We start from the raw sequence: 72,089 nt of genomic DNA, 5'->3' as shown, positions 1-72,089 counted from the left end.
ACTTTTAAGTGCCACATTTAAACCTTACATTGTGATGATGAAAAGAAAGGGGGATAAAGGATCGCTCTCACACCCCCAAACCAGACGGCGGAAACGTCCGGGGGTAGAGGACTTCATTTGTAGTATCACAACACATGCATTATAGTAATCAGAGTACAAACAACCACTGTATTTAAAAAGTATAAGTATTTACATGTGTTTCATCATTGTATACTGAAACCAAATAGTTATACAAAAGAAGAAGACAAGACATAAATAGCTTCATCTTCTCAAAAGCTCAGGGAGTACCTGTCTACTGGTTACCTGAGAATACAAGTAATTTGAAAAGAGAGTATCAACATAAAGTTGAGTGAGTGCATAAGTATTTATGTTTGAAAGAATGTTTTCTGTTTCTTGAATATGTAAACTGTTCCAGAAAATCCTATATTTTCTGCTGTATATAAAAGTAGTTTTAATTACATAAAACCGTTATGTTTGTAAACCAATGTTCTCTATTTGTATTCCTTTTGTAAACTTGTATCTGAGAGTGTGCCTGGTTTCATCAACTGTAATTGTAAACTGTAATGTAATACTGTAAATTGTATCTTGTAAACTAGTACTTTGAAAATGTACTTAAGTTTAGTTAATTATACACTAATGTATTGTTAATATCTTTTATATGAGTTATTATAACCATACTGACTAGATGGCCTGACCTAACGCGTTGAATGCGCTGAAAGCTGTTGATAACAATTGTCACTCACAGGCGTGTATGCCTGACTGTAGCTAGCAGTCTGAGTGCGGGGTTTTCAATCCCAATATAGATCTATACACACATTGTTTCGATCCCCCAATGGAGATTCTGGTTATAATGTCAGGACTTTAACTATATTGTTTAAAATGAATTAAACAACCTATATCAAATGACTCATAAAAAGCATATAAACGTTACATGTATAATAGTTATGAAAACCCAATCATTCTGAAAAAAATGATTGATAGTATGTTCTTGAAATTGTATTCTTAACATGTATCTGAAAGATGTATACCCTTGAATAGTTTTGAATCAAACCTTTGTTCTTGTAAAACAATGTACTTTAGTATACTTGAATCGTGAATTAATGTTCTGTGAATCATAAATTATACCTATTATAATTTATATGTACTTTCTGAATTAATACCGAGTATTCATGAATGCAACCCCTTACTCAACATGTTACAAATGGTATTTGAAACTTAATGAACTAACTTTTATACTTGTATACATATAAAAATATATATAAGTAAAATTTAAATGACACTCGGACAAACAACTGATGCTTATAATCCCACATCCAAACAAGGAAAAGGAACCAAAGTGGGTTATCAGTCCTAAGCCTTTTAAATCTTATTTATATAAATATATATATACAAGTATGATTTATGGGAGAAATATAAGTTTATAAAACATTTAAAAGAAGTTTTATATTTTAAAATTCATTTTGGTGACTTGATGTCATTTTGATACAATCATTGAAAACCATTTGATTTGATGATAACTAAAATCCATTTTGATAAGATATTTGAAATCATTTGTTTATAACAAAAAATCTTTGTGTTAGACTTGTATTCCCCCCCCCCCCCCCTTAAAACAGTAAAAACTATGAAAATACGGGGGTATGAACTCACATGTAGTGAGTGATTCGAGTGAAAGGTCGATATAGGATGCTAAGTGTCAAGTGAAGTCTCAAGCACAAACGGACCACTTGTGAAGGCTTCTAAGGAGTTCAAGGCTCAAGAACAAGTAGGTGTTCTTGGTGTTCTTGGTGAAAGTGAAGAAGATTTCAAGATACTTTTGAAGATTAGATGAAGTGTTCTTGATTTGTAGTTGAGAGAGAATGGAGGTTCTTGAGGTGAAAGTGTGAGAAAATGAGAAAGAATGAAGGAAAAGAATATATATATATATATATATATATATATATATATATATATATATATATATGTTTGGGTTCACGGCCACCTTGGGTGTACGGCCGTACACTCCTCTTGATGGAGTGTTTGGCCCGAATGCAATACGATGAACTTAAGTTAACTCATCCTTAAACCCAAACCTTGAATTTAATAGGCTTAGAACACTCAAACAGACCCTGAACAATGCTAAAAGATAGCAGAAACGAGTCTGACTGTGATTGAATTTGAAAGACTGTACAAGATAGAAATTTTGGGTTGTCACAATCGCCTTGTCTCACTCCTTTTGTTGGAGACCCGTTAAAGAAAACTGATGCTCCAAAAGATGAAAGACACCTATGAATCCATTTCCTCCGTTTGCAAATGAAGCTCATTTGTTCCATCACAGAGTCCTAGTACTTCCAATTAATGGAATCAAATGGCTTCTCGAAGTCTAATTTTAATAGAAACAACTTTTTCTTAACCTTCTTCGCCCATGAATATACTTCATTTACGATTAACGGTCCATTGAGTATGTTACTTCCATTAATGTAGGTATATTGCACTTCATCCACGACATTACCCACCACTGATTTGAGTCTAGATGCTAGAATCTTGGCAATGGTTTTATAAATATAGCATATGAGGTTAATAGGCCACTAATCACCAAGACCTAATGGATCTTTGATTTTCGGAATTAGACTGATAAATGAAGAATTGCAACCTCTAGCAATCTAACCATGCGCTTCAAAAAATTCACAAAAAGAAACTCGTCGTGTTTGATGGTGTCCTAATTGTGTTTGAGAGCTTTGAACATGAAACCATCGGGACCAGGTTCCTTTTTTCCCCATAATTCCAGATAACTTATTTAACGTCTTCTAATGTTATGGGTACATCTAAACCCATGTTTTGATCAGGTAATAAAGTTTTGAAGAGATTGCTTATCAACTTCGTCCTTTCAGGCCATTTTTCATGGAATTTGGCAGCAAAAAAGCCATGTACCTCCTTCTTCATTGCAATCGATCCACGAACCACGAACCATTTATTATGAGACCATGTAGCCGGTTCTTTCTGTTTTTTCCCTTGATTGTGCCATGGAAAAATCTAGTGTTCTCATCGCCGTATTCTACCCACCTAATTTTAGCCTTCTGTTGAAGATCTAATTTCACAATCTTTGCCAGTTGACATATTTTTTGTTTGTAATCTCTTCTTATTAATAGTTTAGATTATGATAGAGGTCTGGATTCCACTATAAAATCCAATTCTTAGACCTCTGCTTTTGCGTCCACTAATGTTTTCGATTCCTTTAAGGATTTAACGAGTCTCCATTTACGTATCTCATTTTTAATGAAACACAATTTAGATTTGAGGAGCATGCCTGGAGTTCCAAATCCCACAAAATTCTGCCAGGCGTTGTTGAATACCTCAATGAATCCGTCCATGTACAACGATGAATTGAAAAAATGGAATGGTTGTGGTCCAAAGTCATGATTAGAAGGTTTGAGAACACGAGGGGAGTGCTTTGAGTATTCCCAAGGAAGCACAATAATCGCTGAGAAAGGTTGGTGTGTGATGAAATTAGAACAAACTAGATACCGATCGAATCAGCCACACAAGTTTCTTGTAAACCTATGAAATCCACCTTTTGAGAATCCTTAATCTTTTAAATCCACAATATTTTATGGGATTCCCCACAACCCCTTATGTTTAAGCTTAAAAAATTTATTGAACACCAATTGCACAACCATCTCCATTGTTTGCAATATCCTTAAGAAATGGATCATTCACACCAATATTGAAACCAACTTCATCTCCCACTCATAGCAGGCTACTGACTTCATTGGATGAGCAAGTATCATTAGAATATGGGGCACTATTGGAATCAGGAAACGAGAAGGTGATATTCAGGTCGATCAAAGGATTCAATAGGGAGGAAGCGGGGATTTATGGGAGTAGAATGAAATATCCAAGGATAGAACAGAACTGTTCCTGAATTCTACGTAAGGAGGGAAATGGATGGATATGGAGGGAAAGTGATGGATGTCAAAGGAAAATTGTGTTCCCTAGTTTCATTAATGGAAGGAAAGTGAGGGGAAGGAAAGGATTTTGGAGCCATATTTTTCTTCCAAAATTTACTCCCAAATTGGGCGGATTTGGGAAGAAAGTGAGAGGAAGGAAATTTTTAAGTTTTATTTTCTTTTTCCTCCTAACTCGGGAACACAAAAACTTAAAATTTTTCTTTCATTTACTTTCATTTCCTTCGAACTCGGAAACACGAAATAAAGAAAATTTTCCTTCCCCTCCCTTTCTTTCTGTCACTATTTTCCTTCCCTTTCCTTTATTGAATTTACAACAAAAAACTTAGGAACAAGGCGACCACTTAGACACAATCAGTCCCTCCATGGGGTTCCTTTTCATAAAAGCCCTAGTTTTATTCAACTTTGATGAAATAACCAAATTACCCCCTTATTGAAACATTTATTCGAATCCAGTTCCAATCCACAAATATTGGACCCATTTATTCAAAAAGGACCCTCCTTTGATTATTTTTAACATAATAAATCCCAATCTTCAAACTTGGAATAAAAATAACCTTTTCAGCCCCTCCCTTGAAATATTTTAACAAAAACAGTCCTATTTTTGGTTAATTAAATTACCAAACAATCCCCAATAGTTTAAATTTGATACGAAACAGTCGCGAGAGTATTTCAAAGTTCAAGAAACGTGGATTTATTGTTTCTCACGACGAGTTTCTCAAAAGAAACCGAATTCGAACAAATGGAACTCACTCTTCAAGAGTGAGTGCTTACGGCCCCTTTTTAATATTTTAATTATTTCGGGTGGGAATACATGTGCCTAAATATTTTGTTTATACAAATCAAATTCTTTTTATGCGAAAATACAATAAATCTAGTTTATAAAAATATAATTTAACAATTTACCATATTGTTACGAAGAAACAAGTATAAATTGTTCGTATACATATTATGGATATTTTATCCTGAAATAACCATTTCACACAACAAATACTACACGATACAAAATTATATAATTTTTATGTGACATTATATATTATAACAAGCACGTTATGAAACTCTGTAGCATTTCAATTATTCAAGCTATTGTTAAGCATGTTTATTTATATGTTTAAGTACACAACGTTTATACATGTACATATGGTCATTAATATGAAACATTCATTTTTATAAAAGCGAACACATTACACTTTTACATATATGTCAAACATACTCGGCTTTTATAAACTTTATACAATGATATTCATTATGCCTAGTGACTTAATCACAATTAAGTTAGGGTTGAGAGTTATTCACAAACTTTTTAGTTAATGGCTTTCTAGTGAGACGTTATTCATTAGCTGAGTTTAAATACTTAGCATACCCAGACTACTGTAACCATTAATCGTCGGAGCGAGATACATATATATATAGATAGATCTATACAGGGTTGACATCCTCACATGCGGTTGCTAGCTACAACCCTCGACCGATCAATCGAAGCGGGTGATAGATGTCTACAATTTTTACTACAACGTCCAATGAAGCATTGTAGTGGGTACACTCAGTCACATAGCTCGGTTATAGGACTCACTATAAACATTAACTAGAATCTCTCTCTCTCACTCACTATAACCATGGGATTGGTTGCTTGCAAAACTATTTTTAAGTATGGAATTTATGACAACTGTCAAAGTCAAAGTCAAAGTCAACAAGTCAAAGTCAAAGTCAACAAGTCAAAGTCAAAGTCAACAAGTCAAACCGATCAAACTTAACTAGGACTTGTATGATAAAAGTTATTCTATAAAAATGTGCATTGGTATGCCAAGAATTCAAGTGTTTCGGATATTTTATGTGTTTAGCAATGTACAACCCTAAGAAGGGAGTTAAATGCATCAAAACACGACTATGGACCCTTTTGAGGACTTAAAACAATCACAAACGAAGCATAACGGGGTTCACGAACCTTGCATTGCGAGTCAATATGATAATATTGACTAAACATGAATCTCTCCCAAATCTCTCTCAAAATCTCTCTCAAGTTTTTATAGTCATCCGGGTCATCCCGACCCTTAACATGGCCAAAAATCACTCAAAACGGGAAGTTTACTTGAAAAACAGCCCTTTAGGACCGAAACCCTTCTTAAGGACCGAACCTCTTGGAAGCGAAACCCTAAGAAGCGAAACACCTTTAGAGGACCGAAGCTTCTCAGAACCGAACTCATCTCTTCAGGACCGAAGGTCCCCTTCAGAACCGAACCGAAGTCAACTAGGACCGAAACCTCTCGAAACCGAAATGAACCGAGCCCTCGGTCCACTTCGCTTCCCTCCTGCCTTCGGATCCGAGCCTCGTTTCCTTCCTCCCTTCGGGCCCGAGCCCCTTCCTTCGGTTCCCTTGTTGCCTCTCTCGGTCCTCAACTATAGGAATCGAACCCTCGCAGGTTCGCTCCTATTGTCCGGTTTTCGACAACTTTCGCCTGTTAAGCCCGTTTTTGACGGAGATTTTTCACCAAATTCATATTTTTATCATTTTAAACTCCCTAAAATCATATTTTATTCATATCTCAACGATTTATTAATTATAAATCATTATTTTACATTAAGAAGAGTATTCTACACCACAAGTGGGTCAAGTGTGCCCACTTGTCTCCATGTGTCATCTTCTCATTAGTCCAACCCTATCCACATCACACAAACCAAGGCAAACATCCTTTAAACTTTGCAAATTGCTCCAGCAACATCTATATAAAGAAATCCCTGGAGGATTTCTTGGTTTATCTTGATCGTTCCAAACTTATACACTTCTCAAACCATCAAGAGAGCCTCTTTTTCTCTCTACTTTCAGCCACTTTTTGGAAGTGTTCTTGAGCTATTACTTCACTTTTTGGTAAGTATTCCATCTAAACTCAAGTGTTATTCCATGTTTTCATAACATCCTTGAATCATCTACACACATTTTAACATCAAAAATCGCCTTTAGGATCATCCAACACTTCACGTGTTCATCAAGTGTTCTTGACTTGATACTCCTCGTCTTCGACCTTCCGCTCTTCAAGAAATCACTCAAGGTGAGTTCATACCCCTACATTTTCTAGTTTTCTTTAGTTTTCAAGGGGGGGGGGGGGATACAAGTTAAAACACCAAAACATATTTGAAACTTAACTTGACAGCTTACAACAGAAAAATTGTGACCTGTTCACGAACTGTTTTACCCAACTTAAACTTAATATTTTTCAAAACTGTTTAATATGAAAATAGTTCAGGTTTATACCTTTAAAATGACTACTTGCACATCTATATACGAGTTTTCTACAATTTATAGTGATTTTTACAAAACTGTCTATCACTGCCGCAACATAATCGGACCAGGTTGTGAAGATGAACATTTTCACACTGGTTTGAGACCACCAAAAATTATAGGAAAATTTATGAACACAGTAGAATTGTTTTATAAACTCTACGAGTTTACGGATTCAGTTTTCGACTTACGATGATTTTTCTATAAATATTCTAAAACAGTGACAGTTAAGGGTAAAACTGTCAAAACAAGTTTAAGAGTTATTCACATCTTGTAACATGCTGAGCAAAGTGTGTAAAATTTTATACTTAGTATTTTCAATGTCATTTTATTGAAATACAAAGCCATGCATAACAAGGTTTCATTTAAAGCATAAAACACTCTTGATAAACCATAATAGGTATAGTTTGGACACCTCGTTTAACAAAGAAACAGTAATACAATCGATTTACAAAACGGGTATTTCATTACAAACTACGTGAACATGTTAATGAATAAATTTGTGAGACATTCACCTTCAGGGTACTCTTAAGTACAACAGAAAAGTCCTGTAGTTATAGCTAGAATCTCTTGTAGGGAGAGCGTGATAGTTGTGTATAGATCTATATTGGGTTTGACAAACCCGCACCTAAGCTGCTTGCAACAGCTAGACCGGAAGGTATGGGGTGACAAGTGTCATAACATTCCGACGCTTGATGAACGTCGAGTACGAGGTCTTCGAGTCTTAGCATGGTTATAACAACTCACATGGGGAATTAACAAAACACACAGTTCACGGGAATTTAAGGATTTCACAAAAAGGAGTTTTATTTAAATATAAAACCACACATAAGTATGACGATTTACTAACATATACTAAGTCTTGGTTCAGTTAAGACTACATCAAACCTTTTAGAAAATATTGGATTTTCTGGAAACAAACTTGTAACAAACTTTAAGCTTATGAACTCACCAGCTTTAATGCTGATACTCTTTCAAAAACAACTTGTATTCTCAGGTATTCAGTAATACAGGTAACCATAAGATTTTTGAAGGCAAGACGCTAAGGCGCAAATTTCTTTTCAACTATTTTGACATCATATGTAATTTATTTGGAAACATGTATTTTTGCAACGCTGTAACCTTTTAAATTATATTTATGATGGTTGTGTTTACTTTCTTCACTATGGTTATGATACTAAGCATGACGTCCTCCGCCCCCGAACGTTTCCGCCGTTCCGGTTTGGGGGTGTGACACATTGGTATCAGAGCTTTGTTTATAGTGAACTAAGTATATCGAACCACGTAACATATACAAACTATAAATACAATGGGACCAAATTTCTCTGACGTAGCTTTTCAAAAATACTTTAAAAATAAAAATTAGTATTTTTATAAAAGTATTCGTACAATCATATGCATTAATTCAGTATCATAATGGCAATAACATAAAAGTATCGAGACAAGTTGGGCACCATGATCCAGCTTCGGGGTATGAAGTCATATCTTGGATGAATATAGCCTGATCAACTATATTTAGCCAAGGTATGACCAACGTATGCCGAAGAAGAATCATGATGAGCAACAAGTCTTCAACTTTCCAAAAACTCCGAGAATCAAACATAAAAATACTATAGGAGTATTTTACACAGAAACCGTAATAACCATATTATAAATTGCGACAACTAACTTCTTATTCCCAAAATTTCTCGCGATATCCTTCTTATCCCTATTCTCGTACAGGCGCAATGGCAGGATTTCACTTGCCGGGTGATCCCTATTTCCCCAACCAAGGGAATGCCGGTTGGATTGTGGAAGACCCAGAGGAAGATCCCGAAGAGGAACCCATGGAGGATGAAGAACCCATGGAGGAGGAAGAATCAGTAGATGGTGAAGAGGAAGAAGACTCAGATGGAACCGACTCCGAACCTGAAGTCTACGATCCACACCCTGCTCCTATCCCTCCGCAACACTTCCAAGGGCCGACGCCCCAATGGGCCGAAAGTATACATCGATGGAGCCGAGAGCAAGGTCAACGACCTCCCTATGGCATGGAACGAGGTTTTTATGACCTCAGCCAAGGAGGGTCAGCCGACCGAGCCTTTCCCATCATGGTTCACCGTGTCGAATGCCATGAGGAGCAAACAAGGATAAACACCCGCCACCTCATGGAAGTTGGTGCCACCAACCAAGTCAACTCCGTTCGCCTTCGCCGGTTGGATGATGACCACGATCGGACTCGAGACCACACCGAGCTTCTTCGACGAGAAATGGCCGCGACCCGAGCTGAAGTGTAAGAACTTCGAGAACACCGACCCACTTTAGAAGGACGTCTGGCAGAAGCAGAGCGCCAAGCGGCAGAATCCAGAGCTGAAATAAGGGAAACAAGGAACTTCGTGTCTTCACTTCGTGATCCTCAGAGCTTCAACCGCCGCAAGTAGTTTTTGTACTACTCGCTTCAGTTTAATCTAGTTTTGCGGATAAATAGTCCGATCTCGCGATTTAAGTGTTTACACTTCCGGGATCTGTTAGGCGGTCAAAAATTTTCCATACATTGATGTAGCATAGACCCCTTGTAGGGTCAAATTTTCCCCAATATTGTATACTAAGTTATATCAATGAAATTGACACGCTATTTGTTTTATTGGGAACATTACATCAAGTTCATAACATGGATTATTTTCAGATTAAATTACTGGTGTCCAATTTATGATTGTTTGATGTATAAATCAAAGTTATATATAATTAAGACCAAGTCGACCTAGAAATGGTGGTTCCGCCTTGGATCCTGTTCCTTGTTTGGTTGTGGGCCCAGGGCAGACCCATTAGATTCGAAAGTTTATTTAATCTTAATTATATATAAATATTATACATCAAACGATTGATGGATGGGCCCGGTATGGATTCTATCACTGACATTTCATGTGAATCAAAACTATCAAAATTCATAAAGTCTATATTTCATTATCTATAGACCTCTAGTATGAATGGATTCTTACAATATCTTTACAAGTCGGAATCATGATACATATAAAGAACTAATAATATTTAGTTTTAACTCTCGACTTGTGAGTGCTATCAAAGACTTATTGTCTTTTCATTCTTGATATGGCAGAAGATGCCACCTCGTAGAAATCCTAGACGTGGCAGCGCCGCAGGAGCTGCAGCGCCACAACCACCACCACCCCCTCAGTTCGATCCAGTAATGTTCCAGGCTGCCATGACAGCCGCAGTAGCAGCCGCAATGTCCGAAATCAGCACCAATAATGCGGGTGGCGCAGGTAATGATGCCACAAATTCTAACCACGGGGATAGCCAGGGACACTCGAGAGAGTGTACCTACAAAGACTTTACAAATGCCAAACCCAAAACCTTCAATGGAAGCGGAGGTGTCATAGCATTGCTACAATGGTTCGAGAAAACTGAATCCATCTTCGAAATATGCGCATGCCCTGAAACAAGCAAGGTCAAATTTGCAGCATGCACATTTTCTGAAAGGGCCCTCACCTGGTGGAATGGCCACGTCAAAGCATTGACACTTCCGGTGGCTAATTCGATAACATGGGAAGACCTGAAAACCATGTTAATGAAGGAGTACTACCCAAGGGGCGAGATACATAAATTGGAAGAGGAAATTTGGGGTCTCAAAGTGACAGGCTCTGACATCCTGTCTTATACCTCAAGGTTTAGCGATCTAGCCATGCTGTGTCCCGGGATGGTTCCTTCGGAAAGCAAAAAGGTGGAAAGATACATATGGGGACTATCTCCCCAACTTCAAGGAAACGTATTGGCCTCAAAGCCAACTACCTTTGACAGTGCCAAAGAACTAGCACAACAACTCATCGACCATAAAGCCAGCCATGACACTGTGACAACCACCCCCGAACAAGCGAAAGGGGGAAGCAACAAGAGGAAGTTCTGGAACAAGAAGAAGGGTCAACCTGCTCAAGACCCTGCCAAAAAGCAACAAGTGGTTGCTGTGCACGCTTCCACAACCACTACCACCCCAACTCCGATAAGGCAATACGCCGGGAACCTACCCAAGTGCAACAAGTGCAACTTTCACCACAACGGCGCATGCCGTCAAATGCATTGCACCAACTGTAACAAAAAGGGGCACACCGCTCGATTTTGTAAAGCTCCAGTCCAACAAAACGCACAAGTTGCCAACACCGGAGCAAGTCGAACCTGCTATGGTTGTGGAGAAGCAGGACACTTCAAGCAGAACTGCTCGAAGGCAAAGAACCCCAACTCTGATGAAGTGGGCAGAGTCCTGGCGATAGGTCATGATGAAGTAGTTTCAGACCCAACTGTGGTCACCGGTACGTTTCTCCTCAACAATACATACACATGCATTCTTTTCGATAGTGGCGCGGAGAAAAGCTTCGTGAGCCATCAATTTAAACGCTTGCTTAAACAAAAACCACAAACACTAAAAGACACATTCACCGTAGAAATGGCTAACGGAAAAACAGAGAACACTAACGACATTTACACCGGGTGTACTCTCACCATAAACAATCACTCTTTCCAAATCGACCTTATGCCGGTCACCATAAAAAGTTTTGATGTCATCATTGGCATGGATTGGTTATGCCTTCACCATGCTGAAATCCTATGTCACGAAAAGGCCGTTCGCCTTAATCTGCCAAATGGCGAAACCCTCGTCGTCTATGGTTACAAACCCAACTCAAACTTTTAGGTCATCTATTGTGTCAAGGCTCAAAAGTACCTCCGCAAGGAGTACCACGCCTTCCTAGCCCACGTCGTAGACAAGAAACAAGAAGTGAAAAACATCAAAGACATTCCGGAGGTCTGTAATTTCCCCGACATATTCCCGGAAGACCTTCCAGGAGTGCCCCCTGCTCGACAAGTCGAATTCCGAATCAACCTAATTCCTGGAGCTACCCCTGTAGCCAGGTCGCCATACCGTCTAGCCCCAGCCGAAATGCAGGAACTGTCTAGTCATTTGAACGAAATGCTAAGCAAAGGTTTCATAAGGCCAAGCTTCTCACCTTGGGGAGCACCGGTCCTGTTCGTCAAGAAAAAGGATGGATCGTTCCGTATGTACATTGACTACCGTGAATTAAACAAACTCACCATTAAAAACCGATACCCTTTGCCTCGAATCGATGACCTCTTCGACCAGCTACAAGGAGCAAGTTTCTTCTCAAAGATTGACCTTAGATCAGGGTACCATCAACTACGAGTTCAAGAGGAGGATATTCCCAAGACAGCCTTCAGAACGCGCTATGGTCACTACGAGTTTGGTTCGTGTGACATGTGGATTAGAGCTAGAGCTTGTATTTGCCATCTTTGTATATTTTTATTTTCCTTTCTTCAGTCTTCCTGCTTCCATCTCTTAGATATTTAAATAGAAACATGGAGTGGATTTGTGGACTGTGGTGCCCACAAAAGCCACTTTAGGAATAAATCCTCCCCAAGTAATTCCCTCACATAATAAAGTTTCAAGCAAAGAATATTATAATTGCAAATTTTATTTACTAAACGATTTTACTATTATACTTATTTATCAAAATATATAATACAATATAGTGAGCGTTATTTATGTTGTAAAATACGACGGATCCAAATTGACTTAAATAATTTTAGCTCAATGCGGAATGAGATCAAAAATTATCAAAGCGTAATAATCACAACGAAATACGAATAAAATAAATAGAATAGAGACACAGAAATTTACGTGGAAACCCAAATCGGGAAAAAAACCACGGGCGGAGGAAGCCGAGAAACAATTCACTATAATTTGCAGTGTTTACAGGGATTATGAAAGAGATTACAAATAGAGTGGGAGAGATAAAATACACGGTGGTGTATCAGTATATATATATGTAATGCTTTTCTATATATACTTTGATTTTGGTTCGTGTTTTTTCCTCTGGTTCATGGCTTAGGCTATTTATAGCCAAAAGCAATATCATATGAAAGGAAAGAAGAAAAGCCGTCCAAATTGTAGGCGGACAATTGTTTTTAGGCGCCTTACTTTGACCACATATATACACCGTCCAATTCTTCATTCAATTCACATATATATTACTATAATATTAACCACCTTCCATTCTCATTTCCAAATTCACACTTATATTACTATTCATAGTCAAACTATGAATAGTAAATGATAAGTTACGGAAATAACCCCTGAACTATTTGCCACTTGCTAATTTTGGAGGTAACTTTTCCACAATCTCCACCTTGACATCAAAATTAAGCAAGTCATGCTTTACGATTAGTCAAAACCTATAGCTCATCAAACTCTAAAACTTCCATAAGAACCTGCAATTTTATATAGAGAAAAAATTGTTTCCGAAAAAATAAATAATACTTCCTCCACCTACGAGCCTTCAGGCTCAACTGCGATCAGAAACACCCACCATGTCCAAACATAATTTGAACTTGGCTATAGGAAGACTTTTAGTGAACATATCAGCGGGATTATAATCTGTATGAATCTTGTCCACAACACAGTCGCCTTTTTCAATGATATCCCGCACTAAATGATAACGAATATCAATATGCTTAGTTCGGTCATGAAACATTTGATCTTTACTCAAGAAGATAGCACTCTGGTTGTCACAGAAAACTGTGGTCACCTTTATTCTATCATCGAGTTCTCCTAATAACCCCTTCAACCAGATATCTTCCTTAACTGCTTCTGTAATCGCCATGTACTCTGCCTCGGTAGAAGACAGGGCAACTGTAGACTGTAACTGGGCTTTCCAACTAACAGCACAACCATTTAGAGTAAACACATATCCTGTAATTGATCTTCGTTTATCCAAATCTTTGCCATAATCTGAATCAACATATCCGAACACCCCAGTGTTAGATTTACCAAAACGTAAACACATAAAAGACGTACCACGTAAATAACGAAAAATCCACTGTACTGCTTTCCAGTGTTCTTTCCCCGGGTTCGCCATGTATCTACTAACCATGCTAACAGCATAAGCCAAATCAGGGCGCGTGCAGATCATAGCATACATCAAAGATCCAACAGCACTAGAGTATGGAACACGTGCCATGTAAGCCATATCAGTCTCATTAGTAGGACTCAAAGCGGATGATAGCTTGAAATGAGCTGCAAAAGGTGTGTTGACAGACTTTGCTTCGTGCATACTGAAGCGTCTTAGGACTTTCTCAATATAACTTTTCTGAGAAAGATGCAAGATCCTAGACTTCCTGTCATGAATAATTTCCATACCTAAAATCTTTTTGGCAGCTCCTAAGTCCTTCATTTCAAATTCAGCTTTCAACTGGTCTTTTAACTTCTGAATCTCCTTCATATCTTTCGCTGCAATCAACATGTCATCCACGTACAAGAGTAAGTAGATCTTTGAACCATTGTCACCTTTCTTAAAATAAACGCAGCTATCATAGGTGCACCTGCTGAATTTGTGACTGGTCATGAAAGAATCGAACCTCTTGTACCATTGTCTAGGAGACTGCTTGAGGCCATAAAGAGATTTTTTCAACTTGCATACGTAGTTCTCCTTTCCAGGAACTACAAAACCTTCAGGTTGTTGCATAAAAATCTCTTCCTCAAGCTCACCATTTAGGAAAGCTGTAGTGACATCAAGTTGTTCTAACTCAAAATCGTTAGAAGCAACCAACCCCAACAATACACGAATGGAAGTATGTTTGACAACTGGGGAATAAATGTCAGTGTAATCAATACCAGGAATCTGACTGTAGCCTTTAGCTACTAACCGAGCTTTGTATCTTGGTTTATCATTTGGGTTGACAGGTTCCTTGAGCTTGTAGACCCACTTGCATTTAACTGGTCTCTTCCCTTTCGGAATAGGAACTAAATTCCAAGTACTGTTTCGCTGCAAGGATTCCATCTCATTTTGCATAGCGAGCATCCAATCATTTGAGTCTTCAGATTTGATAGCCTCATCATAATTTGCAGGCTCCGTTGCAGACTCAATATTATCAGCAACAATAAAAGCATAGGCAACCAAATCAGATTCAGCATACCTCTTCGGAGGAATAATTTGTCTTCTCGGTCTATCTCTTGCAATGCTTGGAGTAGTAGCTTGTGGTTGTGAAGGTGTTGAATCTTCACCAACAACATGCTCATCCGACGAAGAAGAATCTTGATGCTGATTTGTACTCTGATTAGTGGTAGGTGAAGTAGGAAGCTCCACCTCCATTTGAGCATTCTCTCTATTTGCTTCGGATGATACATCTGATGCATCTGTTCTTTTAGAAGAGTCATCAACTGGTTGAAATATAGCAGACTCTGTTAGGAATCGGACCGGGTACACGTAGCGGAAACACTATCACACACACAAACACACGAAGGAAATAAAGCAAGAAGGAACACAAGGATTTTACGTGGTTCGGATTCGGTGTAAATCCTACGTCCACGGGCTGCAACTAGATTTTCTTATTAACTCAATAAGATTACAATTTATAACTCTACAAGTTATATTTGATGCACACATACAAAGGGTTACATCGCACATATATATATAGGAGAGAGAGCCGTACTTTTCTTCAATTCACATATTGTGAATATAATATTGCAATATTGTGGCCGTCCATTACCGAATGCATAGTTAAAGAAATATTAAATAATTGATTTGCCGACATGTACGTCCATTCAATATTAAACAATTGAATTGTTTAATAATTGTCAAGTTACATTTATGGCCCTTGAACTCTTAGGAACTTGTCAATTTGTTCAAGACTCCATAAATCTTAACAATCTCCCACTTGGAGGCTTGAACAAATTAGTCTTTCTCCGCCATCCAACTCTTAATTACTCCAGTAATCTTAAAAAAAACAACCAAGTCCTTCAAGCTTCCAGTTCCAAAGAACAGGCTAAAACTTAGTCTGATTTCTCTAGTTGCAGCCGCCCCTCATCCTCAATTACTAGAAGGGCCAGTTGAAGCTCCCACTAGCTCCAACTCAGCCGTGGCTAATCCCACCACCGACTCATCCTCTGTCTCAACCGGTTTGGACACTCCACCGGATCCAAAGATACACCGAGGACCACTAACACTCTCCAAACATAGCAAACATCCAACAGGAGAGAAATTTTCAGTCTTAGTCTTCAAAACCCAACGGCTCTTTGTAACTGTACCCGGAACACGCCCCGTGCTCCCACTGTCACAGAATCTCCTGAATGGTTTAGACTTTCGAACTCGTTCAGCTAACATCCACTTGGCTCCAGAATTCATGTTTGCAAAATGAAGTCTCTTAGCACTAGATTTAGCGAACCAGATTTTGTCTTGCTTAACAGGGACGGTCATACTTCCCTCAGCAGGTACCTCAACCATATACAATGACCCACACTTCATACCATGAGCAATCACCGAATTACCATTGACCACCATCCATTTACCACCACCAAACCTTACTTCCAGTCCTTGTTTATCCAGCTGACCAACAGAAATCAATTTCTTTTTCAGCTCCGGAATCACCTTGACATTTTTCAGGTTCCATGTAGTTCCCAATGAAGTAACCAGATCAATATCTCCCATGCCCGTTACCTGAAGCATCTCGTCATTTGCCAAACGTACCTTTCCAAAATCTCCTTCTTTCAAATTCACCATCGTTTCCCCGTTGTCCATGGCGTGAAACGAAGCCCCTGAATCCATGACCCAAGAGTCTACAGAACTTTCCATACTGAGTATCAATGCATCATCCTCAGACACACTCTCAGAACCAGCAATGTTCAATTCTTTCTTTGGACATTGACTCTTAACATGTCCCACTTCTTGACAGTTCCAGCATTTCACATTCTTCAAAGTTCTAGAAGAACTTGTTCCCCGAATCTCACTGCTCCTACTATTCCCTCTACCTCTTCCGACATTTAATAAATCAGAAGAGGAAGATCCACCTTGATTCTTGCGTCTGATATCCTCGCCTAGAACCAAATCTCTAACCCCTTCAAAAGTCATACCACTGGTCCCCACGGAACTCGTAACAGCAGTAACTGTTCCGGACCAGCTATCAGGTAGAGAAGCTAGTAGCAGCGAAGCTTGAGTCTCATTATCAAATTTAATTCCCACAGATGATAATCTGGACAGAATTGAATTTAGATTATTAATGTGAACCGTAACTGAGCCTTCCTCATTCATCCTTGTAGTGAACAACTCCTTCATCAAGAACACCTTGTTAGCCGCCGATGGTTTCTCATACATATTTGACAGAGCCTCCATCATACCACGCGCCGTGGTTTCATTCATGATGTTGAAAGCAACGCTCTTCGTCAACGACAATGTAATAACCGCCTTGGCTTTCTTGTCCTTTGAGTTCCACGCATCTTCAGCAGCTTTTTCCATTTTCTCCGGTTTGTCTCCGAGTACCATGTCCAAGTCTTTCTGACATAGCAATGCTTCTAATTGCATTTTCCACCAGCTAAAATCAGAACCGTTGAACTTTTCGATTATAATCTTGTCTTCAGCCATTACGACAAACAAGATACAAATCAGGTACACTCGTGCGTGATAAAAAAAACGATCGTACCCTCCAAAACCTCGCTAACCAGGCTCTGATACCAGTTGTTAGGAATCGGACCGGGTACACGCAGCGGAAACACTATCACACACACACAAACACACGAAGGAAATAAAGCAAGAAGGAACACAAGCATTTTACGTGGTTCGGATTCGGTGTAAATCCTACGTCCACAGGCTGCAACTAGATTTTCTTATTAACTCAATAAGATTACAATTTATAACTCTACAAGTTATATTTGATGCACATATACAAAGGGTTACATCGCACATATATATATAGGAGAGAGAGCCGTACTTTTCTTCAATTCACATATTGTGAATATAATATTGCAATATTGCGGCCGTCCATTACCGAATGCATAGTCAAAGAAATATTAAATAATTGATTTGCCGACATGTACGTCCATTCAATATTAAACAATTGAATTGTTTAATAATTGTCAAGTTACATTTATGGCCCTTGAACTCTTAGGAACTTGTCAATTTGTTCAAGACTCCATAAATCTTAACAGACTCATCAAAAGTAACATCTCTTGAGATGATAATTTTCTTCAAATCAAAGCTCCATAACTTGTAACCCTTTACACCTTGATTGTACCCAAGAAAAACGCATTTGATTGCTCTTGGTTCTAGCTTCCCATTGTCAACTCGTGCATACGCTGGACATCCGAATGGTTTTAAATCGGAATAATTTGCAGGTTTACCGGACCATAATTCAAACGGAGTTTTCTTCTCGATTGCTCGTGACGGTGATCGGTTGATAACATAGCAAGCAGTCGAAGCAGCCTCCACCCAAAAAGACTTTGGCAATTTGGAATTAGAAAGCATACACCGGACCTTCTCCATAATGGTGCGATTCATTCTTTCAGCTACACCATTTTGTTGAGGTGAATGGACTACTGTGCGATGTCGAGTAATGCCTTCCTTTTGACAATAGACATTAAACTCTTCTGAGCAAAACTCAAGTCCATTATCCGTACGAAGATACTTTACCACCAGACCTGATTGCTTTTCAACCTGAACTTTCCAATTTCTGAAGGTAGAGAAAACGTCTCCTTTATGTTTTAAGAAGAAAGACCACACCTTCCTGGAGAAATCATCAATAATAGTGAACATATAAATAGCTCCACCTTTTGAAGCAACTCGAGCCGGTCTCCACAAATCCGAGTGAACATAATCAAGTGGTCCTTTTGTTGTATGGATACCACTTGCAAACCTCACTCGTTTTGCCTTGCCATATACACAGTCTTCACAGAAATCCAAATCAACAATCTTTTGTTGACCAAGTAAACCTCTTCGACTCAATTCTGACATGCCTTGAAAACTCATATGGCCGAGTCGAAGGTGCCAAAGACGGGACTGATCTGGATCAGAAAGAGACTTTGAAACAACAGCAGCATCACTCGAAATTGTTTGCCCGTCAAGAAAGTAAAGATCTGAGGTTTTTCGTTCGGCTCTCAGTTTGTCGGAACCGTCTTTGAATACCCTGAGAACTCCACCTTTACCAGCAAACTCGTATCCCTTTTTGTCAAAGGAACTGAGAGATAACAAGTTTCTTCTGAGGTCAGGAACATATCTAACATCCCCCATGGTTCGAATAACTCCGTCAAACATACGGATCCTGACTGAACCATGTCCAAGAACTGGACATGTAGTATTGTTACCCATCAACACATAGCCCTGGTTAACCTTTTCAAATGTGTAAAACCAAATTTTGTTGTGACACATATGAAAAGTACAACCAGAGTCGAGTATCCAATCACCAGTGGAATCCAGTTTATCTGAATAAACTGTCAAAAGTTCTCCAATACCTTCGACCTTAGCTAGATCGGCTTCACCCGAAGTGCTAGCTTGTTTACCATTTGCTGCCGTCTTCTCTTTTTCTTTGTTCTTCAACTTGAAGCATTCTTCAAGCACATGTCCCTTCTTGTGACAATAGTTGCAAAACTTTCGTTTGCCTTTTGACTTGGATCTGGTTCTGTTGGAAGATTGAGAAGTTCTACTTCTCTCTGTTGTTCTTCCTCTGGCATTAAAACCTTCGGCTTTAGCATCACTTGAACCACCACCAGTAATATGCTTCATCTTCTCTTTTGAATCCAAAGCTGTATAGACTTCATCTAAAACTAGAGTGTCACGACTATAGATAATAGTATCACGAAAATGGCTATAGGATTCTGGCAACGACGATAGTAAGAATAGAGCCAAGTCTTCATCTTCATACTGAACATCCATATTCTCTAAGTTATTTACTAACTCTTTAAATGTGGATATATGTTCAGTTAAAGAGCCTCCTTCAATCATCTTGAGATTGAACAACCGTTGCTTCAAATGCAACTTGTTTGGTAAGCTCTTGGTCATCAACAGTTGTTCCAACTTTAGCCATAAAGAAGCCGCTGACGTTTCTTTTAGAACATCTTGCAAAACATCGTTTGACAAGTGCAAACGAATTTGGGATAAAGCTTTCAGATCTTTCATCTCCTTTTCTTCTTCGGTCCATGTATCGGGCATCTTATTGAAACCCAAGAGCGCCTTGTGTAAATCCATCTGAATGAGAATGTCTCTCATCTTTACTTGCCACAACGGAAATCGGGTGTTACGATCCAGTAGTGGAATATCGTATTTTACCGAAGACATGATTAATTACTTGATAAAATGATCCCAACGAGCTAATATCACAACCCGGATGCTCTGATACCAATTGTTGTAAAATACGACGGATCCAAATTGACTTAAATAATATTAGCTCAATGCGGAATGAGATCAAAAATTATCAAAGCGTAATAATCACAACGAAATACGAATAAAATAAATAGAATAGAGACACAGGAATTTACGTGGAAACCCAAATCGGGAAAAAAACCACGGGCGGAGGAAGCCGAGAAACAATTCACTATAATTTGCAGTGTTTACAGGGATTATGAAAGAGATTACAAATAGAGTGGAGAGAGATCAAATACACGGTGGTGTATCAGTATATATATATATATGTAATGCTTTTCTATATATACTTTGATTTTGGTTCGTGTTTTTTCCTCTGGTTCATGGCTTAGGCTATTTATAGCCAAAAGCAATATCATATGAAAGGAAAGAAGAAAAGCCGTCCAAATTGTAGGCGGACAATTGTTTTTAGGCGCCTTACTTTGACCACATATATACACCGTCCAATTCTTCATTCAGTTCACATATATATTACTATAATATTAACCACCGTCCATTCTCATTTCCAAATTCACACTTATATTACTATTCATAGTCAAACTATGAATAGTAAATGATAAGTTACGGAAATAACCCTTAAACTATTTGCCACTTGCTAATTTTGGAGGTAACTTTTCCACAATTTATTTATTACAAAAGAAAATAAATAACAAGTAATTAAAACCCATCTTTGCATATGCTTCCGTTGCATCACCAGTCTGCTGTCTTCTCAGTCCTTCATTCATTCATAGGCAAAGGGAATCATAACAAGACCTCTTTATAGAGTAAGGAACATATTTCATTGTTTGGTTGACTCGAGTTCTATTAAGGAGTACATGTAATATCATATAAGTGGTAATAGTATTATGCTTTACGGATATATTCAGATAAGATCAGTCTTTGCATAAACATGTGAATTGACTATTAAAAAACATAGACTATTTCAATCGGTTGTAGTTCTTTTATTGATTGCTTAAATGCACAAAATTAGGCACTAGATCAACACAAAATAACTAGTTCAGTTTAGATATAATAAAATTTAGATACATGCTTTCATATACTTAGAGGACATTACGATCCAAACATAATACTATATATTCAGTACGTTATTAGTTATTATATATTTCAACTGTCATTTATTGGCATCTTTGTAAGCAACTGTGCATTTTTTTTTATGGCATTCCGACTCCCTTTCACCATGTTACACCCGACAGTCTTCACAAAAGATACTCATACACTAATCTGTGGCTATATATTGGTAAGAACCACTCCTCTCTTGTATTTTGGCTTATCACTCTCTCTCCATCGAGTGTAGTTATTATGTGTTTTTTTATATTTAAAAGTAAACTTTAATTGTAGATGGAGTACCATTAAAGTTTAATTTATGCCAACTTCACATCCTTTTTTTTTTTGGTTATCTGGTCTTTCAACAGAGTCATCATTGTAAACGTCTAGCCTAGTGTACAAACAGCATCAATACTTGCCTTCTTCTGGTGTAAATATTAACTACCAACTTTTTATTTATCAATATTCCCACCATCTTCTTACATATATTAAAAAGAAAGATGTAGCTAATTTGTGGTGCCCACAGGCCACAAAAGCCACTTATTATATATATATATATATATATATATATATATATATATATATATATATATATATATATATATATATATATATATATATATAATAAAAGCTTCAAGCAAAGAATATTAATTACAAAAGTTATTTACCAAATGATTTTACTATCAACTATATTTATTAAAATACATATAAGTATGTACCAAGCATAATTTTATTAATTACAAAAATTAAAATAAAAGAACAATATGCGTGTCATATGTATGCAGTTCAAGCTCCCACCACTAAGATTTGAATTAGAGCTTATTGTCCAAATAAACTTAATACCAGTGTAAAATCTTAATTTGGTTGAGTGGAATTTAATTTATTGTGAGCGGTGGTGCAAAAGTTACTAGATGTTTCCTGGGTCAGTCGAGTTGTGAGTACTCGGCCTTTCCAGGTACTCGGACTAGGTAATTTATAAAGAAACTAATTTTGAAAAGTTATATATATATAACAAATATAAGTTCATTAAAATTTATAATAAAACAACACAATATTTAATAAATAACTAAATATATGATATATGGTAAATTAATTAGTTGTTTATTTAAGAAAAAATAAAAAAATCCTTTTTTTGACCAATTTTGACCATATTTTTTTGACCGAATTTTTTTAAGTTTGACCGATTTTTTGCAACTTGAACCAAGTTCGACCGATTCCGATTTTTTTACGGCCGATTCATGGAAAAGCACCTCATCACATGCCAAATTCCGAATATTCGGCCGGCCGAGTTTTACAACACTCATTGTGAGTAATGAGTACATAGTTTATTTAGAGCCAACAAAATCTATCCAACACATTAATTAACGCAACCTGAGCCCAACCTAAAATTAGCAGGTTAGGTTGAGATTTTCAACCCATTTAAGTTAAATAGGTCAACTCGTTTAACGCATTTAATTAAATAGATTTGGTTGGGTAAAAATTATTAATTCGTTTTCAATCTATTTAACATTAATATATATTTAATTTAATTAAGATTTTCATGTATTAATCAAAGTATTAATTTATAAATTATAATGTTGTATTATTATATATGTTTAAATACTTGTAATCATAATTCGAAATTAAATAGTTTTAATGTTATTTGAACAATTTATATATATATTTGTGAACTAGGATTGTGTTTTTTTCGTACTTTGAAATTTTTTTACGTCTGAAACTAATTTAACTGGTGTAATCTTTAGTTAATTAATTTATTTTTTGATTTTTAAATGCTTTAACCTAAGTTTAACCAATTTATGTAATAGGTTGCCTCAGGAACTACATAAACAGTCAACTCGATGACAACTCATTTATCTAAAAGGTTGGGTTAGGTTGAAAATATTAACTCATTTAAATAAATAGATTGGATTAAGTTGAAAACTTCAACCCAATTAATAAATGGGTTGTACCAAAACCCAACCCAAATCGAACCATTGTCAACTCTAGTAATGAATCCTAACCAGTTACCATTAAATGAACTTAAGTTTGCTATATCTTGGTTGTGTTTAAGGGCTTAAATCATTTTGTTTTCATTTATGCATGTCTTAATTTTCATGAAGCATATATATATATATATATATATATATATATATATATATATATATATATATATATATATATATATATATATATATATATATATATATATATATATATATAGGCCTAGGTTATTCTATTCAAAGTAATTATTGTGTTATTGTATGCATAACTGTGGGTCAATCAATTTTACTTATTTTAAGAAAGTGATTAATATATATTATTGAATTAAATGTAATTGAAAAATATCATCTAATTTAATTACAAGGGTATTTTAGTCAATTAATATAGATTTAATAAAGGAAAAATGCATATTTTAAGGGATCATAGATTCTATTAATTTTAAAAATCCGATTTTACGAATTATAACTATTTTAATTCGGATATTCTGACAGAATATGTTTATTTATTTAATTATTTACTCAAAAATAAGAATATTCTTGAACCATAAATAATAAAAATATTGTTGAACCTAATTCTTGATCATGAATTTAAAAACTTCTTGTAGAATAATAAATTCTTGAACAATAAATTGAAGAATAAAAACAAAAAATACATTATTTCTTATGCAGTACGGGTAAAAATTGTTAAGAATTACATTTATTGTTAAAGAATAAAACTAAAAAAACTTTCAAAACGGGAAAGAAAACATCAAAATCTAACAACGACTAATACATTCTAAAAGAATAATGTGGTCCGTTTCAATTTTGTGGTCCGTTCTTGAAGCATCAACTTCTGTGATTCCAACAGAATAGGAATTCGTGATTCCATTCCAACAGAATTGGAATACGTGATTCCATTCCAATAGAATTGGAATCTCACCAATATCATCCATTGAATCATCTACATAAACATACTTGATACCTTTTCAGAATTCAACCTTGTTAAAATCCTGCACTGTCCACATAAATGAAGTGTTAAATCAGAAAAAAAAAACATAAATTGAAATATGAATCAATTCAGAAAATGCAGCCAAACAAATTGGAATTACCTCATAAGCCTTGTTTTTGTCAAAGCCTGCAAACACTTTCAAATTGAACATATTAAAATAAAACATCAAATCCATCTATTTCAATATGTCTTTCTAGGAACCCACACAATGGATAGTCTTACACAACATTATCATAACATAATAGAATATAATAAAAAGCTTTCAATAATTAAAAAGCATTAAGTAAAATGTAAAGAATTACAGTGGTCAAAATAATCACCTTTAAACAATTACTTTCATACTATTACAATATTACTAACCTGCTTTAGAAAACTTGCAAGCTTCTTAACCTCAGCCTTTTCTTGAACCAACTCTCCTTCCCTTTGTGTTAATTGACCTGATAAAGCTTCAACCTAATCAGAAACATCAAAAATGAACATTTTTAGCAACTTAATTCAAAGGAAAAAATATGGATTGTGATTATCAGTTTATGTCATCTGAAATAAACCTACCATGGCAATAGCCTCCTCCACATCATCTTTGTTTTTACCAACAGCACGCCACCACACTGGATTACTCCAACAAAAATATCATCATTCATCTTATCCAACGCGTTAACCAAACCCCTTGGCGTATTATAGCAAAAAAACATGTCTGCACACAACATTCGAGAGCCTTCTACACCTTTCTTCCCCTTCGTTTTTAAGCTCTCCCAAAAAATTACCCGTTTCAAATTCAACTTCCACTTCTACTATTCTTTTCAATTTTGATCTAGTAGCAGAAACACTCAAACACCTACTAAACACTACAAATTTGTGCTCAAATGGCTTCAGAACCAGAGTTATCAGTAACTCGTTTGATCGAGAGGCTCATGGTGATGCCTTTCCTTTCAGGCTTTACAACCACCAGGCCGGAATCGGATTCAAGTTGTGATTCCGAACATCCGGATCACGAATTTACAAACAGTCTTCATCATCAGGGTTCGTCACTCGACAGGATCATCCTGATCAACCCGGTGACGCAAGGAATGGTGGTGATCGGAGGTGGCGCTACTACTGGTTTCGAATCCCTGATGAACGATCTGATGAGGAAGGACGGCCAGCCACCGGCGCCTCAAACGTCGATCGACGCCATGCCAACTGTGGAGATAAAAGGTACGGATGAAATAGTGAGTTTAGGGGTTGAGTGTGTGAAGAAAAGCAGCGTGCAGCAATTCAGTCGGCAATGGAAGGCAGCTCCGACCTTCCTCTATTCTTCGAGATTATGAACGATGGCGATAATGATCTTTGGTAAAAAGAAGATTGTTGATGGGGATCGGTGGAAGTGGTGAGGCGTTGTTGTAAATCGAGGGGGTGGTCGTCGATGGAAGATTTTTATGGTGGAATAGGGTTTTTGATAGTGAACGCCGTATATAAGAATTAGAAGAAATTAGGTCAAAGTCAAAATAACTAGCATAATTATAGGAAGTATTTGTGAAAGTTATTTACAAAATTACTTTATTACCCTTATTTATTTATTTAATTATTTAATTTTTTATTTAATTTTGATTGGCCCACATTTATGCATACAATAACACAATAATTAGTTTAAACACCTGAACCTAGCTATATATATATATATATATATATATATATATATATATATATATATATATATATATATATATATATATATATATATATCGACAAAACTGCAAATTTGGTCCTTATGGTTTATGAAAACCTGTGGATAAGGTCCAAAATGTTTCTGACTTGCATAAAATATCCAAAATCAAAAGTTTTCTGTGGTTTTTGTCCTAAAATTAAGAAATTTCCATGGTTTTGTCCCTGGAAACTTAAAAGGAAGATTTTTCCATTTTTAATTTATTTTTTGTATTTGTTTATATTTATTTTATGTTTTATTAATTAAAAAGAAAAAGAATAGAATAGAGCGCTCTCTCTCTCTCTCTCTCTCTCTCTCATAAGCATACAACCCAAAAACCACCGTCGATCTTTTGTATGCATCATGTTCATCGAAAAGAGCAAGTACTTCCCTTTACATTACAACATCATCAGTGTTTCGATTAATCGTCCTGATTATTTCATCGAAGTTTTGAGACATTACAAATCTGTATTCTTCAAATCATCGGAGCAAGCAAACACATAGTCTTCATTTACAAGTGAATAAGGAAGAACTCGATACAAACATATATGTTTTTCTATTCAATAGGAGAGAAAAATATATATAATTAGGGCTAGGTCTAAGTGATCAGGGTTTTTCTATAAGGAAGAATAAGATGGAGAAAAGAGTCAAAGAAAGAGGGAGAAAATGAGGGGGTATAATGAAGAGGGGTGGGACGGGTATTTTATTTTTTATTTTTTTATAATTATTTAAATACTAAAATAAATAAAAAAAATGTAAAAAACAAATAATAAGGGTAAAAATTCCCTTTCAACTATTTCAGGGCTAAAATCATTGAAAATTCCCGATTTTTGGACATTTCATACAAGACGTAAACTTTTTGGATCCTATCCACAGTTTTTGAGAAACCACAATGACCATATCCATTGTTTTCATGTGTGCACATTTTTTTCGAGATTTTTTTTTACGAATGCACTTCTATGACCGACTTAGTGCTTTCAGTCACTTTTTTTTAAAAAAAAATCACATGAAAAAGTTTGCGGAGTTCATGGGAAAATATGGGTTCGTAAAAAATCCTGACACACACACATACACATACACACACACACTCTCTCTCTCTCTCTCTCTCTCTATATATATATATATATATATATATATATATATATATATATATATATATATATATATATATATATATCTATATATCCGTACTTTAATACTTCCTCCGTCTCAAAATTATTGTCCACAGACAAAAAAACACACAGATTAAAGAAACATTAATTATCTCTAACTTTATTAAATAAAATGACAATCATATCCTTTTGTTGCATTTAATTTCATCATTTTGTTGTATTTAATTTCATAGTAAGTTGACTAATAATGATAGGTATTTTGGTAAAATGGATATTTATTTTTAGAAGTAGGCTATTATTTTGGAACAAGCCAAAAAGGAAACATGGACTATTAATATGGGACAGAGGGAGTAAAAAAATACATTTATGCAGGATGGCATTTGCTAGGCTTTTCTCCATGTTTTTTTCCCGCCCAAATTTACAAATTGAAATTACGATTTAACCATCTATTCCTTTACCGGACCGCGATCAGAGTGGTCGGATCACCATCAGAGTCACCAGACCACCGTCAGAATCACCGACCAACTGCCTCTCCTCTTTCTCCATATCTTCCCATCATTAGAAACAACGTCCCTCTTTTTCTATTCTTCCTGAAACACATCCCTCCACCTTGCTCTAACTCTTCGTTCAACACCACCATCGTCGCCTTCTTTATAGCAGCAACACCACTACTAACATTGATGGAAAAACCCAAAGATTCGACGGAATGATCATCGGGAAAGGAGAAAACCTAATAATCGACTTTATCTTCACTATCGTCCTTGTTATTGTTGAATCTCTTCCTTCACGCAGAGGCCATCATCATCACAGGTTTATTTTCTATATAGTCAAGATGCATTCTCTCTTCATCCATTCATGTCGATTAATGCTATTTGATTGCATCCTCTGCGTTGGTTTGTGTGACATCCCTTAATTTCTCGGCCAGAAAAGACCGATTTAATTTATGCTTTTTAAAATAAAATCAGAGAAATCTTTTTAAAAGATGTTGCGGAATTGGTCCCCAATACAAAATATGATAAAAGTTTGTCAAAACTTTTCTTTAAGAAATATATAATTTCATTTCATATCAAAACCTCAGGATGTCATGTTTCGATACAGATCAAAAACATAAACAATACATTATAAGCCTTTCAACAGTTATTTACAACTACTGTCCTATAATCCAAAAATCTCTCATCGTCCTCCGACTATGCTCGGGGTCCACTACCTGTAACATAAAAAGTTGAGTGGGTCAGGCTTGGGAGCCTGGTGAGCATATAGGGTTTTTAACCCACAATAATAATAAACTTATTAAGTTCACCAATCAACAATAACCCTGATTACCCGTTCCCGTTATCGTCACTTTACGTCCCTAAACACTTATCACAAGGGACCTAGCCTAAAGAATATCATCGGGATGGACACTACTGCTAAGGGGTTTCCTCAGCCATACATGTCCTAAAGGCAACCATGAGGGGGATGGAGTATAGCGAATGAACACTCTAGTTCATTACACCTACAGGTTGCGGGCCTGCCAGTGTTCTACTGGACTGTCTAGAAAGTCTGTGGTCGTCATCCAAACTCCGTTAGATGACTGGATCTCAATTCACATCGAGGCCTCTCATCACTTTTATTTTATCAAACATCACTATCTACCCATGTTTTACCCAACATATTTGTAGATAAAAATACATATACAGTTTAAAACTTGTATAAAACATCAATTCAACAGTCACCTTAGTTAAACAATTAATATAATTACACGTAGCACGTATTTCATATAAAATACTTCATATCTAGGTGTAAGATGAATGTGACTATACACTCACTTGATTTGATGAAAATCGGGTAGCAATTCGTTTCCTAAAACGTTCGTTTCTAATAAAACCGGGAGTTTTATTCAGAAATCGGGCTCTGCGAGGGTCGGGCTTCGAAACCGAAAATATAAATTTTTCGGGCTTCTCGGGCTCTTCGTGGCGTATTCTGGGGGTTATAATCGATACCGACGCTTTGGGGAATGTTAAGATGAAGAAAATATGAAGAAATGGGCTAAAAGTGACAAAACTCCAAAAGTAACCGAGAAGGCTCGCATGCCCTCTTATTTATAGGGTCCGAAGTCGGCTTAAGGAGGAGAGGAGTCAGCATGCGAGGAAACGCGGCAGCAGGGCGAAGGCGCGCAATACATGGCTCGCATGTGCGAGGGTCTCGGTGGCAACCGCTGATTGGACCGAGGTCTTGTCCGAGACTTCGGACGTGGCACCCCCCTGCGAGACTCGGACATGTGATAATAGACACGCGTCAGATCCTTAGTGGACCTCTTCAGATTTGCTCTCCGGTTCGGATGACTCACGAGATCGGATGACTCAGCAGCATTTCGGACACGTGGCTCGCATGACTCACCAATTTCGGACACGTGGCACGTTCTAAGCGAAGGTGACGTGGCCGAAGCCACCTATGCGAAATTTCTCGGTTTTCGCGCCAAAACTTCTAAAATCCATAACTTTCGCATACGAGCTCCGTTTTTTACGTTCTTTATATGCACGCATAGGTAAAATTACGCTCTACAACTTTCGTTTAGACTTCGTCGGCTAATTTTGACTTTAATTTTTATATTATTATTTTTAACAGACCGGGACAGGAAATCCGTTAAAAATTCATAACTTCTTCATCCGACGTCCGTTTTCGTCTGTCTTTTTACCGTTGTGCTACAAATGACGAGACCTTTGATTCTCGTTTAGGTCGTGTCGGCTAAAAATCACTCGATCTAAAATTCGAGTTTTTAGCTGTCTACTGCTAAGCTGAAACTTCGAAAAATTATAACTTCCTCATACGAAGTCAGATTTGGGCGTTCTTTTTATACCTACTCTCGGTTTAATGAACACTACGACTTTCGTTTAGATTACTAAGGCCAAAAAGTAGTTTATCAAAAACTCACTTTTTACGACATTCGGCACCGTGCCGGTTTGTCGCGAAACTTCGACAGGTCATAACTTCTTCGTTATAACTCGGATTTCGGTATTCTTTATATATCCGTAATCCTTGTCACGCCCACTACAAGTTTCTTAATAGATAGCGGCTTTATCTAATATTTAATTTTGACGCTCCTTTTTATTCTTAATTAATTAAACCCTAATAATTAAGCATAAAACACATAATTCACATAATATTCACATAATTCCTTTTCATTTCTTCAAAATGAGTTACAAAGGTTAACCTAGACCATTAGGTCAATATTAATGCCTAGCCTAGAAACACGGGCATTACAATTCTCTCCCCCTTAGGATGATTCCGTCCCCGGAATCACACATCAGCAAACAAATGCGGGTAGCGACTCATCATGTCACTCTCCGTTTTCCCAAGTGAGATTTGGCCCATTCGTATGTTTCCAACGCACAAGCACTAAATCGACCATCTTGCGTCTCAGCTTCTTAGTCTTACGGTCAACGATTGCCTCAGGTTCTTCAATCAACCTCTTGTTTTCATCCAACCTTAACTCAGAAATTGGAATTATGTCGGGCACATCTCCCGTGAACATTCTCAAATAACACACATGAAAGGTGTTATGAATACCCTCCAGTTCTTCCGGTAATTCTAGCTTGTAAGCTTGATTCCCGATCCTCTGAAGAAATTTAAATGGTCCAATAAACCTTGGACTCAACTTTCCCCTTTTACCAAATCTTATAAGTCCCTTCCACGGCGAGACTTTAAGTAAAACCGAATCTCCAACTTCGAAGGATATCGGTTGTCTTTTCTTGTCAGCATAACTCTTTTGTCGATCTTGAGCAGCTAACATCCTTTCCCTTATCACTTTCAACTTTTCAGCAGTTTGATGGACTATTTCAGGTCCCATAAACTGCTTCTCCCCAGCTTCCAGCCAACATGATGGCGTTCCACACTTTTCTCCATACAAAGCGTGATAAGGTGCCATCTTGATGCTTGAGTGGAAACTATTATTATAGGAAAATTCTAGTAGAGGTAAGTGTTCATCCCAGTTACCTTGGAATTCTAGGGTACATGCTCTCAGCATATCCTCCAATGTTTGAATCGTTCGTTCGCTCTGACCATCAGTTTGCGGATGGTAAGCTGTACTCAAACACAACTTGGTACCCAATTCCTCTTGTAGTCTCCTCCAAAACCTTGAGGTAAAACAGCTGTCACGATCGGATACAATCGTTAACGGAACACCGTGTAGCCTCACAATTTCCTTCACATAAGAATTCGCAAGTTTATCCATAGACCATTTCTCGTTAGCGGCTATGAAATGCGCACTCTTAGTGAAGCGATCAACGACCACCCAAATCATGTCGTGACCGTTCCTTGTTCTGGGCAGTTTAGTCACAAAATCCATAGTGATATCTTCCCATTTACCCATGGGTACAGGTAAAGGTTCTAAACTCCCATACGGTTTCTGATGTTGTGCCTTAACCCTAGCACAAGTTACACACTCGGCCACATACTTAGCAACATCGAGCTTCATCGTCGGCCACCAGTAATAGGGTTTTAGATCCCTATACATTTTCGTACTGCCGGGATGAATCGAGTACATGGTCTTGTGAGCTTCTTCCATCAGAAGATCTCTTACTCCTCCCGCCTTAGGTACCCAAATCCTATCTTTGAATACCTTCAGTCCTTGACCGTTTGTATCAAGCACCAACGTTTTGCCCAAACGTTCCTCCTTCCGGTCATTTTTCTCTAAAGCTTCCTCCTGAGCTTTCTTTATACTTTCCACAATCGTAGAGACAACTTCAATTCTCAACGCTCTTGACCTTTTCTTTTCAAGATTCACCTTCCGACTGAGAGCATCAGCAACAACATTTGCTTTACTAGGGTGGTAAAGTATCTCACAGTCGTAGTCCTTGAGTAGTTATAGCCAGCGCCGCTGTCTCATGTTCAATTCCTTCCGATTAAAGAGATATTGAAGACTCTTATGATCAGTGAAAAGTTTGCATTTAGTATCATAAAGATAGTGCCTCCATATCTTTATGGAGAATACTACCGCTACCAACTCCAGATCATGAGTGGGGTAGTTCTTTTCATGCTCTTTCAATTGCCTCGAGGCATACGCTATCACTCTATCCCTTTGGGTCAGAACACATCCTAACCCAACTCCAGAGGCATCACTATAGACTGCGAAGTCATCAACTCCTTCAGGTAACGAAAGAATCGGTGCTTCACACAATCTCTTCTTCAACTTCTTAAAGGCTTCCTTATGCTTCTCATTCCAAGCATAAGTAGCTCCTTTGTGGGTCAAAGCTGTTAATGGAGTAGCAATCGAAGAAAAGCCTTGGATAAATCGGCGATAATATCCGGCTAATCCTAAAAAGCTTCGAATCTCCGTAGGACTTTTTGGTTGTTCCCACTTCATCACAGCTTCAATCTTTGCTGGGTCAACCATTATTCCTTCTTGGTTAACAACATGACCTAAAAATTGGACTTCTTGAATCCAAAATTCACATTTGGAGAACTTTGCATACAGCTTCTCCTTTTTCAGAACTTCTAGCACTTCATACAGATGCTTTTCATGCTCCTGCTTTCTTTTCGAATAAATCAAGATATCGTCTATGAATACTATCACGGATTTATCAAGGTATGGTTTACAAACCCTGTTCATCAAATCCATGAAAGCTGCTGGGGCATTGGTTAGTCCGAACGACATAACCAAAAATTCATAGTGTCCATATCTTGTTCTGAACGCAGTCTTTTCGATATCCTGCTCTCTCACCTTTAGTTGATGATATCCTGACCTAAGATCGATCTTCGAGAAATAGCTCGAACCTTGCAACTGATCGAACAGGTCATCGATCCTCGGCAACGGGTACTTGTTCTTTATTGTCGCTTTATTCAACTCTCTGTAATCGATGCACATTCTCATGCTCCCGTCTTTCTTCTTTACAAACAACACAGGGGCTCCCCAGGGTGGTGAACTAGGTCGAATGAAACCTTTGTCCAATAACTCCTGAAGTTGTGTCATAAGTTCTTTCATCTCTATTAGTGCTAATCGATACGGTGCTTTTGCTATCGGCGTCGTTCCTGGTAACAAGTCGATACGAAATTCTACTTGTCGATCAGGGGGCAATCCGGGAAGATCTTCGAGAAAGACTTTCGGATAATCACACACCACCGGAATATTCTGCACCTCCTTCTTAGCATCGATCATGAACGCTAGATATGATGTACATCCCTTGGCCAAACACTTTTTGGCTTTCATTAGGGAAATGATTCCAGAGTTTACTCTGCGTTTGTCTCCATACACCATAAACGACTCTCTCCCTGGCGGGTTTACTTTTACTATTTTCTTCCTACACAATATTTCGGCGTCATTGGCGCTAAGCCAATCCATTCCTAAAACTATGTCGAATCCATTTAACTCGATAGGCAATAATTCCTCGTGGAACTTATTCCCATCCAAGTCAATGAGGATGTTTTTCATACGATGGCTAACAGGTACAAACTTGCCACTATCAATCTCGACTAATAAGGCATTAACTAGTCTATCTATAAGCAAAGCTATTTTTCTACCAAATTCATGCGATATAAAGGAGTAATTGGCTCCAGAATCAAACAAAATTTGTGCAGGCAATTCGTTTACGAGAAAGGTACCTGAAGCGACATCGGTTTCTTCTTTCGCAGCTTCAAGTGTCATTTGAAAGGCTCTCGCCTTCGGCTTTGGTGGTAGATTGGGCTTTGCTGCATCCTTCTTCTTTGGACAGTCTTTAAAAACATGCCCGTCTTCACGGCACTCAAAACATACCCTCTTGTCGGACGGACACACGTTGGCATAATGCCCAGTCTTTCCACATTTGAAGCAAGTCACCCCCTCACTACATTTCCCAGAGTGCTTTTTCTTGCACTTCTCACACCACTTCACTTCACCTCCTCCTCCTCCAAACTTCTTAGACTTAGAAAATTTGCTTTTCTTGTTGGAACCTGAAGTTCCTTCAAATTTTCTCTTTTCACCAACTTCTGCCCTCTCCAGACCCTTCTCTCTGATCTGAATCTCCACATTCTTAGCAGCCCAGATGGCGGCTTTCAAAGTGGTTGCTTGTTTAACCATCGGACCAAAGTCCGCTGGTAATCCGAGGGCAAACTTGTTGACCTTAGAGAGTTCAGTTGGAACTAGATGAGGAACGAGCTTCATCTTTTCCGTATAACTAGCAGCGTATTCAGTAACGCTCATCTTTCCCTTCTTTAAATTCTGGAACTCATTATTAATTTCCAGAAGATCTTGCTCTGAGCAGTATTGCAATTTCAGCTGTACCACAAAATCTTCCCAAGATATCTTGCTAGCTTCTCCCTTGGGCATCAAATCAGCTAGTAACTTCCACCAGCTCAGTACACCAGACTTTAACAGAGGAATTACAAGTGCGGTCTTTTGTTTGTTGCTGCACTCACAGCTTTCAAACATCGTCTCCATCTCGGAGATCCAGTTCATGACTTCCACCGGTGTCGGACTTCCAGATAGACATGGTGGTTTAGATGCCATGAAATCTTTATATTTGCATCCGCGTCCATCAACTCCTCCATCCTGGTTGTTTTGTCTAACTATCGGTGGGTTGGCTTGACCAAGAGTCCCACTGTAGTTCCCTCCTACTAATTGCCCTTCATTCAATACGGGCTGTTCAACAGGTATCGTAGTTTCTTCCCTATTCTGTTGTAGTAATCGCCTTGTCTCCTCCATCTGGCGATCTAACATCATCTGCATCATTGCTTGTACCCCAGCCATCGTCATTGGCTCAGGTGCAGCTCCTACAACAGGTACTTGCTCAACTACTTGAGGTTGAGGCTGTTGATCCCTGTTTCCGTTTGCATTTGCAACTCCACTACGAGTTCTTGCCATTACAATCTATATACCGAATAAGGCGAATTTAGGTCTTTATTCTCGATAGGTATTTAAATTCCCTTATCACTCCGAAACGTTTACATGTTAGTTCTAATGTCTTAATCGTACGCTTAGAATCCTATACACATAAGGTTTCCAGATCCGGTCGGCAACATACCATAGATCCGAACAATTAATGGCATATATGGAAAACATATAGCATTTAGCACATAAAAGCATTTTAGGCATCTTTCCTAAAATAAACTAGTGCTCGTGTCTAAAATATGGTAGACACTCATCTCACAATCATCACTTAGCATTCTAAGTTTAAGTCTAGAAATCCTACAATTTCTTAGTTCGCTTAAACTAATGCTCTGATACCAACTGTGACATCCCCTAATTTCTTGGCCAGAAAAGACCGATTTAATTTATGCTTTTTAAAATAAAATCAGAGAAATCTTTTTAAAAGATGTTGCGGAATTGGTCCCCAATACAAAATATGATAAAAGTTTGTCAAAACCTTTCTTTAAGAAATATATAATTTCATTTCATATCAAAACCTCGGGATGTCATGTTCCGATACAGATCAAAAGCATAAACAAGACATTATAAGCCTTTCAACAGTTATTTACAACTACTGGCCTATAATCCAAAAATCTCTCATCGTCCTCCGACTATGCTCGGGGTCCACTACCTGTAACATAAAAAGTTGAGTGGGTCAGGCTTGGGAGCCAGGTGAGCATATAGGGTTTTTAACCCACAATAATAATAAACTTATTAAGTTCACCAATCAACAATAACCCTGATTACCCGTTCCCGTTATCCTCACTTTACGTCCCTAAACACTTATCACAAGGGACCTAGCCTAAAGAATATCATCGGGATGGACACTACTGCTAAGGGGTTTCCTCAGCCATACATGTCCTAAAGGCAACCATGAGGGGGATGGAGTATAGCGAATGAACACTCTAGTTCATTACACCTACAGGTTGCGGGCCTGCCAGTGTTCCACTGGACTGTCTAGAAAGTCCATGGTCGTCATCCAAACTCCGCTAGATGACTGGATCTCAATTCACATCGAGGCCTCTCATCACTTTTATTTTATCACACATCACTATCTACCCATGTTTTACCCAACATATTTGTAGATAAAAATACATATACAGTTTAAAACTTGTATAAAACATCAATTCAACAGTCACCTCAGTTAAACAATTAATATAATTACACGTAGCACGTATTTCATATAAAATACTTCATATCTAGGTGTAAGATAAAGGTGACTATACACTCACTTGATTTGATGAAAATCGGGCAATAATTCGTTTCCTAAAACGTTCCTTTCTAATAAAACCGAGAGTTTTATTCAGAAACCGGGCTCTGCGAGGGTCGGGCTTCGAAACCGAAAAGATAAATTTTCCGGGCTTCTCGGGCTCTTCGTGGCGTATTCCGGGGGTTATAATCGATACCGGGGCTTTGGAGAATGTTAAGATGAAGAAAATATGAAGAAATGGGCTAAAAGTGACAAAACTCCAAAAGTAACCGAGAAGGCTCGCATGCCCTCTTATTTATAGGGTCCGAAGTCGGCTTAAGGAGGAGAGGAGTCAGCATGCGAGGAAACGCGGCAGCAGGGCGAAGGCGCGCAATACATGGCTCGCATGTGCGAGGGTCTCGGTGGCAACCGCTGATTGGACCGAGGTCTTGTCCGAGACTTCGGACGTGGCACCCCCCTGCGAGACTCGGACATGTGATAATAGACACGCGTCGGATCCTTAGTGGACCTCTTCAGATTTGCTCTCCGGTTCGGATGACTCACGAGATCGGATGACTCAGCAGCATTTCGGACACGTGGCTCGCATGACTCACCAATTTCGGACACGTGGCACGTTCTAAGCGAAGGTGACGTGGCCGAAGCCACCTATGCGAAATTTCTCGGTTTTCGCGCCAAAACTTCTAAAATCCATAACTTTCGCATACGAGCTCCGTTTTTTACGTTCTTTATATGCACGCGTAGGTAAAATTACGCTCTACAACTTTCGTTTAGACTTCGTCGGCTAACTTTGACTTTAATTTTTATATTATAATTTTTAACAGACCGGGACAGGAAATCCGTTAAAAATTCATAACTTCTTCATCCGACGTCCGTTTTCGTCTGTCTTTTTACCGTTGTGCTAAAAATGACGAGACCTTCGATTCTCGTTTAGGCCGTGTCGACTAAAAATCACTCGATCTAAAATTCGAGTTTTTAGCTGTCTACTGCTAAGCTGAAACTTCGAAAAATCATAACTTCCTCATACGAAGTCAGATTTGGGCGTTCTTTTTATACCTACTCTCGGTTTAACGAACACTACGACTTTCGTTTAGATTACTAAGGCTAAAAAGTAGTTTATCAAAAACTCACTTTTTACGACATTCGGCACCGTGCCGATCTGTCGCGAAACTTCGACATGTCATAACTTCTTCGTTATAACTCGGATTTCGGTATTCTTTATATATCCGTAATCCTTGTCACGCCCACTACAAGTTTCTTAATAGATATCAGCTTTATCTAATATTTAATTTTGACGCTCCTTTTTATTCTTAATTAATTAAACCCTAATAATTAAGCATAAAATACATAATTCACATAATATTCACATAATTCCTTTTCATTTCTTCAAAATGAGTTACAAAGGTTAACCTAGACTATAATGTCAATATTAATGCCTAGCCTAGAAACACCGGCATTACAGTTTGTTTTAATTTGATAGAGGCGAAAGTTTAATCCCAGATTAAGGTTTAGTGAACAAACTTTAGTTGTTCACAATATGTTCGATGATATGTCTGAACTAGTTAGTATATGTGAATTTTGATGCATAATATGGGTTGTATATAAGCCTATTTTACATGAATGTCCAAATGAGATAATCAAAAGCATCCACCTCCGGCTTCGATTTAGCCTGTCTATAATCAGTCGGTTCCTGAAATATATGGTGGATATGTAAGTCCACAGCCACAAACAGGTTATGGTCAATATGCCACTAGTTTAAGTTTTAAATACTTCTAGCCACAAACAGGTTATGGTCAATATGCCAATATTCTAAGTTTTAACTACTTCTATTCACAAATAGGTGGTGTATTTTTTAAGTTTTACCATCTGAATGAATCATGACTTCTCTCTCATACATAAAGGGTCTTCTTTAACTTAATTTTGCAATGAAACTTTTTTTAAATGTCATGAATAGGGTGCTTTCCTAAAATAACAAATCTTGACAAACTTCTAATGTGATGGTTACGTCGTGGTCCATCATATAGTACTCTCTAATGAACTCACCATATGAGTCAGGAAGTGATTGAAGAACCAAGTCAAACAGCCAGCTTCTTAGAGACTTCGACACCCAACATTCCCAATCTGTCAATATGCAAATTCATATCCAAGACATGAGCACATATAAACTTTCCATCTTCGTGTTTATTTGCCAAACGGGCTTGAGTGACCTTGAACTTTTCAAGTCTTCGAACACGTGGGTCAAGGAGAATTATTGGAGGAGGTGGAGGTAGTGAAGCATGATTTCCATTTCCACAATCCAATCGTGGAACATCATTTTCATGTGGAAAACTTTTTCCAGAGGATTCAGGAAGACCATAGTTGTTAGATTTTGACATCTACAAAACGGGAGAAATTCAAGTTAGTTGATGAAATACTCAATATAACACCCAAATGAAATATTGAGGCTAGGATCCAACACAATATTCTACAATTTGGAAGAGGGATGCCGTAATCCAAATCGCAGAACATTTGAAGGTAGGTAAATGACGATTTACCAATTTCCACCATGAAAAACGAAAATTGAAAATTAGGTTTTAAATTAATTGAAACTCCTAGATCTTTTGAGATTCATTGAACTTTTCAATGGCATGTTTAATCTCGATTATGCCCTTCAAGTTTGTCACTGGGATGCCGAGGATCACAAACAAGGTGTGAATAACCATGCAAATGTACCATGGTGCCCCCATGGTTACAGTCACCTAATCAATGTGCCGGTTAGCCACACACGCTCCATTGATCTATGAAAAACATCGAGTCACCCTTTGCCCACTTCGCTAGACTCAAATTAGTGTGTCGTTTAACCACACACGCCCCACTAACGTCTTGGCAAGGGTACAAAGTGTAATTTCATGGAATAGCATCATTTTCACATTTTTCCTAAAGTAACTAAGATTTCGGAATTTATAAAAGTGTTTAGTTACTTCGTATTTCATTATACTTATAATGGAAGGTTGTGTCCTATCCTACCCGTTCGGCTAACGACCCTTCACTAGTCGAAGGTGCGGTGGTAAGAATGGATACCCAATGACGGTCATTTTACAGGCTGCTTCCTTAAACACCCCTTATAGACCAGCTTCGTGAATGAGACCTACTAACGGTAAGACTGACCTTTTACTTATACATATATAATATTAAACTTTTAATTCTATATAGTATAAGGGTGTATTTTACACTTTTAAAATACTAGGTGATCTAATTCAATAAATTATACTTTTAATTTAATTAAACTTAAACCATACAATTATGGATTTATTAATTATCTCTTTTAATTAAACTCTTAATTAAATTAATAAAACCATAAGGGTGTAATTTGAACTTTTCAAAATACTAGGGTTCTAGAATTAAATATTTCAAAATTAATACTTTTAATTGAATTTTAAATTCCAAAACTTGAGGAAAAATTTTGAAACCTTTCAAAATATTAGGGTTTAACTATTTAAATTTCAAAACTAAAACTTTTAAGTTCAAATTTAAACTATAAAACCTAAAGGGTGTAAATTGAAACTTTTCAAACTTACTAGGTCAAATATTTGACTAATAATAATCCTATATTAACCATATTTAACCAAATCCATCAATTTTTGATGAGGATAATGTCACACCCCCAAACCAGAACGGCGGAAACGTTCGGGGCGGAGGACGTCATGTCAAGTATCACAACATATGCATTATAGTAATAAAAGTACAAACAACCATTGCATTAATAAGTATAATTTTTATATAAGTGTTTAAACATTACAGATAACCATTCCAAACTTAAAAATTCGGATTTTGGCAAGAAAAACGAGTTTTGGCAATTATCCTCAACAAAATCTGACTAGAAAATCGACAAGCCCGGCACCAGACCCCGGGACTCGTCGAGTCCACTATGGAACTCGTCGAGTAGGACCTACTCGTCGAGTCCATGAATAGACTCGGCGAGTCTGCCAGTCAGAAACCAAAAATTTCGATTTCCAAGATCTTTGGTGGTTCACTTTTGCATCTATTCACTAGAAAACGACCTAGGCTCTGATACCACTGATGGGTTATGAGCATTACACCATTCCTGTGGTGTACATGCAACCCTAATTGCTTTGATCTAGGTTTTCTACTATGAACACAACAATATTGAATACCAAAACATAAACCCTAGATCTAACATGCTATTATCGAAATTGACATAAGATTAGGGTTAGAAAGTTTACCTTGATTGTTATATAGCAATAACAATCACAATCCTTCTTGATCTTGACTTCTGAAAGCTTAGTGCCTCAAGTGTTGCACCTCTAATGGAGTCACAAACACCACTAGCAACAAGATGACTTAGGAGAAGGGAAGAAATCAGCTAGGGCAACACCAGGAAGCATAGGGCCGAAATCCTTATGTTAGGGGTCTATTTATACTTGTGGCTGCTAGGGTTTTTAGCTGGAAACCCTAATATGACTGCTTAAGCCTTAAGCAGCCCACGGACTCCTTCTAGAATATCCCTTGGACGATTTCCTTATGGGCTTCCCATAGAATTCGTCCAACCTATATTCCAAGGTGATCCATCAGCCCAGTTGTAATTATCTTATAATTACAGTATCAGTCCCCTAAGTTTAATTAATCTCTTTTGACCACAAAATTAATTCTAATTAATTCTTGATCAACATTAATTAAACAATATGATTTCTCCTTTAATATATTGTTCATGTAATATATTAATAAATCATAATTAATTCTCTTTCTCCATAATTCATCCTATCAGTTGCTATGGTGAAGGCAACCCAAAAGGACCATGCTCACAATCGGGTCAAGTACATACCAAAATAGTTATGGGCTTAGACACCTAATCCAACAATCTCCCACTTGGATAAGTCTAATAACTATTTGCAAGTACGACTTCAGAACCTGATCAACAATCGTAGCTTTCAAAAGCCACTGCCAACTCTGATCTTATCAGAAGCGCGTCCTTTAGGTAAGGGATCATATATTCCTCCATTCTAGATATCGTATGAACTATTTGCAACTAGGTCGTCTACTACTTCCCAAACCGGGTAAACATCCTAATATTTTCAAGGAAATGATAGGTCGAAAAGGATTCGATTTGAACTGGTTGAAATGTAGCATATTTTTCGAAATTGAGTATTGGTCTTCTCTACAGCTGAAGCACAACATAGATGTGATGCATGTCGAGAAAAATATGGTTGGGATTGTTTTGGGTAATTCTCTGATGAATGATAAGAGTAAATATACATCAAATGCACGAGATGACTTGAGAAATCTAAATATTTGGCGTAATCAACGGTTGCAAAGAAGGTGGTAACAAGTTCGCTAGACCACCTGCAATATACTCTTTCAAGAAACCTGACCACAAAATCTTTTGTCAATTTATAAGAGATGTTAAACTGGCATATGGGTTTGGATCTAAATTAGTAAGAAAGTGGTAGATAATGATATCACATTATTGGGCTGAAATCTCATGACTATCACATTCTTATGTAACGTTTGATATCGATTGGTGTTAGAGCATTATTTGACAAAGAAACTTCTACACCAATTGTAGATCCTTGTATTTTTTTCAAGCAAATTTGCTCCAGAACACTAAAGGTGGAGGATATGAGGAAAGCAAAAGAAGACATTATTAGAATCTTGTGCAAGTTAGAGTTGATTTATCCTTCAGCCTCTTTTGACATTATGATTCATTTAGTTTTGCATTTACCTAATGAAGCGATTTCCTAAGGCCCGGTATGTATGAGATGGATGTATTCGTTTGAAAGGTATATGAAAAACTAAGTCAGAAATAAGGCGAGGTCGATATATACAGAATGCTTTAATCCAAGAGATCAATCAACAAACTCAAGCTTCTTCTGAAGCAAGCGGTCTAACACTAGAGGATATAAAAAATTGTTTCAAAAGAATATTGGGTTCTCGACGTGGCCATATAAGAGGCATCAGGCGTAAACCTTCTATGGTTGTGTCTATGTACGATCAGGAACAACCACTGACACAACCACCACCACAATCACAGGTAATTGTTAGTTTAAGTGCATTTGAAAAGTACAATGCTATAATGGAAAAACAAAAAAAGTAGGATGCCATAATCATCATGACTTTAATTTGTAAAGTAGAATGCTATGTTTATATGTTGGTAATTGTTAGTTTAGTATAGTACAATGCTATAATGGAAGAATGAAAAAAAAAGTACAATGCTATAATGTACAAGCAAAATTGTGTAGGATGTAGTTTGGTTATAATTTAATATATAGGTATTTTGTAGTTTGGTAATTGTTCATTTAGTATAGTACAATGCTATAGTGGAAAAATGAAAAAAAAAGTACAATGTTATAATGTACATGCAATATTGTGTATGATGTAGTTGTTGGATTAGATGTCTAAGCCCATAACTATTATTCGTATGTACTTGATCCGAGAGTAGCATGGTCCATTTGGGTTGCATATCATCAGGACAATTTGTTAGGATGGACTTTTGAGAGAAGGTTATTTATGGTTTATCAATATATTATAAGTTATAATATATTAATATGAAATCATATGTTTTAATTAGTATCGATCAAGAATTAATTTGGAATTAATTTAGTGATCAAAAGAGACTAATTAAATCTATGGGTACTAATTATGATAATTAGTTATATTTATATGTGTTGGGCTTATGATCCATGTTGGACCAAGTTTATGTATAGATACATAAAGAGTTGGGCCACATGAACCATGGATCATAAAACCCATGGGTATGGATTATGGGTTATACCCATGACCCTTGGAATCCTACATATAAATAGGCTACTCCATAGCCAAAATCACCACTTCTTTTCTTAGAGAAATATGGAGGTGTTTTGGTGCATGGAATTCTCTCTCAAGAGCCACCTTTGTCCTAGGTGTGTTGTGATTCCATTTGAGGCATTTCATACTATTGGTGCTAAGCTCTTAAGGCCAAATACATCAAGACTTCAAGCCACATAAAGGTATGTTTCCCTAACTAATATATTATATGGTTTATGTCAAATGCATGCTAGTTATAGGTTTAATGCCTTGGAAACCATTTGTATGTATAATAGAGAAAACATAGATCCAAGGTATTTAGGGTTGTATGTGCACCATAGGATGTTGTAGTATACTAAAACCCAACAGTGGTATCAGAGCCATGGGTTGTTTTCTATTATATTTGATACAAATGTATTTTTTTTTCAAGTTGAAGGAAAAAAAAAAGAAAAAAAAACATGAAGTTTGTCTAATTTTATGATAATTACTTGATTTTATGAAAAACTAATTATTTATAAAATTTGAGTCACTTTACTACAAGAGTTGAATTAGGTCAATTTATTAAAAGATAGAATGATATGATTATTTTATTTGTTTTAAAAGTTTGATCTAAATGGTTTTAAGGAGTTACAAATTTTGTCATAAAATTTTGGAACTCAAAAGTTTTTTTTAAAGTTATGATCTTAAGAGTTTTGAAACTTCCATAAGTTATGGATGTGAAATGTCTCATTTATTAACTCTTTAGGTTATGAATTCCAAGAGTCTTCAAAGGATAATTGTCAAAGTTTCAAGATTTGTATTAGTTTATATGATTATCTAATTTCTTGAAAATTGTTGATGTGAATTATCTTTACTTATGAGTTTAATCTAGATCATAGAAAAATTATTTGATTATTGTGTTAATTGGAATATTTGATCTTAATGGTTTTTATGAACTCCATAACTTGTCCTCAAGTTATGGAAAGTGAAGAGTTTTTCTTTTTAAAGTATCATTAAGTCTCATAGGTTATGAAAATAGAAGAGTCACTATTTTTAATGTCATCATTAAATGATTTAATGTCTTCCATAACTTGTCCTCAAGTTATGGAACTTGAATTTTTTTTTTCATTAAACCTTAATTAAACTCATAAGTTATGAAAAATCCAAGAGTTTTGAAAGGTTTCAAAACTTGTCCTCAAGTTTTGGAATTTGTAAAGTTACCCCCCATGTATACTTTAATTCCAAACTAGACCTTAGAATTTTAAAAGTTTAAAATTCAACCCTTATACTATTATTATAATTTTAATTATATAGATATGTATAAGATAAAGTCGTCTTACCATTAGTAGGCCTCATTCACGAAGCCGGTCTATAAGGGGGGTATAAGGTTACTGCCTATAAAATGGCAGTTTAATGGGTGTCCACTCTCACCCACCGCTTCCTTGACTGGTGGAGGGTCGTTAGCCGAACGGGTAGGACAAGGACTATAATTCTCCCTTCATTAAAAGTATTAATGATAAATACTAAGTAACTAAACACTTATAAATTCCCAATCTTAGTTACTTAGGAAAATGTGAATAAGGTGCTAATCCATAAAATTACACTTTTCACTTTGTTTAAACCGTTAGTGGAGCGTGTGTGGTTAACCGGCACACTAACCTGGATTTAACAAAGTAGGCAAAGGGTAACTTAATATTTATCGTAGTATCGGTGGAGCTCGTGTGGTTAACCGGCACATCGATTGAGGGGTGAATATTAAGGGTACCAAGTATATTTGCATGGTTACTTCACACCTTGTTTTGTGATCCTCGGCATCCCAGTCACAAAACCTGAAGGGCACACTCGAGATTGAAACATGCCATTGAAAAGTTCAATGAATCTCAAAATATCTAGGAGTTTCAAATCCAATTAAAAACCTAATTACATTATTTCGTTTTTCATGGTGGAAATTGGTAAATCGTCATTTACCTACCTTCAACTATTTCATAACTCGGATTACGGCATCCCTCTTCCATTTATAAATAGGTTGTTGGATCCTAGCCTTAATATTTCATATTGGGTGTTATATTAAGGACTTTAGATCAACTATCTTGAATATCTCCCAAAAGATGTCTAGTTCAGACATCTATGATCTTCCCAAATCTCTTGGAACTTTACTTCCTCCACCTCCTCCAATTATTCTCCCTAACCCACAAGTTCAAGGTCACTCAAGCCCTAATGGCAAGCAAGGTCTATGTGTGATCACATCTTAGAAATGAAGTCACATATTGCCAAGCTGGGAGAGTTGGGTGTCAAAGTCTTGAGAAAGTTGGATGTTCAATCACTTTCTAAGTCACATAGTGAGTTCCTTTGGGACTACTATGAAACAGACTATGACATGAACCTTAATGATCATATCTATTTGCTTGGTGCTGCTGAATCAGCAATGATTTGGAACGATAGTAAAGCAAATTTGATTAGAAGATCAACTTCCCAAAAACTTTATGGACAGTGACAATGGTGACACTGGAAATCCAGAAAAAGCATTCTCTTCCCAATGGAAAGGGATTGGCCATGGTCAACCCGGTTGACCAAATGGTAAGGAGAAAGGCTAAGTCTGAGATAGTCCCATTACCAAAGGGTCCATATGTTTATTTTGCCAAAGGAAGGGGCGTTGATTGCAAAGCTGCCAAGTTTACCTAAGGATGTTAAAGTCAATAAGTCTGACTCTACTTCAGGTAGAGCCCATTATCTAACTCTGTTAAGTTTCTATTCTAAGATCCTCATTACATGATGTGACTGGGTCACATGTTGATGTTTTAAGAATCAAAGAATAGAGAGAAAGCTTAAAGGAAGTATATGCTGATTCTGATCGCGTAGGTGAATTTCGATCGCATCAGAATTTTGAAGCTGTTACTTAGGAGTTATGATATATTGCTTATGAATAGATAACAACAAGTTTTTCCGTATGCATTTGCACTATAAGGATAAGTTTTTTCTGCAAAGTTTTGAAATAAAATAAAAGTTTTTAATTTTATATTTATTTTAAATATCCTTACAAGTGGCATTTGTGAAAAATGGTTGTTTATATGATTCCATTGATAGCAATATTTGAAAAAAAATGGACTTGATTCTTTCGTTTGTGGTAGTGTCATAATTTACCAAATAAGGAAAGATTCTCATTCCCAAGGCTTCAGTTGGATAGAAACTTGGAATCATGCAAGTTGAATAGTATGATGAATGAGAACTTTCAAGCATTGGAAAATTAAGACTTGTTCACATGGATGTGTGAGTCAAGTTAAGGACTAAAGGGATCGAGTACACATTCTTGTGCACTGGTCAAGTCCACCACAAAGCTCGTTAAAACTATTCGTCATGATTTACTAAATTTTAGTAAATATGGTTATACTTACAAGTTTAAGTATAATTCTGAAACATTGAAAAAAACTTCAATGTATGGCAGAACGAATGAGAAGAATCAAATTTGGCAGAAAGATAAAAGTTTCTCAAATCTGAAAAGATGGGAGAGTACTTTAGTATCATGTTTATGATCATCTTAATGATTAAGATACCATATCACAATTGATCCTCTAAGGTCATCTTAGTGCATTTTTATGACTAAGAAGAGGAGTCATGAATTGTTGAAATGGTTAAATCAAAAAGATGAGTCATACTTCGTTCCAAAACAATTCTTAGAGTCATACTCCAAGATTGTAACTTGAGTGACATATCTTAAAGAAGGTTTATTAACACTAGTCAAATGGAAGAGTAAAAGGTTATCTACTCTTGTACATTTGAAATTGGTAAGTTGTGATGTTTTGGATAAAACAGAGACCAACTTAGACCAAGTGTGTGAAGTGTTTGTCTTGCTAAAGAATCTGCACTATCTCTTGTATATTTGGCAAGTGATTCTTATATGTCAAGAGGACAGTGGGAGTCCTAAAGCTCTTGAAAGTTTCAAGACCTAATCAAGAATAAAACCTGGAATTCTTCACTAGCACACGACTTGAGGTGTATAACCTATCGTGTTGACATTTCTGTGCCTATTCAAGTTGACTTTGCATAGTAGTTCTGAGAGTTCTCAATTGGTTGCACAACTACTTGGAAGCTATGACAGGCCCTTGTGCTGCCAGGTGGCAAGAACTTAAGATTGCACAAGTTCAATCCATATGAGTTTGGATTTGTCACTAACCTTGTCTTGTGATTATGGTTTTGACAAATTCATATGGGTAGGAACTCATACACCATAAAAATCTAAGTGTCATAAGGTTTCTCTCCGATTCATGAAAATGATGGTGAGGAAACACTTTCACTAAGTAGTTTTTTAAGTAGATAGTAATCTTTGCATTCTCAAAGTCATTAGTAGAGTACACTAACATGGACTTATGAGAAATAGCAAAGGTCTAACCAATTAAGACTATGATTACGGCATCCCTTTTCATAGTTCTTAAATTGTTTAGACACACCAGTGGGCTATCTACAATAAGGTGTATGATTTTGATAAAGTCTTATCAAAGCAATCTAGTATCAGAAATTTGAACTTTGGTAAGAAAGTCAATAAAGTATTGATTTCTAGAAGTCCACTAATTTCTGAATACATGTCAAAGCTAGTGGGAGCATAAGTGTTATGTTGATAATCATCATGTTAGTGGGAGCATGATAATTATGATAAGTATTGCAAGTTAGCAATGTTAATTATAGAAAATAAAAGTTTCAATTCGTGAGGCTGCAGGGATTGAAAAAGTTGTTTTGCTATAATTAAGGGAGAGGATATACTTCATTTCAGTTCTAAAGGCTTAGATTGAGACCTTAATCATCTTTAGTCAAGAATATATATATGAATTTCATGTTGGATTGGTTCAACTTAAGGAAATTCTATATATTGCGTTCTCAAAATTCGATTATGATTACGGCATCCCTCTTCATAGTCAAATTTTGAAAACATGGCAAATAAAAATATTGTAGCAAAAGACTTGTCTAGAATCATGTCTTTATGTGAGACATCATGAATCGTGTATCATTTGTTTTGGGTACAGGATCGATTGCATGTGCTATAATATTTGTCATTTCTAAATTTTTCCAAATGCCCAGAGGCATTAAGAAGGGAAAAGGTCTAGAATTGGATATGACTAAAATGATTAAGCAATTGTCGAGGACAATCTGAGGTTTACCAAAGATTGGTTGCTCAGAGACAGTTGGAAGTATAGTGCTAATTTTGGAAGGACTATATTGACATATTCTGAAAAGAGGCATCTCTTATTCAGAAGTGATAGTCAAAATGAGAATATGGAGTTGTCTCCATAGGTGGAAGTTATCTGTGTAAGATTAGAAAACTTAATGCAAGAAGCATGTCCAAAGCAATGTACTTTGAATATGAGACTTAGTTTCCATGGAGTTGATCTCCATTGGAATACCTTATAATGACTGTTGACAAGTCTTTGTGACTTTGTACATATTCATTACAGGAGGGTTAGTACATATAAGTTTAAAATCTAAATAGATTTCGATAAATGATAGGAATTTGAAATTCTCACATTTTTCGATAAGGATTTGGGAGTGTGAAATTAGAATCATTGAAATTATGTTCAATTGGTTTATTTCACAAAGTAAGGATCATAGACAAACATAGAGTGCATACTTGGTGTATGGCAAAGCTATTGTTTAAGAAAAACATAGTGTACATGCTTGGAGCATGGGACAACTAGTGTTTTTAATTCAAGTATAACGTTGATAAAACCGAAACAATGAATAATGAGTAATCAGTATGGTGATAAATAAAAGTGTTTATTTATATTCATAGGGTTTGATACCATATTTGATTCATTTATTCTTGTGTTTCACTTTGCATGTTTTGACTTCCAGAATAACTAAGTCGCTCTTCCTGAATGATTAAGTTATTCAAACCATCCACAGTCGGTCATATATTGGAAGTAGATATGAATCAAGACTGTCATGGGTTGGTTTGTAGAGGTCCAAGTTGGTGGACAAAGTGGTGCTACAACACTCATGAGTGCTCATAAGTTCTGAGTATTGGATTCAACCCACGCTCATTTGAATCACTTCATGGATTTTATCACGAGTGATCATGAGACGATAATATCTTATATTCTTCAAACCTAGAGATATGAGTTGTTACTATGAGTTGGTTATACATTGATTGCACGAAAACGCATTTGGTAACTCGATGTTATAAAACGTGCCTTTGTGTATGATTCAACAAGTAGTAGAACAAGCCATATGAGTCAAAGTTTATCCATTCCTTTTACCTTCGGGATAAAAGCGATATCTGTGGGCCCCTCGATGATTTAGCGATGACACATGTGAGTGCTTGGCCAAGCCAGGACTGATTTGATTTGTTCAATCAGTCAGTCATCATAAATCGAAAATCGGGAAACAACAAATGGATAGAGAGAATGATTATAATCCATGTCTCAGTCCATATGATATCTAGAATGGAGGAATATATGATCCCTTATCTAATGGAAGCGTCATTGATTTGTTCAGAGTTCGACAACGGCTTTAAGAGCTACAATTGCTAGTCGGGTTATGAAGTCGTACTTGCAATAATAGTTTTAGACTTATCCAAGTGGGAGACTGTTGGATTAGATGTCTAAGCCCATAACTATTATTGGTATGTACTTGATCCGAGAGTAGCATGGTCCATTTGGGTTGCATATCATCAGGACAATTTGTTAGGATGGACTTTTGAGATAAGGTTATTTATGGTTTATTAATATATTATAAGTTATAATATATTAATATGAAATCATATGTTTTAATTAGTATCGATCAAGAATTAATTTGGAATTAATTTAGTGATCAAAAGAGACTAATTAAATCTATGTGGACTAATTATGATAATTAGTTATATTTATATGTGTTGGGCTTATGATCCATGTTGGACCAAGTTTACGTATGGATACATAAAGAGTTGGGCCACATGAACCATGGATCATAAAACCCATGGGTATGGATTATGGGTTATACCCATGACCCTTGGAATCCTACATATAAATAGGTTACTCCATAGCCAAAATCACCACTTCTTTTCTTAGAGAAATATGGAGGTGTTTTGGTGCATGGAATTCTCTCTCAAGAGCCACCTTTGTCCTAGGTGTGTTGTGATTCCATTTGAGGCATTTCATACTATTGGTGCTAAGCTCTTAAGGCCAAATACATCAAGACTTCAAGCCACATAAATGTATGTTTCCCTAACTAATATATTATATGGTTTATGTCAAATGCATGCTAGTTATAGGTTTAATGCCTTGGAAACCATTTGTATGTATAATAGAGAAAACATAGATCCAAGGTATTTAGGGTTGTATGTGCACCATAGGATGTTGTAGTATACTAAAACCCAACAATAGTTTGGTTATAGTTTGATATGTTGGTATTTTGTAGTTTGGTAATTTTTGGAAAGTACAATGCTATAATGGAAAATTAAAAAAAAGAAAAAAGTAAAATGTTATAATGTATACGCAATATTATGTATGATGTATGTTTAAGTGTATTTGGAAAGTAGAATGCTATAATGATATGTTGATAATTGTTAGTTTAGTATAGTACAATGCTATAATGGAAAAATGAAAAAAAAAAAAGAGTACAATGCTATAATGTATATGCAGTATTGTGTAGGATGCAGTTTGGTTATAGTTTGATATGTTGGTATTTGTAGTTTGGTAACTTTTGGAAAGTACAATGATATTATGATATGTTGGTAATATATTTTGTTTTCTTTGTAGTTGGAAATGCTACAAACAATGCTAAAAGACTCGGCCTATAGTGCGGCACTGGAAGATTGGTTTCGATCGTTGCCGCCATAAAATGAAAACGAAGGAAATGAGGGAGTGATGAGGACGAGTAACTACTTTTTTAGGATTTATGAAATGCTTTGTTTGGGTTAGTATTTTAGATTAGTATTTTGGATATATTGCACTATGTTTGGATGTGTCTTTTGGACCGGATGTTTGGATTAGTATAAGCCGTATATATTATTAGCGGCGACATGCCTGACTTTTAGCGGCGACGCTTGTTGCCACCAATGCTCATGTTTCTTGTAGTGTAAGGCTTTTAGGAGCCGGTGACATTCATAAAAAATAACTTTAACACTTTTAGGAGCCGGTGACATTCATAAAAAATAACTTTAACACTAACAAGCTTGAGTTGTCAAATTCAAATTCACAAACTAATCCCTACCATTTTCATCAAATCTATAAACCAAAAAAAAAAAAAAAGACAATTAGTTAAGTTCTGAATTAAAATTTACAAAACACCACTGATACAAGAACATCGTAGTTTAATATCATGAATATGAAGAATCAATAAACGATTTACTATACATTAAAAAAAATAAAGAAGCGAATCAAACATCTGCATGTTCCTGTGTTCATAGGAACATCAAATGAAGTTTTATCACAATCTTTCTTATTTCAAACTTACTATGCATCTTAAAAAATAATCATCTCCTATTCGAAAAATAAACCAACAAATTGAATAGATCACGTGTGTATCTTAAAATAAATAACAAAGCGTTTATACATGTGTATATGAAACTGTAATACCTCAAAATATATAAAATAAAAAAATAAAAAAAAATAATCACCCAATCATGTGTATATGAAACTGTAAGTATATTCATCGATGATTTGCTTGTAGAGACTGAATACGAGCAGCTAAAGAATCATAATCAGGAAGATTTGGATGAACATGACTTGGTTTCTTGACATCATTTCCTTCAAGTGAAGTTTGGGAGCTCACATTCGATGCTTTTGGTGATTCCGATTTTCCTGATTCCACAATCTTCTTAAGAGGATGTTCAGAAATTTTTTTAGTAGGAGATTCATTCGTAGAAGGATGCATACTAGGCCTGGAAATTACAGTTTTACCCTCAGGCTCAATATAACCCTTTGTCCTACGAGACAGCCCTGTGGAAGTCGGTTTTGTAACCAATACAACTTCTTCATCGGAATCAGTAATTCCGCCATCGTTAAAGAACACATCCGGGGGTGTGAATCGCGATCTATTTCTAACTTTTTTGTCACTTTGATCATCTGATTCCGATTCCGAACTTGACATAGAAACACTCGGTTCTTTCTTTTCAATTCCACTTGCTCTTGAATTGAAAGAACTCGGTTTAGACGTCTGGCCAACAAACTTTTTGAATGAAGAAGAGGAGGAATCGTTTACTGGACTACTTTTAACGAATTTTTCACTCTGATCATCTGATTCCGATTCCGATTCTGAACTTGACATAGAAACACTCTGTTTTTTGTTTTTGTATCCGCTTGCTTTTGAATTGAAAGAACTCGGTTTCGACAAAGGAGAGGAATCAGTGATTCCGCCCTTCGTGTGAGGTATGTACTTAAGACCACCACTGTTCCGAAGTCCACCTGTCAATGTCCCAAACTTTAACTCTTTCCCAGTATCCAAATCATCACCTTGGTTTAAAAACTCGCTATTTTTTTCAACAATTTGTGGTTCTATTTCTGTATCCTTGTTCTTCTGCTTGTGTCTGAGTGAAACCCTAGAATCCTTTTCAACCAAATCATTCAACTCAATTCGTGTTTTCCTAGAATTAACTTTTTGTGTTTTTTGTTTAGGGCTCGAAATGTGTGTATTTTGTAGTGGAGGAATAGATTCTTCTCTATCTGGAGATGGGAAAAATGATTTGGCATCTCCTTCATTATACTCAAATCCTGTATCGAATTTAGGGTTTTCATCATCATCGGAATCTGTTTCATCATCTCTAGAAAGGTTTCCTTGATCAACAACAGTTGTTTGACTAACTTTTTGTTGATGAGAAACAACAACATCATGTTCATGACTCGTTTGCTTTCTGATTGTAGATTTTGGTGACATATCATGTTCACTTTGATCTGTTTGTGGATTCTTCTGTATCTTTGAGTTTCTGTTATTGAATGAGTTATTATATGAATCTTTGAATTGATGTTGATTAAGAGCTTCTGAAGCAGTTGAAACTTTTGGACTTCCAATCTTGCCCTTGCTCGAGAGTTCTGCAGCTGCTCTAGCCGCCATGCTGGCACGTTCTGCTGACTCAGCAGCTGCATGTGCTGCTGACGTGGCATCTTTGAATTCCATGTTCCAGTTGTTCTCTCTACCTGATGAAGCATTGTTGGTGTTGGAATGGAACGAATGCCTCTTGTTCATCATCTCAGATGCCATTCCTAATTAAAAAAAAAAGTGAAATAATAGCATTTAATCCATGAACCCAATAACATTATCATGTTATAAAAAACTAACTTATTGTTATAATGAATATGTATACCTGAAGGTTTTGTATCATTTGAGGTAATATTCTGAGAACCTAGTGTGTATCTTCTATTCTGCTGAGTGAAATCATCAGTTACATTCATTTTTTCTACATGACTCTGCACATTTTGGATATTTGAAGTTTGCATCTTTGGAGAATCAACATTCATCATGCTCACATTCTCAAAGTTCACAGATCCATTCTAGAGAAAAGATTCAAGTTTCATCAAAGAGTTGTAAAAGATAATTCAAAAAGCAAAATTTCAACTCACCAATAAGTCATCTTTAGGTTTAGATTCTGCCTCTTCAAATAAAGTTGAATCCCAATCAACATTGTGTTCTTTTGCTACAGCACTTAACACTTTCAGTTTTGTCTGAATATCAGGTGCAACAGCAGATAACTTCTCAACCATCTGAAAAATTGGAAATAATACTATAAGAAAACGAACATTTTGTTCTTTTATTGAGAAATTTGGAACTATTATTTTTTAAAAATAACATACCATGCGGTTTACACCACTATCAGGACGCAACTCAAGAGCTGCAGAAGCAAACTCTTTTCCATATTTTGCTGTAAAGTTTTTTCGAGCATCAACAAGTTCTGGTATGTCTGAACATCTAGGAGCTGCAAATATCACACTTGTGATTGCTTCCTTCAGATCAATAGGGCAAGTTCTATCACAAATTTCACCAAAAGATTGTTTAATTTGCAATTTCTACTACATTTCAAGTGAAAATAACAGGATTTACAAGTTTGTAAGGTAGCTTACTTTTGTGATTCAATGATAGGCAAACGTGCTACAATGAGTTCACAATATATCTCGATCAATTCATAAGCTGCAATCATCTTCTCTTCCCTGATTACATGTTCAACCTAATACAATTCCTAAACATCAGTATTTATATACAAACAAATGAATCGCATATTCAGACATTATATGATAATCACGTCAATCAAAATCGAATCTGGAATACGATTTTGTATGAAACAGAGCTTTTGAATTCCATTCATCGTAAATCAGAATACTTACTCGAATTCTAGCAGTTCGATCCTGTCCTGACTCCAGTAATTGAGCTAACTCCCTCTTCATTTGATTAATCTGTATTAATTTCTTGTTCTTCAACAGCTTAATTCGCGAAGTCGCTAATTTTAACGACGTCTTGCTGCATCAATCAAAGTCAACCCTCAGACAATTACAAACATCGAGAAATATTCATAAACTGAAACTGTAAGCTTACCATTTAGCTATCTTGAATCTCTTGTTAAGCATTGTAAGAAGCAAGCTTTCACTGTTGAATTGATTATAGTTCAACCCTGAGGTTTAATTGTTGCAATTCGTAGGTAGTTGAACGTATCAATGAATGCAAAATTCAATTGAGGGAAAAATTCGGGAATTTTGAAGAATCCTAAATATTGACTTCAATTGGAAGTTGGTGATTTGAAGGATCGAATACAAGTTGACCGAATTTTGGTGAAGCCATTTGCACAGAAAAAAACAAGAAAAGAAAGTCAAAATACTAAAACTTCAACGCCTTTGGCCCAATAACGTGTTAGGTGTGACGCCAATGCACATCCAGAATATTATTAAATATTCCCACCAAAACGGCAAATTTTGACTTAAATGTATAGACGTGTATAAATTCTACTTGAATTGTAAGTTAAATACAAATCAAAATTTTAATTAAAAAATGATAAATTATAGTAAAGAGCAGTATACTTTTTTCACTAATATGTATAGTATTCAAAATTTATTACCGTATTATATTATTATTAAAAATTTATATGGACTATAACATATTTTTATGAAGAACCTATTGTTTCATATTTTAAATATTTTTAATTTAATGATATCAGCTCAGATAGATAATAAAAGAAAATGATAAACTATGTAATGTGAACAGTCACTTCAACTCACTGTAAGGGTTATAAATGAGCTAAATCATGGAACATCGACAAATATTTCTTAAATATAAAAGAGGTAAACCACAGAACCACTACAAGAAATATTGGCATTAGCGACGACGTCTTTAGCGGCGACGCAGGGCAATAGCGGCGACATGTAATTGACGCGTTACATGTCGCCGCTATTGCCCTGCGTCGCCGCTAATGCCAACTAACTGCGATCCGCGTCAAATGAACCTCATCTATCCGATTTGTTTTCAATCGAACGGTCGTAGAGGAACGCGAAAACGTGTTGACTTTTCCTTCCAAGGTGTCGCCGCTATTGCCCTAATGTCGCTGCTAATACCTTGGCGTCGCCGCTATTGCCTGTCGCCGCTAAAGTCCGTTGCAGATAACCCCCCTACAGCTTCCTTTTTCTGTGTCCTTCTTTCTGTCCCTAGCCTTTTCTCTCGTTTCTTTCTCCTTTATGTTTCTTTCTCACTTCACGACAAGGACGAGGGTGGAAACCGGCGACATTCCCTAGCTAGCTGCTCCTGCTGCCACAAGACCGCCACCTTCCCCAATTCAATGTGGGCAATTTCGGAATTGAGTTGATTAGATTATTAATAGCAACTTACTTCTAGTAATGTATAGTATATGGTTTCAAAGTGCTTAATTTTGTTAGTGACTTAATGTTTGTCATTACAACTTTAGCTTAATTAGGTTATTAGTAGCAACGTACTTCTAGTAATTTTAATTTAATAATAGAATACAATTAAATTAATTTTAAAAAAATCAATAAAAAAATAATAAATTAATTGTAAAGTCAAATTCAATTAGTTTTTAAATCAAGTTAATACTAATATTAAAATAAAAAAAAATAGTTTAAAAAATTAAACTAATAACAAAAAAGAAAATATTAAATTAATTAGAAAATCAAATTAAGTTACATTTAGAATCAAATTAAATTTATTATAAAATCAAATTAAATTAATTATAAAATCAAATTAATATTAATATTAAAATACAAAAAAGAAATATTAAATTAATTATAAAATAAAATTAAGTTAATTTTAAAATCAAAGTGCTTAATTTTATTAGTGACTTAATGTTGGTCATTACAACTTAAGCATAATTAGGCTATTAATGTAACTACCCAATTTCAAGCCCACATTTTTCATTTTTAATTAAGTAATCCACAACATAGTTTACCAAAACATTTCCCATGCCATATCATTTGCAAACAGAAATATAACAATGTGTCTGAAAATCATATTGTCAAGTAAAATAAATAAGAGTACAATCCCAGAAAACTCCATGCGGAAATCATGTGTGTGTGTGATACGCTGCTACACCGCCGGCTCCTTCCCCTTAGACAAAGAGGTACCTGAAACCAAAACTAAAACGGTAAGCACAAAGCTTAGTGAGTTCCCCCATCATACCACATACCACACAACAACATAGCATATATATATATATATATATATATATATATATATATATATATATATATATATATATATATATATATATATATATATATATATATATATATATATATATATATATATTGACGGGCCATTCTGGGGCGCCCGTCCTACCCATGTCAAGCCATTCTGGGGTGCTGACCTACCCATGTCAAGCCATTCTGGCCAAGTCATAGCCTCGACGGCTGGGGCTCCCAATGAGTCACCAACCAACTCCCACCAGTCTCTAGCTCTATCCCTCAAACATCCCGCAGCAAAGCGGACCTTCGACCCTTCCAGTCAGAAGCTCGTCAACTGCGCAGACTCAATGTCTGCGATCCATCTCCTGGCAGCAATGGGGTCCTTCACCCCGTGATAATCCGGCGCACCGCTCCCTCGGAAGTCCTTGAAGGACAGTGTACGCGTACCCGTCTGGCTAGATGTCATATCACTCCTGAATGCCCGGAGGAGATCCTCCATCAGCTCAACAATCCCCTCCTTGATCGACCCGAAAATGACCGGGGTCGACTCAAGGATGCCTCTCGTGATCTCAGATGTGATGAACTCGTGTAGCCCGTCATCAACCTGCTCGGATCCTACACCCGAGCCTGATCCTGATCCTGATCCGGAACCTCCTGCTCCATGTCGCGTGGTCACCATTCTGAAAATAAACGCATAAATGACATGATCATACATGCTCTCAAGAGGTCTCACACACTCTCCAAGTTTCTTCGTTCCATCTCGGCCCTCCCTGACTCGAGTACGGATCCTCTGCTTCCAGTAGTACGGGCCCATACTACCTTCCACATCTATCCGTACTTTCCTCAAGGATTGCTTCAACTTCACCAAGTCCCTTTATCGATACCCTTTTCCATTAATCTCGTCCTAGGCTCTCCTAGGGCACCCTCCGACCTACTCTTCGCCATCAGCTGCACAAGGGGTCTCTGCTATCCTTCCCTATCTAGCTCGCGAATACTGTTACATATTCGCTCACTAGATAGTTAGAGTTAGCCAGAACCCTTATAGCACAAAGCAAGCAGCATTCGTGCATTGAGTAACCAATTCAGGCATAACCTATACAGGCCATCCTACTGCTGACTAAACAGTCCTAGCATACAGCTCATACCACAGACATATAAGGCATTCTTCCTAGATCCTTAGCCCTACTCTAGCATGCTGTTCTCAGAATCATATATATCATATAACTTATCGTAACAAGTATGGGTATCTTGGGGAAAACTTACTTGAGCTCGGCCGGTCGCACGCATCACGCACCTTGTTCTTTCTCAAAACCCTCTGACTCAGATTTTTTTTTGAAAACCATTTTCCTTGTAAAAATCTTTTAATCCCTCGGTTTGAGTCCAGACACCCCCGAGGGTGTGTCCGAATCCCTCAAACCAGGGCTCTGATACCAACTTGTAACATCCCAATTTCAAGCCCAAATTTTTCATTTTTAATTAAGTAATCCACAACATAGTTTACCAAAACATTTCCCATGCCATATCATTTGCAAACAGAAATATAACAATGTGTCTGAAAATCATATTGTCAAGTAAAATAAATCAGAGTACAATCCCAGAAAACTCCATGCGGAAATCATGTGTGTGTGTGATGCGCTGCTACACCGTCGGCTCCTTCCCCTTAGACGAATAGGTACCTAAAACCAAAACTAAAACGGTAAGCACAAAGCTTAGTGAGTTCCCCCATCATACCACATACCATACAACAACATAGCATATATATATATATATATATATATATATATATATATATATATATATATATATATATATTGACGGGCCATTCTGGGGCGCTCATCCTACCCATGTCAAGCCATTCTGGGGTGCTGACCTACCCATGTCAAGCCATTCTGGGGTGCTGACCTACCCATGTCAGGCCATTCTGGGGTGCTGACCTACCCATGTCGCTATTCTGGGGTGCCGACCCACCCTTCGGTCTTTCAACCAAACTCGGGGACTATTTCACCCCCTACTGCTAACACATAATGTCATATCTCTATCATATTGTCAGACGTATCTGGGGTGTCCGACCTACCCAATGGTCCTAACGACCGAATCGGGGACTAGTCCCCTCCTACTGATACCACCTCACATAACATAGCAACTAGCATAATCACATATCAAGCAAACTAGCATACTTGCATATCAACCAATAGCCGACCAGACAATTATCACAAAGACAATTATCTCAGCTAAACATCTACTAGTGGGCCGGCCTTGGTGCCGTAGACCCACTTCTACTGGAAGGTAACTCACCTCGATGTCGTGTAGTGTCTGAACTATCCTCGGCGTGAAGGTCGGCTCTCCTCGACTCCTCAATCCCTACACGACAACCCTCAAGTCGTCAAACAGAACAAACAACCCTAACCAGGGTCAATCCTTAATCCAAGCAAGTCAACATTGGTCAAAGTCAACACCTTGTTGACCTGACTCGCCGAGTTGGTCTACCAACTCGTCGAGTCCATGCTCCACTAACCCGATCCAACCCCGACATCATTCGTCGAGTCTTGCGAGAATTCGACGAGTTCTCCTTCATTCAAACCATCGGGACTATCTTCATCCGACTCGCCGAGTTGTATGAACAAATCGTCGAGTTCATCCCCATCCTATGAACAAGTCCGCCCTTGACTCGCCGAGTTGTATGAACAACTCGTCGAGTTCGTCTTCATAAGTTAGGAGATTGCCTTGGACTCGCCGAGTCTGTTCATACACTCGTCGAGTCCCATGATTCCCAGGTCCCTTTCATGACTAAACACCTACGGGACTTTTCCTTGCTAACAACTGTTCCCTCCACAGAAAGGATTTGGCGGTCATTGCATCGCGACTCGTCGAGTTCCAAGAGCGACTCGTCGAGTCCCTCCATGACCATTACTATACAGTCGATTTAAATGGGTCTTAACACCTCAAAACCATAGATCTGGCCTCTCAATGTCCTCTTTACACGTAAAGTTCCAAACTTGGTGCACATGCATGGGGTCTTTGGCTCAAAAATCCATAAAAGGTGTTCTACAAGATGCATGGGGCTCTCATGGCCATAGAGTTGGCACCTTTATGCCATGGGACCCCTCCAATGACTCAGATCTGGAAGTAGAACTCCATGAAACACTTAACAAATCCGAAAATGGCTTGGAAAGCCCTAAATGCACCCAAAATCTAAGCCCTAAAGATGAACAACCAAATGGAAGACCAAAACAGGGGGCATTTACCTTGCTCGAGCTGAAGATGGAATAAGATCTCTGGATCTACAAGCCCCAACTCGAATTCCCAAGCTTCTTCCTTCCTTTCAAGCTTCACAAACCACCCAAAAGCACCAAAAATGGCCTTAGATCACTCAAAGCGGCTAGGGTTTCGATATGAGGTGTTCTGGGAGTGATAGGGACGATGGAGGCTGAGTTAAGGCATTTAAATAGGGTGCAAACCCTCAAATTTAGGGTTTCATCCAGACAGCTGCTACTCGCCGAGTAGGTCACTTAACTCCCGCGTCCATGCCCGTTCCTACTCGACGAGTTGGTCCTTCAACTCGTCGAGTCCCTTTCCTAAAATGGCAAATCTTCATTTAAGACTGCTTATCAGGAACCGGGTGTTACAAATCTCCCCCACTTATCTTAGACTTCGTCCTCGAAGTCTAATGCGGCGAACAATTTTGGAATGGTATTGCTTCTCGGCCTCCGACCCCCAAGTCTACTCAAATTCCCTTCCACGTTCCTGTTACACCCTTTCCTAGGGTATTACATGGCTACGTAGAATCTTCGCCTTTCCTACCACCACAACTATTGGTCTCGCACGTAGTTCAGCCACTTTCCGGCCTGATTATCATGCAGCGAGACAGTTCCTTTCTCATCCAAGATGTGAAAAGTACTGTGATTCTAACTAGGTTTCCCCACGGAAGATCCAACCGATGTGTCATCCGGCCAATTCCAACAACAATCCTGATGATCCAAGGTATCGGGGTCTCTACTCCTCTTTCCTTGGAATGGATCCTTTTGTGCTGACAGGATCCTACATCCTTCCGCCCCCGCAACTGCTTCCATAAACAACCAGCTATCTCATGGAACACTCATACCTGGTCCAATCAGCCTTAGCTGGAATACCAGGCATGCTTACGACGGGTCCACTCATCCCTAGGATGGAATACCCTCGTATCATACACACATTTGGCCCAATCAACCCTCAGGCTGGAATACCAAATACGTCAGGTCCAAACAATCATAGGGTCCAGTCATCCTCACGATGGAATACGCTAGATTAAATACTACTATTTACATACTTGGGCTAAACCCATAACTTGAGATCCAAGGACATATCCTTACACTTCGCCCGAAACCCTCTGAATCATCACAACCCACTTCTACCAGTCATCTGAAACACCAAGTTCCCACCTAGTTACTGAGCCAAAGGCTCCCATGCAGTCGCCCTTCACGACTTCTGATTGGAATCCTTATCTGCCAATAGTTATCGTTAGCTATCTTACTGCTATGGCTCTAACAGCCTCCTGATCCAACCGATCGGGTCCATGCGTCGAATCCCGTCGTCACCGCATCCACGGCTAAAAGGGACTGCTACCTGACCAGTGGTAGCCGCATATCATAAGCAACCTTATACGGGCCAAAAGGGATTGCTTCCCTGATCGCGTGCTGTAGCGGTGCTCCTATAGTCTCACCACTGGCTCAACCAGATCTAATCCATCGGAGAAATTCGAAATCCGATTCGTGATTTCCGTGTCCCCACTGTTGCACCCCAAACTGATGGGTACTACTGTCCTCCTCGCGATCTGACATCACTCCCATACTACATGTCAACCTGGTGAAAGCTACGTCTACCCGACAACCTTGTGAATGCCACAGCTACGCTCGCAGACTTACGACACTTCCAATACTAGCTGAGAATTTTGTGAATGTTACGGCTGCACCCGCAGACTCACAACACCTCCTGAACTGGGTCGAACGCGCACTCGACCTAACTCTCAACTGAACTTGAATTCCAATTGGTCCTCTAACCTGGTTTCCTGTTTCCCGATGCCAAGCAAAGGAGCGAACCAACCGTTGGAACGTTCTCCGAGCTCTCAACTTGCCCAATTCTTAACCTCGACGGCCACTTGACCGCCTTTCCTCCCTGACAGGGATGCAAAACTCCTAGTTACACACCTATTTCTGCTCCTGAATGCCTGATCAATCCTCCCCCACTTAGATTCGACTAAGTCTTCATGGCGCGTGGGAATTTAAGGATTCCCAATCCTTCTTGCTTTTCGATAACATAAAAAAAATTCAAGGCCATGAGGCTTCAGCTGCCTCGAAGCGTAGGCGATAACATGCCCCCTCTGCATCAATACCGCGCCCGAGCCCGAGATGGACACCTCTCAATATACTACGAAATCCTCCATGCCCTCCGGCAGGGCTAAGATCGGCGCCTCGCACAATCTGTGTCTCAACGTCTCAAATGCGGCCTACCACTCAGGCCCCCAACGAAAGATCACGACTTTCCTCGTCAACCAGGTCGGGGCACAGCTATCTTGGAGAAGTCCTGAATGAATCTCCGATAGTAGCCTGCCAGTCCCAGGAAGCTCCGAATCTCAGATGGAGACCTCAGAACCTCCCTCCTCATTACGGCCGCAACCTTGGCCGGATCAATCGATATCCCGTCCTGGTTGACAAGGTGCCCAAGAAACTGCACCTCGCACAACCAGAACTCACACCTGGAGAACTTAGCATACAAGCTCTCCCTCCTCAAAGTACCCAAAACCTCTCGCAAGTGCTCCTAATGCTGCTCTCGCGTCTTGGAATAAGCCAAGATGCCATCGATGAAAACTATCACGGATCGATCCATCATCGGTCTGCGCACGCGGTTCATGAGGTCCATGAACGTGGCAGGAGCATTGGTGAGCTCGAAAGGCATCACCACGAACTCATAGTGGCCATAGCGCATCCGAAACGCAGTCTTCTGCACATCCTCCTCTCTGACCCTCATCTGATGATATCCTGAACGCAATTCAATCTTGGAGAACCAAGATGCTCCCTGTAACTAGTCAAAGAGGTCATCAATCATCGGGAGTGGGTAACGGTTCTTCATCGTTACCTTATTCAGCTCCCTAAAGTCTATACACATCTGATGCAACCCGTCCTTCTCTTTCACGAACAGAATCGGGGCTCCCCAAGGTGAACTGCTCGGTCTAATGAATCCCTTGCCTAACAGCTCCTGCAGCTGTGTAGACAACTCATGCATCTCAGGAGGAGCCAACCGATACGGTGCCTTGGCTATCGGAGCCGCACCAGGGACTAGGTCGATCTTGAACTCTACCTGCCTCTCCTAAGGTATCCCAGGCAACTCCTCGGGGAATACATCCACAACTCTCGTACCACGGGCACATCGCCCACCGTTGCCTCACCCATCTCCCAGGTATCCCTAACATAGGTGACAAATCCTGCGCAACCCTACTGAAGGTAGCGCCTAGCTCTCGCTGCTGAACATAGAGCTGGTCCTCGCTGTGGCCTCTCGCCCTGAATCACCAGCTCTCCCCCACTTGGGGTCCTGATCCGTACCAACTGTTGCGCACAGTCAATCACTGCCCCATTGGGGCTTAGCCAATCCATACTAATAATAACCTTGTTCCCCAGCAAAGGTACGGGAACCAGATCTACCAGATAACGCTCCTCAAACAGCCGCAAAACACAATCTCGGTAGACCTCTGGTGCTCGCACTGACCGGTCGTCCGCAATCTCGACCTCTAGAGGGCAATCCACATGCCCGAAGACTCAGGAAACTTCTTGCTAAGCGCAAGAGAGACAAACGATTAGGTAGCACCCAAATCAAACAACACCCGAACTGGGATACCGTTCACATGGAACGGTCTTAAACAGAGCGTACATATATCATATCAAAATCACAGCGACGTAACATAAAAGAGAAAAGAGAAGAAATCATACCCGTCACCACATCGGGTGCAGCGCGTGCCTCCTCGGCTGTCAATTGAAATGCTCGGCTCCGCACCACTGGAGCCTCTACCTTGGCCTTCCGGTCATCCGTGGCCCGCGCTGTCACTAGAGTCTGCGCCGCCGCTGGCGCCGAACCTGTCGCTGCTGTCAATCTAGGGCAGTTCGCCTTCTTATGGCCCCTCTGATTGCAATGGAAGAAAATCAGATCTGACATTTGTACTTTAGGGGCGGGGGCAGTATAATCCCTGCCAAAGTGCCCCGTCTTGCCGCACTTGTAGCAGCCTGACGATCCCGCTCTACAAGCTCCCTCATGCGGCATGCCGCATTTCCTGCAGCGGCTCTGGCCCGGCTGGCCCTTCGACCTAACGTCGGATCCCTTGGGTTTCTTCCCTGAAACCCATGTAACCTACTCAGACTCAACTTTCCTCTTCCTGACATGCTCCAAATCGAGCTCTCTCTCCCACGCCTTGGCAATCATGGACTCCAGGGTTGGGCAGGCTGAATAGCTGACATGCTCCCGAATATCGGCCCTCAACATATCATGGTAGCGGGTCTTCCACATCTCCTCATCCCCCGCATACTGGGGTACCAACAAGGCCCTCTCCCTGAACTTGGCGGTGATCTCCGCCACTGTCTCAGTCGTCTGCCTCATATCCAAAAACTCCCTAGCCAGCTGCTGAAGCTCCACAGCCGGCGCAAACTCAGCCCTGAACCTGGTCACGAAATCTGACCAAGTCATAGCCTCGACGGCTGGGGCTCCCAACGAGTCACCAACCAACTCCCATCAGTCTCTAGCTCTATCCCTCAAACATCCCGCAGCAAAGCGGACCTTCGACCCTTCCGGTCAGAAGCTCGTCAACTGCGCAGACTCAATGTCTGCGATCCATCTCCTGGCAGCAATGGGGTCCTTCACCCCGTAATAATCCGGCGCACCGCTCCCTCGGAAGTCCTTGAAGGACAGTGTACGCATACCCGTCTAGCTAGATGCCATATCACTCCTGAATGCCCGGAGGCGATCCTCCATCAGCTCAATAATCCCCTCCTTGATCGACCCGAAAATGACCGGGGTCGACTCAAGGATGCCTCTCGTGATCTCAGATGTGATGAACTCGCGTAGCCCGTCATTAACCTGCTCGGATCCTGCACCCGAGCCTGATCCTGATCCTGATCCGGAACCTCCTGCTCCATGTCGCGTGGTCACCATTCTGAAAATAAACGCATAAATGACATGATCATACAGGCTCTCAAGAGGTCTCACACACTCTCCAAGTTTCTTGGTTCCATCTCGGCCCTCCCTGACTCGAGTACGGATCCTCTGCTTCCAGTAGTATGGGCCCATACTACCTTCCACATCTATCCGTACTTTCCTCAAGGATTGCTTCATCTTCACCAAGTCCCTTTACCGATACCCTTTTCCACTAATCTCGTCCTAGGCTCTCCTAGGGCACCCTCCGACCTACTCTCCGCCATCAGCTGTACAAGGGGTCTCTGCTATCCTTCCCTATCTAGCTCGCGAATACTGTTACATATTCGCTCACTAGATAGTTAGAGTTAGCCAGAACCCTTATAGCACAAAGCAAGCAGCATTCGTGCATTGAGTAACCAATTCAGGCATAACCTATACAGGCCATCCTACTGCTGACTAAACAGTCCTAGCATACAGCTCATACCACAGGCATATAAGGCATCCTTCCTAGATCCTTAGCCCTACTCTAGCATGCAGTTCTCAGAATCATATATATCATATAACTTATCGTAACAAGTATGGGTATCTTGGGGAAAACTTACTTGAGCTCGGCCGGTCGCACGCATCACGCACCTTGTTCTTTCTCAAAACCCTCTGACTCAGATTTTTTTTTTGAAAACCATTTTCCTTGTAAAAATCTTTTAATCCCTCGGTTTGAGTCCAGACACCCCCCGAGGGTGTGTCCGAATCCCTCAAACCAGGGCTCTGATACCAACTTGTAACATCCCAATTTCAAGCCCAAATTTTTCATTTTTAATTAAGTAATCCACAACATAGTTTACCAAAACATTTCCCATGCCATATCATTTGCAAACAGAAATATAACAATGTGTCTGAAAATCATATTGTCAAGTAAAATAAATCAGAGTACAATCCCAGAAAACTCCATGCGGAAATCATGTGTGTGTGTGATGCGCTGCTACACCGTCGGCTCCTTCCCCTTAGACGAATAGGTACCTGAAACCAAAACTAAAACGGTAAGCACAAAGCTTAGTGAGTTCCCCCATCATACCACATACCATACAACAACATAGCATATATATATATATATATATATATATATATATATATATATATATATATATATATATATATTGACGGGCCATTCTGGGGCGCCCGTCCTACCCATGTCAAGCCATTCTGGGGTGCTGACCTACCCATGTCAAGCCATTCTGGGGTGCTGACCTACCCATGTCAGGCCATTCTGGGGTGCTGACCTACCCATGTCGCTATTCTGGGGTGTCGACCCACCCTTCGGTCTTTCAACCAAACTCGGGGACTATTTCACCCCCTACTGCTAACACATAATGTCATATCTCTATCATATTGACAGACGTATCTGGGGTGTCCGACCTACCCAATGGTCCTAACGACCGAATCGGGGACTAGTCCCCTCCTACTGATACCACCTCACATAACATAGCAACTAGCATAATCACATATCAAGCAAACTAGCATACTTGCATATCAACCAATAGCCGACCAGACAATTATCACAAAGACAATTATCTCAGCTAAACATCTACTAGTGGGCCGGCCTTGGTGCCGTAGACCCACTTCTACTGGAAGGTAACTCACCTCGATGTCGTGTAGTGTCTGAACTGTCCTCGGCGTGAAGGTCTGCTCTCCTCGACTCCTCAATCCCTACACGACAACCCTCAAGTCGTCAAACAGAACAAACAACCCTAACCAGGGTCAATCCTTAATCCAAGCAAGTCAACATTGGTCAAAGTCAACACCTTGTTGACCTGACTCGCCGAGTTGGTCTACCAACTCGTCGAGTCCATGCTCCACTAACCCGATCCAACCCCGACATCATTCGTCGAGTCTTGCGAGAATTCGACGAGTTCTCCTTCATTCAAACCATCGGGACTATCTTCATCCGACTCGCCGAGTTGTATGAACAAATCGTCGAGTTCATCCCCATCCTATGAACAAGTCCGCCCTTGACTCGCCGAGTTGTATGAACAACTCGTCGAGTTCGTCTTCATAAGTTAGGAGATTGCCTTGGACTCGCCGAGTCTGTTCATACACTCGTCGAGTCCCATGATTCCCAGGTCCCTTTCATGACTAAACACCTACGGGACTTTTCCTTGCTAACAACTGTTCCCTCCACAGAAAGGATTTGGCGGTCATTGCATCGCGACTCGTCGAGTTCCAAGAGCGACTCGTCGAGTCCCTCCATGACCATTACTATACAATCGATTTAAATGGGTCTTAACACCTCAAAACCATAGATCTGGCCTCTCAATGTCCTCTTTACACGTAAAGTTCCAAACTTGGTGCACATGTATGGGGTCTTTGGCTCAAAAATCCATAAAAGGTGTTCTACAAGATGCATGGGGCTCTCATGGCCATAGAGTTGGCACCTTTATGCCATGGGACCCCTCCAATGACTCAGATCTGGAAGTAGAACTCCATGAAACACTTCACAAATCCGAAAATGGCTTGGAAAGCCCTAAATGCACCCAAAATCTAAGCCCTAAAGATGAACAACCAAATGGAAGACCAAAACAGGGGGCATTTACCTTGCATGAGCTGAATATGGAATAAGATTTCTGGATCTACAAGCCCCAACTCGAATTCCCAAGCTTCTTCCTTCCTTTCAAGCTTCACAAACCACCCAAAAGCACCAAAAATGGCCTTAGATCACTCAAAGCGGCTAGGGTTTTGATATGAGGTGTTATGGGAGTGATAGGGACGATGGAGGCTGAGTTAAGGCGTTTAAATAGGGTGCAAACCCTCAAATTTAGGGTTTCTTCCAGACAGCTGCTACTCGTCGAGTCGGTATACCGACTCGCCGAGTAGGTCACTTAACTCCCGCGTCCAAGCCCGTACCTACTCGACGAGTTGGTCCTTCAACTCGTCGAGTCCCTTTGCTAGAATGGCAAATCTTCATTTAAGACTGCTTATCAGGAACCGGGTGTTACAAATAGCAACATACTTTTAGTGACTTAATGTTGTCACTTTCTCTTTGCTCCTCAGGTACATATATATATATATATATATATATATATATATATATATATATGGGAAATCTTCAGAAAAGTCCCAATATTTTCGGAAAAGTTACACTTTAGTCCCAAGATTTTTTTTTTGAATGAAAAAGTCCTGAAAACGGCAAAAATTTGCAGTTTGACCCTTTTTGACCGGTTGAAACCGGTACCAAATTAATTTGGGAGTATTTCGTAAGCTAACCCAAAATATTGGGACTTTTCTGTAAACAAAAATTTTTAGGATTTTTCTGTAAACAAAAATATTAAGACTTTTCTACAAACAAAACCCTTATTATTATTATTATTATTGTTGTTATTATTATTATTATTATTATTATTATTATTATTAAAAATATAAATAAGAATACTATTTTGTGAACTTGTTATTATAAATAAGAATACTATTTTGTGAACATTGTTTAAGTGTGGAGGTGGAGGAGATGGTGATGCTTTTAGCATTGAAATCGTGAATGTATGCTTGTATATTTTTACTTGGATATGGTCATTTCACATTTGTTATTATTGTTTTTTCAATTCAGAATATTAATACTTAACAATTTAAAAGAAGTTGCATATTTGTAAAATTGTTTATAAATAGTTTAAGGTAGAAGGGTTTCTCACTTTGTATATAAAATTGTTTAAGGTAGAAGAATTACTTTCCAAATCCAACAAATCCACTACAAACATCTACATAGGTAACCCATATCAAAATTCAAAAGTATTAATTACAATATCTTGTTTAATAAAAAGTAATAGGAATAATTCAAAAGTATTAATCAAAATTCAAAAGTATTAATCCAAAAAACATATCCTATTACTTTTTATCAAGCAAGATATTGTAATTAATATTTTTGAATTTTGATATCGGCTACCTATGTAGATGTTTGTAGTGGATCTGTTGGATTTGAAAAGTAATTCTTCTACCTTAAACATTTTTATATACAAAGTGAGAAATCCTTCTACCTTAAACTATTTATAAACAATTTTACAAATATGCAACTTCTTTTAAATTGTTAAGTATTATTATTCTGAATTGAAAACAATAATAACAAAAGTGAAATGACCATATACAAAATAAAAATATACAAGTAAACATTCATGATTTCAATGCTAAAAGCATCACCATCTCCTCCACCTCCACCATTAAATAATGTCATTAATATTATTTTTTCATTTAAATGCATTTATATGTATTAGTAACAATATTAATAATAACAAGTTCAATAAATAGAATTCTTATTTATATTTTTAATAATAATAATAATAATAATAATAGAAATAATAATAATAATAATAATAATAATAATAATAATAATAATAATAATAATAATAATAATAATAATAATAATAATAATAAGGGTTTTGTTTGTAGAAAAGTCCTAATATTTTCGTTTACAGAAAAATCCTAATATTTTTTGTTTACAGAAAAGTCTCAATATTTTGGGTTAGTTTACGAAATAGTCCCAAATTAATTTGTACCGGTTTCAACCGGTCAAAAAGGGTCAAACTGTAAATTTTGCCGGTTTTCAGGACTTTTTCGTTCAAAAAAAAAATCTTGGGGCTAAAGTGTAACTTTTCCGAAAATATTGGGACTTTTCTGAAGATTTCCCTATATATATATATATATATATATATATATATATATATATATATATATATATATATATATATATATATATATATATATATGCTTTTTGGATACTCTATCCATTTCTGATTATTTGTTCATGTGTTCCCATGTTGGGATACTTTTTGAATCATCGACTTTGAGAATACTCTACTTGATTTTTGTTTCCCGTAGAGTAAACCTGAAACACTAAATTATGTTTCAGTTGCATCATGTCTATTGATAAAAGTTCACTACTAGAAAACAAACCTTTAATGACACGCAATTTACGACACACATTGATTTATGATACACAAAAGTGTGTGACCTAAAAATAATTTCATCTCTCTAGAAATTTGAAAGCTTTGGGACGCGCATTTTTGTGTACCCTAAAATTAGTGTCAGAAAAAAAAGAAAAAAAAACACGGAGGGCGCTTATTATAAAATGTGTGTCATCTAAGCATGTCGTTTTATAATTTTTTAATAAAACGCGTGTTTTAATAGCCAAGGGGGGAATTGAAATCCCTAAAACTTAAAACCCCCGCCTGTCTGATCTTCTCTCAGTCTCCTTTGTTCCCTCTACTGATGCCTCCACCTTCTTCTGTCGACGCTAATCTTTGAATTAGCAAGAAAGAAACCCTAGCGCCTTCGTCTTCACCCACCTCCAACTCTTCTTCGTTCATCCAACACAACTCAGGCTTTCTCTCCAAGAAAACCTCCAACTACATCCTCTACATGAAAAAAGAACCCTAATTGGCAGCCACATTTTGATGTCAGGATGAAAGCCTCATTTTGATGTAGGGGTCCCCTTAGGCTCTTCTGTTAGGGTCGATTTCTCATATTTAGTTCTTAGATCCCCTCTAACCAAACCTCTAGCTGGTTTTGGTTGTATGTGTGGGTGTTGTTCGAGTGGTTGTGTTTCACTCATCTACTCCGTCAATCAGACCCCTCTCTTTCTCTCTCTCTCACGTAAATCTTGCACGAGCCAAGCAACCTCATCGACTCTCTCTTTCTATCTATTTTCTAGAGTTTATCACATGAATTCCTAGTTTTTATTGGTGTATCATGATGAATCGGAGTTCATCCAAGGACTCTATGGTCGGTGTCGGAGTTCGGATTCATAATCATAGCAACAATCTTAATGATATGACCAACAAAATATTGTCTCACCCGCGAGGAATGTCTTTCACAAGAAACAACGCATCTGAGAATTTCAACAGCAGTAACAACATGGATCTCTTCTCTTGTGGTTGCACAAGTCTCCCAGACGCCTCTTCCGACGAATCGGACTGTACGTTTACCCCTTTTTTTGTTTTATAAGTTCTAGTACTAAGACTTGATTCGTATGCTTCATGTCTTCTATACGATTTCCTGTCGGAGTTGTATCAGCAGAGTTGTATAAGCAGGATATGGTTTTGTGTTTGTGACGAGAAAGCGCAATGTGAAAACGATAGCTGGAGTATTTTGGGGATGAATCCTGGAAAACGATGTCATTTATGTTTGGATTTGGCTTGACTAGTTTGGATTTTCAATAAACTTCTAACTTTTTGACCCTATAATATGCTTCTTCATTGGATTTATGCTAACGCTTCGATTGTTCCCACTTCTTTAATCACTACGAGTATTTGTTTTACATAACAATTTCTTCTTCTTAATTGAAAATTTCTACGGTGCAAGCGAGATTAGCGAGACTTTCAGTTGGATTAGCAAAACCTGCTAAAAGCATATTAGATGATCTTCTGAATTCCAATGAAGGGGAAAAAGAATGACTACGATTGGTAAGATTTCTAGTAACTCCATGATCTCACTTTTAGTTCAGATCTAGCTTCATTCTTTTCCAGAATCACATATATTTAACGACAGATCTGTCAAATCATATTATCTTCTTGGTAGACTACTTACATCTACCCGACCATCCATTTTGCAATCTCTAATTAAATTCATAGATAGAGCATCTCAAGATGATAAAAATTCCTAAAATTGCATATTATATGTATACTTTTTTTTCAATTTTAAATTTACATACATCTTTTTGTTGTATAATTAATTAAATGCTATATCTTATCTTGAGAAGAGGGAATCAGTTTTTGTTGCAGCTAATACATCAGCTGGAAAGACTGTTGTTGCACAGTATGCCTTTGCACTCGCATCAAAAGTACAATATCTTACTCTCGATCTCTTGTCTATTCAAAAGACGTAAATGCCCTCCTCTTCATAAATATCCCTAGAAAGCTTGTATAGTCCCATTTGGTACTGTCCCATGTGGATGCCACATCATCATGATGACCTGTTAAAATTGGCTCAGTGACTTTAACCCTTTTTTTAATTTCTAAAAGTAACTAATGTGTGTATGGTATTTGTATGCAGCATTGTACAAGAGCAGTACTATATATTGCTCCCATTAAAACAATCAACAACCAAAAGTACAGGGACTTTTCTGGAAAGTTTAATATGGGTCTTCTCACAGGGGATGTTAGCTTGAGGCCGGAGGGATTGCAAACCCAAATCCTAACTATAGATGTGTGAGTATATGTAAAATTGTTATTGTTTTGTTTAAGCAATATGTCATTGTTTTGTAAAGTTCATAAGAAGTTCTATAAACATTGTATGAGGATGATGGTAGAACCATTAGAAAGGTATGAGTGTCTACTTTCATT

At 37.9% G+C, this 72,089-nt stretch overlaps 2 protein-coding genes across 2 annotated transcripts; one reads left to right on the top strand and one right to left on the bottom strand.

Moving 5' to 3' along the window:
- Positions 1-25,279: 25,279 nt before the first annotated feature.
- Positions 25,280-25,723, top strand: LOC145126788 (E3 ubiquitin-protein ligase MPSR1-like). The gene has a single exon (XM_079062088.1). The coding sequence runs from the start codon at positions 25,280-25,282 to the stop codon at positions 25,721-25,723; it is 444 nt and encodes a 147-aa protein (XP_078918214.1).
- Positions 25,724-51,495: 25,772 nt separating this feature from the next.
- LOC145126075 (uncharacterized) lies at positions 51,496-54,752 on the bottom strand. Its single transcript, XM_079061484.1, has 7 exons — positions 54,527-54,752; positions 54,319-54,451; positions 54,058-54,161; positions 53,791-53,962; positions 53,560-53,700; positions 53,304-53,490; positions 51,496-53,202 (listed from the first exon to the last, which is right to left on the bottom strand). Exons 1-7 carry the CDS (start codon positions 54,556-54,558, stop codon positions 51,653-51,655), a joined length of 2,319 nt encoding a protein of 772 aa, XP_078917610.1. The 5' UTR covers positions 54,559-54,752; the 3' UTR covers positions 51,496-51,652.
- Positions 54,753-72,089: the final 17,337 nt, after the last annotated feature.

The sequence above is a fragment of the Lactuca virosa genome, chromosome 7 (genome assembly GCF_052849685.1).
Source record: "Lactuca virosa cultivar CGN04683 chromosome 7, Lactuca_virosa_CGN04683_v6, whole genome shotgun sequence".
Lineage (NCBI taxonomy): Eukaryota > Viridiplantae > Streptophyta > Magnoliopsida > Asterales > Asteraceae > Lactuca > Lactuca virosa.
Note: the sequence above shows the minus strand (reverse complement) of the source record. Positions and strands in the feature narration are given on the sequence as shown.

What these genes read in the sequence shown, in the direction of transcription:
- LOC145126075 (XM_079061484.1), bottom strand. Translation starts at nt 54,558, where the DNA reads ATGCTTAACAAGAGATTCAAGATAGCTAAATG. An exon ending in AACCTAAAGATGACTTATTG is followed by an intron (nt 53,491 to 53,559) that starts GTGAGTTGAAAT and finishes TCTTTTCTCTAG; the next exon opens with AATGGATCTGTGAACTTTGA. An exon ending in AAATGATACAAAACCTTCAG is followed by an intron (nt 53,203 to 53,303) that starts GTATACATATTC and finishes TTTTTTAATTAG; the next exon opens with GAATGGCATCTGAGATGATG.
- LOC145126788 (XM_079062088.1), top strand. Translation starts at nt 25,280, where the DNA reads ATGGCTTCAGAACCAGAGTTATCAGTAACTCGTTTGATCGAGAGGCTC.